Consider the following 72,089-nt stretch of genomic DNA (forward strand, 5'->3'; position numbering starts at 1 on the left):
CAAACTCCTGCCTGTCCCTCAGCCTTAAGGATGGCTCATGTTTTTCCTCATTCCAAAGAAGGCAGAGGACAATTTGACAAGAAGTCATCATAGATATTTATTGTCATCTTTCATCCTAGGTAACTGACTGGGCAATTAAAATGGTGGTTTTGTTTGTTTCATGATAAAAATTTTTAAACAAAAGAATGAAATATAAATTACTCTAAATAACAAGCTCTCAACTTATTGACTGTATTTTGATTAGACTGTATAGCCACTGAAATGTATTCCTCTATTAAATAGGTTTGAAGCATCTGACATAAGTTTAAAGAGACAATGAAACATGCGTAGATGTGATTCTTTTTAGGAATGTCCTTTGGCTATGAATGTAATTCCACTGATATGAACAGGTTTTCCATTGCACTAAAATAAAAGGAGCAACTTTCTGTATGTCTTGAGCTGCTCCAGTAACCTCTCAGGTTTGATTCATTAAAAGATTTCCAAAATATTCCTAGATGCTATCTGTGGTACTTTCCACATGCAAAAGTAATCTACTGAGAATGCTTATGACAGGTTTATAGAAAAGTTTGGCTGTTTTTATTTCATAGACATCACAGAAAGTCAGAACCACAGGGTCCTTAAAGAGGTGAAAAGTCTATAGTCCAAAGCATATGGACCAAGTCTATCCCACCAAGTTTCATAATTTTCTAATTTCAGAAATCAGTAACTTAATATATTAAGGACAACATAAAAATCCCACTTACCACTGATGTACACATATGGGCTGCTCTTACTGAGCCACATGATTTCTGCCAGTCCTTGCCCTCTGCCACACCCTCTGGAAGAGGGACTCACATGGAAAGATATGGTCTTTAGAGGAAGTCTGTCTCTGGGGGAACTCAAAAGCAAGAGAGACACAAATCTAAGGGGGAAAAGAAACAAGATTAAAGGACGTTGTATTTAAAGGTGGAAGTAGAGATAAAACAGGCACAATTATTCACCTCCAAGAATTGTCACAAGGATTAAATTATATGTTGCATAAAATATACTCAGAACAAAACCTGGAGCATTCTAAGTGCTAAGTCAGTCACTACAGGCGTCTCACTTCCCTGCACTGTGTACTTCCATGCATCTGTGGCCCTCCATCACCCACCCTAACTCCTCCTTGTGACCCTGTGTTTTCAGTACCTCTCCACCAGTGGCTCTCTGTCTTGGTCTCCTACTGAACTTTAGTGTTAAGTCACTCATCACTCCCAAGTCCTTCAACTCCCTTCCCTTAACACTGATTCCAGACCTTATGTGGCAAAGTTGACTTAACTACAGATCTCTAAGAAGATATTTTGCAATTAGTGTCATTTTTTTTATGACACCAGTTTGTTTGTACCAATTCTTAAAAAGGAATCCTTTCCAATGTGAGAAAAATATTTAAATTTTTGCATTTTCCAATAAATGAAATGTTTTCTAATGCTGTGCATATTTCTTCAAAACTTGATTTTCAAAAGTGACCTCAATGAAATATAGCGTATGCAGGTCTGACAGTGTTGCTCTGTAATGGAGTGCATGCTTAGCATAAGGAGGCCCTGTATTTAATACCAGTGCAAGAAGAAAAGGAGAAGATGGAGAAAGAAAAGACAGAAACATAGTGTACTAATCAAATGAATTTTTGATCATATTTCAAAGTATATTTTTAAAATAAATGAATGGTAAAGTAAGAAATAAACTATAAATCAATCCTTACAATTAATATTTTATTAATTAGACGCTGAGTAAAATCAAACTATTGACAATTTCAATAAGAGTTATCAAAATCACAGTAAAGAGTAGAGAAATTACTTCTGTTTTTTTTTCTTTTAGCACAGTAGGGAAATTATTGATTTTATAGTTTGGATATGAGTTGTGGCCCCCCAAAACTCTATGATAATGCAGGAATGTTTGGAGGTCAGTCCGGCCCAGTTTAAATGGAGTGACTGGTTAGTAACTGTAGGCACGTGGGAAGTGGCTGGAGAAGGTGGGCTGCTGTGGGTATGCCTTAGAAGCATTCATCTCCCTTGTGGCCTCTCTCTCTCTCTCTCTCTCTCTCTCTCTCTCTCTCTCTCCCTCCCTCCCTCCCTCCCTCCCTCCCTCTCTCCCTCCCTCCCTCCTTCTTGGCTGCTGTGAATGGAGCAGCACTCCCCCCACCATGCTCTTCCACCATGATGTGCTGCCTCACTTTGGGCCCTGAGCAATGGTCACAGTCAACCATGTTCTAAATCTCTGGAATCTTGAGCCAAAATAAACTTTGCCTCCTCTAAGTTGTTCTTGTCAAGCATTTTGGTCACAGTTATGCAAAGCTGACTAACACAATTGCTTGAAACTTTTCAAACTATCTAGAAAGGAAGAGTATTATAATTCCCAATACCTAACATTGATTTAATGCTTGATGAGAAGGAAACGCTTATTACTCTAATTTGTTTATTTCACATTGTAGATGTAAACTGAGTTATCATAATATACCCCATAAAAATGCATACAAATATTACGTCTCAATTTTTTAAGACAATCAATAAATGAATGAATTCTGAGGTAATTGAATTGAATAAGAGTGGAGAAAGTTCACAATGTCTGATCTGCCATGAATAGATGTAGTTGATATGTTCACATGCTGCTTGCCTAGAGTGCTATGAAAGAATATGTCCCTAAAATTATGAAAAGTTCACTGATTTTTACAAATTAACTAGTCTAACAGATATTTATTGAGCATCTATTATGTCTTGGGCTTTGTTCTGGACACTGACAATGATGTGGTAAACAAGGCAGAATGGCACCTGACCAAGGGCAGCACTTAAGAATGATAAAATAGCTAGTCAGGACAACAGTATTCTCTACCTGAGATTTAGATCATGTTGATTTCTTTGGGAAAAAGCAATTAATAAACAGCATTCTATAAAGATGAGCAATTACCAATATGAAAATTTTTTGTTCCTATCTCTTTGTGGATCATGAATTGTTACTCTCTTCTTAAATGGGTTTAAAGATGAGAAACACACTGGACAGGGAACATATTCTAGAACATTTATGTTCTTGGCAATTGAACTGCAACATCTTCCTGTTTTCTTCTTTCCTTGCAGCTGTTTTCTTCTCTGGTTAACTGTGTCATTTTGGCCTCTAGTCCCTTAACTTGCAAATATCTCTGTGTCTCTAATACTGCCACTCACATATGTATTGTTTCACACCCTTGCACTCACGAAGCTCCTTCTCCCATAAGTGCTGTGCATGTACTCTTTCCTCTGCCTAGAATCTTCTTCCACCTCTCTGGCCCAGTTCACTTCCATTCACCTTATAAATGTCAGTTATTTTCTTCTCTGGTCAAACTCATTAAATGATTGATTCTCATTTAAAGTACTTGTCACAGGCACAATGTTAAATTTCTTTGTGTAATTACTTGATTAATAGCTTTTTCTTTCTCACCAAAGACTACATTTTTCACTACTGTAGTACTCTGTCTTTTGAGGGTCCACCCATGTCTCCCTTGCACTATCGTGATTCCCAGTACACAGCAGACAATAAGTATTTGTTCAAGGAGTATGCAAATGAAAAACGATTACAGGGCTAATGAACAGCCCAGGTAGTAAACATTTTTTTGGAATGTCATTCTTTGCTTTTCATTTTCTACTTTCAATGTTTGTTGACATTTTAGAGTGATGCCCAAGGTCGAATTTAGCAGGGTAAGAATTCTTTAATCTGATACCAAACATAATGGACATGTAGTAGAATGTATTTGATACAATGGGAGATGGGCCAAATAGAATTTCCATTGTTGTTTTTTGCACACTAATATGCTAATACATTTTAACTCATAACTCAAAAAGAAAAAAGAAAGAAACTAGTGCATAAATAGGAATTAATGTCTGATTAAAGTGGTTGCAGATACAACAAAGAAACAGAGAGATAATTACATGGTACAACTGAAAAGCAGACATTCTTAGAGAAAAATAAAACTGCTTCCTACCTAACACCAAAGTGGCCTCCACATGGGTTAATCTTTACTGTAGTGACAAAGACATAAAGTTAACAGAAGACAACATAGGAAAATATCTATATCACCCAGGGGTAGAAAAAGATTTTTGGAATAAAATCCAAACAGCATATATTATAAAGAAATTTTTAAAAGATGCAGTTGACTATGTTTAAGTCATGCTTTCTATTTAACAAAGGATACCATTTAGCAAAGGCAGATTTTAGATTGAGAGAACATATTTGTTATAACTAAAACAGAGAAGGGAAAATGTTTAAAACATACAAAAAACTGGTACATTGTTTTAGAATTACAAATTTGACCAACTATTCAGGAGATAACGTAGTTGTACTGGTTCAAGATAATACCTTGTCATATCCTATAATCCAGCATTTTCTTTCTTGCTTATAAAACCCAAAGAAATTCCTGTTGACATCTACAAAGGGTTGTTTATGGTATAGGGAGGTGGGAGCAACCTGGTGGCCATCTTTGGGGAGTAAATAGGTAAAATCTGATGGCAGATCCACCCTATGAGTCACTGGGAACTGATAGCCTACATGTGGCAGTATGAATGAATCTTAAAAACATACAATCTAGTGAAATAACTAAAATAGAATGTACAAATACAAATTTAAATACACAAAAAATTAGTTCCACAAAACAAAAGCATATCTTATAAAAATAAAACTAAAAGACATATTTTAAACACATCTGACAGATCCTTATTTCTCTTCAAAATAATCTTTAGGATGGGTGCAGTGGCACATGTCTGTAATCCCAGCATCTTGGGAAGTTGAGGCAGAAGGATCAAGAGTTCAAAACCAACCTCAGCAACTTAGTGAGGCCCTAAGTAATTCAGCAAGACCCTGTCTTTCAACAAGAAAAAAATATATATAATAGGGATGGATTATAGGATATGATAAAGTATTATCTTGTTTCAATCCCTGGTACATCTCCCTCAAAAAAAGTAATTCTTCTAGCATATTGTTTTAATTTTCATAACAAAACTGAGCAGAGGGGAAAAAAAGATGTTTGGAATATCCCTACAGGAAGAAGTATTCACACTACCAGTCACTTAGTTAAATAAAAGGTGGCTGGTGTCCTAAATGAGCTCCCAGTACTGGGAATGAATTACATGAATGCCTAAATAACAAAAGGGGATGCTTTTAATACATTCTTTATTTCCAACTTGTGAAATATCCACAAATATCTCAAGTTCAAAATATTCCAAGCTGAAGTGATTACCTTCCACAGCCAAACTGTTTTGCTTCTCTCCTCATTGTGGTTAATGGTTTCATGATCCTCTCATGTAATCAAGAAGGAAACTAGGGAGTCATCCCAAGCATCCTCTCCACCTCCCCCTCACATCCTGTTAATCTTCAGATTTCCATCTTGATTGTCTCCCAGCTCCATAACACCTCCAACCAATTCTGCCTAAAGTTTGTTTTCAATCAGTGTCTTTAGGAGCTCATGTGATTCTTGTTAGCTCGCTAGTTTTGTTCTACTTTAGGTTTTTTAGTTTGTTTTCTTTTTCTTTTCTTTTTTTTTTTTGGGGGGGGGTACTGGAGATTGAAATCAGGGGCACTCGACCATTGAGTCACATCGCCAGCCCTATTTTTGTATTTTATTTAGAGAAAGGGTCTCACTGAGTAGCTTGGCTGAGGCTGGCTTTGAATTCATGATCCTTCTGCCTCAGCTTTCCGAGCCACTGGAATTACAGGTGTGCACTACTACACCCAGCTAGAGTCTTTACTTCTACTTCAACTAGAATACCTACTTCTCCCCTGCATAGGGCGTCACTGACTTTTCCATGTTGGAAAAAGCACTCGATTCTTCCATGAACACACACAACTTTGGCATGTACTTCTGTTATCACAGCTGACCAAAGTGTTGGAATTATTTGATTTATAAATCTGTCTCTTCCATAGTACATTAATTTTCTATTTTCATTTGCTCGAATAATTGCAGAATTCCAGATTAATTATATGTTTGGATAATTGGTGGATGATTTCATTGGAAACAATGGTAGGGACAGCAAGAAAATGCTAGTCTGTAAAGGAGTTAAATAATTTAAAAATATTGAATGGGATTTCTGTGGACAATAAAAATGGAAGTAATCAGTAAGCAATATGAATATGGAATTCAGAAGAAACATTTGATTTGTGCACATACAAATTTGATTGTAAATGTTTTTTTCAGATAACTAATTAGAGCAATCTATAATTTTAAAATTTTTAATTTTATTTTCAATTGACAAATAATAACTACTTATAGTTATTAAGGTACATGTGATGTTATAATATGTGTATATATTGTGGAATGATTGAATCAGGGTATGTATATTGCCTCATATACTTATAATTTCTTTATGGTATGAACTCATTGGTTATATCAGGGAGAGGATTACTCACTGATAGTTTTATATTGAAGGTATAAAATATGTTTTGATATGTATATTTTTAGTGAAATGATTACACAGTCAAGTGAATTAACATATCCATTATCTTCCATTGTTACATTTTTGGTATATGGTGAGAACACCCAAAATCTAATGTATTGGCTAAATTCCAACATATGATACAATATTAAGCATGGCGCTGTAAATTAGATCTCTAGAGTTATTCATCCTGTAGAGCTGTAGGTCGTACCCTTTGACCTTTTCTCTCCTTTACTCGATCCCTGCCCCAGGTATCTTCTACTCTCTGTTTCTATGTGTTCAACTTTTCTTTAGATTCCACATGTAAGTGAGATTTTACACTATTTTTCTTTCTACCTCTAGCTTATTTCACTTAGTAATGTCTTACAAGTTCATACCTACAAATGGCAATATGTCCTCATTTTTAAAGACTGAACAATATTCCATTTTATTTTTTTTTCTATTCATCCATCATTAGCTAACTACATTATTACCATATTTTGGCTATTCTGAAAAATGCTGCAAATATATGGGCATGCAGATATCTTTCATTTCCTTTGGGTGCTAGCCCTGCCTAGGGGTTGCTTAGTTGCATGACAGTTCAATTTTTGATTTTCTGAGGAACATCACAATTTTGTACAATGACTATAAAATTCTCAGGGAGAGTTTTGTGAATGGAAAAATGATTGTGTTTTGCTTTTCTTCTTCCCACAGTAATTTGTTAGCTGAAGACCAAATTCACATAGTACAAAGGTATGAATTGTATGAAATATTTAACACAAATTCATAAGAAATGAATTTCAGTTATGATTAAGAAGCTGTAAGCATCTTCTTCTATTGTATTATGGATCTGAGAAGGCCAGTCTCAAGAAATGTTCAGGTGGCAATCATTAGTTAGAATTGTATTTAAATCCTGGCTTAGGGAAAATCTACCAATCTGATTTTAAGGAAATTAGCATCTCTCAGCTTTGGTTGTCTTATTGGTAAATAGGAATAATAAATTAAGACCTAAATTTCAGAGTGGATCATTAACTTTTTAAAAGAGAAAACACTTGGGAAATATTTCTGTAATGCTTTCCCATAGTAGCTGCACCTTCAATTTCTTCAACAAACATATACTAACAAACGTATGGCATGCACTGTCCTGGGCCCTTTTCTCATGAAATTTGCACTCTAAGTCAGAAGGGGAGAGAAAATAATATAAAAAGAACATGATAAAGAAGTGCATTATAGTATATGCCAAATGGCAACATAATTCATTTTATGCTGGAAATTCACATAGTGAGAGTAGTCACCAATATCAGTCCCCTAGGGTCTAGAAAAATAATAAAAATGACAGGCTGGGTGAAAAGAGCAGTTTTTTTCTTTTCTTTTTCTTTCTTTTTTGGTGTTTTATTTTGTTATGTTTTGTTTTTGTTTCTGTTTTTTGGTTAGTTTTTGTTGTTGTTGTTTGTTTTATGATTGCACTTTTGATAAAGGTAATAATACAGAAAGTATGCCCCCCTTTTAAAATTTCCTTCAGAAAACTATCATACAAATGTCATAATAATGTTGCAAATAGTCCTTTCTCTGTGATATGAATGGCAAGATGCAAAGTCCACTGTCTAAATGGAGGTATTTGTTACCTCCAGTCAATTGGTGTGTCCTTCTGGAATATGGACTGTTACCAGGTCTTCTAATTTTTCAAAAGAAGCCAAAATTTTGCATTTGGGTGAAATATTCTCATTTTTATTGAATTGATTTCTTCCCGGTTTTTTAAATTGTAAAAGGCCTGCCCCCAAGATAATCCTTTAAAAAAACTCAAGCCATATCTGGCCTGGTAGTCAGGTTTTAATTTCTGAAAAATACTGAGATTTTATTTATGTAACTTTCAAATAGGTATTTGTTCTGCTATATTTAATAAAACTTGGCAAGTGAAACATCATGCTTCTCCACTCTAAGTATACAGTCCCTTACCTATTATATAAGGAATGAACATTTTGCAACAAATTATAATGACCAGTGTCACATTGGTAAAGTGTTACATTGGTAAAGAAGATTTGTATCTCTCCCCTTGAATTACCTGATAGCCTTAGTTACAGTATGGTATACTCATCTGAAAACCCACATTTCTCACTTGGCCTTTGCAGACAGAGCTGAGCATGTGACCAAGTGCTCCCAAGGATGTTGTTAGACAAGGACGCAAGAAAAGACCATTGACTCCAATTAAAATCAAATTAAAGCAAGCTTATTATTTTGACTTCCCGGGCTGCCTCTCCCAACAAAAACCGAGGGAACAAGACAGCCCCGCATCTTTATTGCAGCCCAACTTTATAGCCCAGAAAATTACACCAAGTGGGGTTACAGATAGCAAAAAAAAGGGCTAGTTTACATTTTAGCTGGCCCCAACATCAGAATTTATGAAGGCATCAGAGCCTCAGAGAAGGTCGTTATCTGGCCAGGGAAGGCCAAGATTTAGGAGGCGTCACTAAAGTTTCAGAGAGGGCTGCTATCTGGTCAGAGAGCCAGGCATGGGTGAGTTCAAGGCATGGGCAGGCATTCCAAGCAAGTTCAGAATTTGCTGTAATTTATAGTAAAGCCGAAATTATCTTTTCATGGTTTTGTGGTGAGATGGCTCCCAATTTAAAGAGAAAATCAGGCTGGGTCTATCAATGTGTGGCAACCAGAAGTTGTTGTGGGGGAGCTTCTGGAAAAGTTCTATAAGAACAAGAGATCCCCTTTCTCTCTCTTTTTGCTTTAGACACACATGTGATGGCAGGAGTTGAATTAATCATTTTGTGACTGTGAAACAACTGGTACAAAAGATATTTGGGCAGAAAAAGAGAAGAATCCTAGGACATTGGATAGCATTAAGAATATCTGCATGAGCCCCAAATGCAACTTGTTTTACATTAGAGAAAAATAAACTTGCATCCTGTTTAAGCCACTGTTATTTCTGTTACCAGCAGCTTCATGGAAGTCCTGGCCAGTTCATTAAAAAATAAAATAAAATGTCTTTTTATATAGCTTCTGATGTGGAGCAGAATTCCAACTTGGTGAGTTAGAGTATGAAATCACCATTTGTCACACAACAAAATCATAAAATGGTATCGTTTGTCACAAGCTGAAACTGCCACAATTTCTATTTGTTAAACTCACCTTTACTCATTCTGTTCTATATGAGCAAGCATTAAAAAAAAGTATCAAGTAAAAGAAACAGAGCCTTGGACCATTGAGAACCCAGAAAGCAGTGCCAATTAAAAAATGTATATACTTAATATGTTTTCACTTATACTTTTAGTTTAATGCAACAGTTAAATATTAAATTCCATTTGTATTCACACTCAAAAAACAATAACGCTGGAGCTTAATAGTAAAGGGTGCGTTCAGCACCCACAGGGTCCTGGGTTAGATCTTGGCATTGCAAGAGAAGAAAAAGAGTACTAAAAACAAAATATAACAAGACCCTGTCAAACAACAGGTATGAGGGAAATTAATACAACATTATCCCTGCATCATCATTAATTATAAGGTTGTGATGGTGCATGCCTAGAATCCCAGCTACTTAAAATCTGAGACAGGAGGATCACAAATTTGAGGCCAGCCTCTGCAACTTAGAATGTATCTAAAAATAAAAATTAAAAGATCTGGGAATGTAGTTCAGTGGTAGAGCACTTTCCTAGCATGCACGAGGTCCTTGTTCAATTCCAACCCTCTCCCCCCACCACCCCACACATACAACCACAATTTGGTAAACCAACAGATAAAATACTTCTCAGAGTTGAAGGGTCAAAGTAAATGAGATTAAATGACTTAATAAATATCACACAGCGGGTTTGTAAATAAATACGAGTTTCCCAGCTCCTTGATCTGTGACTTCTTACAAAGTAAGGCTTTTCTGACTTTAGAGGATGGAAGAGTACTTCCAAGGGACCCATCGTTACACTGTGCGATTTCCATGAAATAATTAATATCCTTTTTTAAATATTTGTATTTTAGTTTTAGGTGGACACAATATCTTTATTTTACATTTATGTGGTGCTGAGGATCGAACCCAGTGCCTCGTGCATGCTAGGCAAGCGCTCTACGACTGAGCCACAACCCCAGCCCTTAATATCCTTTTTTGCGTTGCTTTGAGGCTGTTTAAAAGAACACTGAAAGATATTGACAATATAGTTTTTTTTAACTCTTAATTTTTAAAAATTGAGTTTTTACAGCATTTTAGCTTCATTGAATGATGACTTGGGTAAAATTTATCTCCATACAATCTTTGTTTCCTCCCTATGTCAAATTAGACTCAGTTATACATTATAGAAAACCTGTAATTTTCTGACCTAAACACACAGAAGTTAATTCACTCACATGAGCAAACAAAGGCAGGGAAGTCCCAGGTTTCCAATGTGAAGATCAGAAAATGACCACCCAGGCACTGAGAATCACATCTGTGTTTCAAATATTATGAAATACAATTGGGGAAGCAGGAAAATAAATCATCAATTTCCTTACAGACTCAGAAGTCTCATCTATAACATTTTCACTTTTTATTGGTCAGAATTTAAAACATGGTCACATTTAGTTCAAGGGGTTGGGAAATAATGGTCTCTCAGCTAGGCACAGAGCCACTCTTAATGAAATAAAATGGATATAAACCTTTCAATCTTTTTTTGCATGATTTCCAGGTCAAAAAAAAATAATCTTGACAGAATATATTTACTTAGGGGCTGGGGATGTGGCTCAAGCGGTAGCGCGCTCACCTGGCATGCGTACGGACCGGGTTGGATCCTCAGCACCACATACAAACAAAGATGTTGTGTCCACCGAAAACTAAAAAATAAATAATAAAATTCTCTCTCTGTCTCTGTCTCTCTCTCTCTCTTAAAAAAAAAAAAAGAATATATTTGCTTAAAATAAATAACTGGGTTCTGACAACATCTTAGCCACACCTGTGATATTAGAAGTCAGCTACACCCACAAATTTAAAGTTTTTAGAGCATGCATGGGGATAAATTGGTTTAGTAAGCAAAGATTACATCAAGGCACCTACTTGTCAAAATGATCTCAGGACTTTTTACTCAACTATCAGGGATATTTACATTGGTTTTCAAACATAATTTGGTAAATTTGTTGGATAGGCTTGACCAAAACTAATATGATTTCTTAATTATAGGTTATCAAAATAAATTTACTCTGTAAAGTGGAAATGAATACATAATTTTCTTAAATTTGATTTATTTTTTGTCATTGTAGACCCTCCAATATGTGGTCCCAGTAATTAAGTGTAAATCAGTGTCCAGGGCGGTGAGGATATACAGAGGGAGGAGTTACTGCCTTATGAGAGGTGAGACTCCTCAGGTCCTGAATTTGGGTCTAACTGAACCAGGACAAACTTGCTTCCCTGTAGGTTGGTCATGAACCTGCTGCCTGAGGCTGCCTGCGTTGTTCCTTCTAATTGACTAACTATGATGTTCACCTACTAGTTTTTGGTGCTTTTCATCTCACTTAACTATTCATGCAGTGCTTATCAAAGTTGCCAATGCATGCATACCTCCTGGAGATCATGTTAAAATGCAGATTCTGATCCCACAGGGCGGAGTGGGTCTCAGGAATCCACTACCCTGAGTGCTGCTGGGCTACATAGCACACTAGAAACCTAAGAGCTGGTGCTGAGGAGAAAGATGTCACAAGGACAGGCATTCTCAGACTTGATAGGACATCAGAAACCCCCTGGGATCTGGTTAAAACAGCCTGGAGCTTCCTCCGCAGTATATGTGGGCAAGGGATCCAGGAATTTGCATTTCTAACGTACCAACGAAATGTAGGGAGGATGCTGATCCTGTTGGTCCAAGAATCACATCTGGAATCAGTGATTTAGAATTTTAGTATAGGGGTTGAGGGTTTTTGAGGGGTTTTTTAGAGTTCAGGTTTAGATCATTGTTGTAGCTCAAGGGTAGAAAGTGAGGTCTGGAATTAAATCCCCAACAGAAATTTATTTTTTTCCTTAATTCTGGTACTCCTAGAAGAGAAATATGGTAGGTCTAGAATAGCTGCACATCCTTGTAGGATACCTACCATGGATAAAATGTCCTAATGGATTTCCATTATAAAGGAGACTGAAAGTTTATCCCCCCCTTTAGTTACCCTTTAATTCCTAATTATATATTTTCAGGAAGGCAAAAGCAAATAAAAGAAATCTTTTCATTTCCACTTTGGATGAGTGTTTGTTATTTTGTTTGTAAATTTTTTCTTGAACTTCACTGGTTGAAATAACTCTCCATCTATCTTAAGTGTGAATTCTAGATAAAAGCTCATGTTTCTAAAATGAAGTCTTGACTTTTCATTTTAGTATTAATAATTGTCACTTAAAAATTCCTAAAACATGGACCAAAAAAAATCCACAACTACAGATCTCGATTGCACATTGACAATTATATAAGAGTCCTTTTTTTAAAATCCTGTGTATTCTCAGGTAAAATGCAAATCAAAGGAGGGCCACATTTGTTTTTTTGTTTGGTTTTCCACCAAAGTTAGGGAATAAGCAATATCTAATTCTGTAAATTCATTGATTAAAGGGTATTTTATTTCCATCAATCAAAAGCTTACCTTAAGAAGTAAAAACTTTAAAAATCATTTTTTCATAAAATATACATTTTGAATGTACTTCACACATTTGTTTTCATAGAACTTTTATACTTAGTCTCTGTTTATATATTTGAAAGCAGTTATTATCATATTGTTGGTACTAAAGATTTGAGGTAAGTATAATTTTTTAACTTTTATGCAAACAATATCTATTCCAAGAGTTTTAAAGCCCTATAATATATGCAAGGGCATTATACCCATCCTTAGTAATGCTATCTCCTGCTATACTTCTTTTTCCTTTTCCATATCCAAGCAAAAAGACAAAGGCAGTGTACGATTAAATTTATTTGGTCAGACACTTTCAGATTTATTAGTGGTAAAAGAGACTAGATCAATGCAGCAATGTAGTTAGGATTTTCAATGGGTTAAAACTTTCATAACCAACACATTTTCAAAAAGGATCAAGAACATCCTCAACTCGAAAATACCTAGTTTGAACATTTTCCCAATAGCACAACATATGGCATTTTCTACAAATAAACATATACATAGGTATCAGGTTTTATGAAATGCTTTTAATAAACTCAGGAGGAATTAAGAGTTCAAAGTTAGGAAGTGTTTAATGAAACTCTAAAAAATTACACGGATCAATTTTCATCTACGTGGGGTTCTCATGGAATTTTTTTTACATGAAATGTTTGAAATCTGAATCAAGATGAGAAAATTTGAATTGCTTTTTCCCTTACTATAGACTTAAGTATGACTATTAGCTTGTGAATTGACAATTAGCTGACAACTTATATGAAATATAGCATTTTATTAACAAACTAATTTATTAGCAGTCTGGTGGAGTTTCACAAATTTCACCAATCATACAATTTATACTTACTTTGTGCATAAACAGAAAATTATTTTAAATTGCTGAAATAAATCAAACAACAGTTATAGGTTCTCTGTGATATTATTATTATTATTATTATTATTATTTTGTACCAGGAATTAAACCCAGGGGAACTTTACCACTGAGCTATATCCCTAGCTCTTTTTATTTTTTTATTTTGAAACAGGCTCTCACTAAGTTGCTGAGTCTGGCCTCAAACTTATGATCCTCTTGCCTTAGCCTCCCTAGTCACTGGGATTACAGATATGCACCACTGTACGTGGCTGTGAGACACATTTTAATAATACTTATAAAATTCAAACTACTTAATACAAAATTCATTTCCCACATTTTAAAAATATTTTTTATAATACTTTTAACGTGCCTTTGCTTGCTAACTGAGAAATCTAACTATGGACATTAACTGTACTTTTATGTTGAGTTATAAATTTCATTTTCCATACTTAAACAAGCATAAGAGAAATATGAAGACAAACAAACACATATAAATTTACATTCAGCAAACAATTTTTAATTTCTCAGAGTATATTCTATACCTACATCTAATAATATAATTGACAATATTATGATATGTCTAAATTTATAATGCTATACTTAAAATTTTTTAAATGCATATTATTTTCAGAGTAACATGTACGTCATGAAATGAAAATTACATTACACCCTCAAATTGTCTTATAATGGTTATAAAAATCACACATTATGGATATCTTATAAAATCAAATCTAACTTATTAAGACTACATTTTGTTCCAATATCCAATTTTCTATCAAAAAGCACCTTTTCTAAGAAACTGAGAATAAGAGACCATTCACAATATTTAAAACAGTTATCACTCATTTTCAATAGTTAATAAATTTTTTAAAAAATAGTTTTGTTTGAATGAAAAATTGCCCCATGATATATATTACTATTGTTTATATATTCAGAATTTGCCACAAATGACTAATAAAATATTATTTAAATATGTAGTTTCCTCTAAATCAATAAAACATGATATTCTATTAATATGTTATGCCTTCAAAATAACTTATTTACTTACGTGTTTGTTCATTTATCTACCACTCAACAAATTTTTTGTCAATGTTGCTCTAATAGATTTTAATATTTTAACATATGCAAACCAAACACTATTTCTAATTTTCTAGTTTTTAAAATAATTACCAATGCAGAATGAGCATTAAGTTCCAATATGAATGCCAACTCAATTTTTGGCATGTTCAAAGTGCTAAGCCCTGTCAATCAGGGCTACAGCCTAATGCTTTCAGGGCTTGTACAAATAATTGAAGATGTGAGGTGGGAGCTGCAGAGATGGTAGGTCTATGTCAAACTACATCACAAGTGTTCTTGCCAAGGCATTCGTACAGTTTTTTTTTTTAAGCCAAGAGTCTATCTGGTGGACAAATGGAACATATTTATGAGTTGAAGTCAACCCATGGGCATTAGGTTAGACAGTCTTTCATAGAAATCCTCTCCTATCCTCCTTGGCAAATCTCTGCAACTCAAGTTGCTGTGAGTTGTCCTGTTCTATGTCTTTCCAACAATCCTAGAATCTGTAGGAACCTTATGACACCTCAGTATGAACTAAATCCAAACCCTAAGCCCTGAAGGCTCCCAAAGAAGCAGTGCTAGAAACACCACCTCTGAAGGGTGGAAAGTATGGAGAAAGGAGCTTTTATACCCAACAGAAGGCTGCACCTGAGAACATTTTAAAATCCTTCTTAAACCAGTCAGGTAGAAAGAAAGCAATTCTCTGGCACTAGAGAAAATATTTATAAAAACATAATTCTCCCCAAGATGTTAAAGAAAGTATTTAATTTGTACAGCTAAAAAAAAAAAAAGTCATTTCTGATTAGCCTCCACAATACCCAACTTTCCCACATAGCACACAAAGTAGCCTAAGTTTTCAAATACCATGGAAGATGCCAGAATGCACACAGTTCAGTCCCAAAGGGGCCGTATATACAAAAGAAAATAAACAATGAAAACTTTATGTCTAGAGAATATGAAAGTTCTATCAGACAAGGAGAATTTAGGGGAGCCTCATAGTTACAGTACCCTTGTCTATGAGACTTGAAGTTTGTCTCCAATAAACAAAATAATTAGCAGATGCTGCTATCAGTTTACATTCAATAAACTCTTACAGATGTATCGGTAGATGTTACTCCATTAAAAAAAAAAAAAAACATTTACTTCTGTACACATGTCTTTGCCAATGTCCTAAATTTGGGTTCCAAGTGATCTAGAAACTCCAGCCCTTCTTCTTCCAGCCGATCGCTGCAGCACCCTACCGAGCCGGCCATAGAGCCTTTGCCTTCATAATTATAAGAACGAACGTAATCTTCAGAATGTTTGTGTTCCTCATCTTGTCCGCACAGGTACACCTTCTGTTTCGAGAAAGAGCACATTTTATTATTATTTTTTTAAAAACACCTAAACATATTAGCAGAAAAATGATGTCTTTGATTTACCTTTTACTGTTTAATTTTTAATCAGAGTGTGTCCTCTAATGGATTCCTACATATAAAAAATGCACATGATTGGTCTGTATTCTATTCATTTTTAAAATATAGCAAATAAATAAATGCTCCCAGTGAACACATTTATAAAATTAAGGCTTTATATACATCACATGACTTAAAATTTCCCATTTGAAAATAAATGTGTATAGTAGAAATTTATCTCTGTAGCCTTTTCACATATATGAGGAAAACCAATATAGGCTAGAATTCTTAGAATACACTATTGTAGTACAATAGTGTCATATATTGTACTGGCTAATATCAACCTGTACTGACTAATCTGAACACAAAACAATCAAAGTAATGAAATAAAACCCAGAATACAAGTTCAAAAATCTACCCGGTTTCTTTTGATAGCCAGGACTTCATAACTATATGCAGAACTCAAATACACTGACAATTATTGATAACTCATGATCTGTTGTTTATAACACATATTTTACTCCAGATTTTTTTCTGGTACTTTTTAGGAAAGAAGGTTTCAGTCTTAAATATATCTACATATGTCACTCCTAGATAAAGTCTTGTAAACTGTATTTTTAAAATTTTCAAAACTTTTTGCTTTGAGGTTTGGACCTAACATCCATCTATATGACAATTCCTTCAACATTAGAAAAGTGATATGTTGCAGGTGTATGAGGAGTAAAATTTGGGGGAAATACTGGGTCATAAATGATGTCTAACATTCATGTCACGTGAACTTGAAGACACTGGGACTCACTTCGCCAAGTCGAGGTTGGGTGAAACTCTGCCAGTCCGTGTACGCATATCTGCCGGTGTCTACACCTCCCTGCCCTACTCCCTTGCTGGACTCCAAGGTGTGATGGCCTTTGTTGGAATCCAAAGTGTAGCCTCCTTTGACCATCTCAAAACTTTGCTGTGTTTTGATTCCCTGGCCACCAAGAGTACCAACAGACATGCTTGTGTCACAAATGTTGGATGTCTGTGTGGGGATCCTAATATTCGCTTCCTAAAAAATAAAAATGAGAGTTATAAGATGAATCCAACTGAAACTCACAGTTCACTTTCATTTCGAATTTTTCACCACAGACATAGCTCTTACTTTCTGTGCCCCAGTGGTCCCAAATCAGGATTACAGCAATAGCCACATCTTAGGTGTTATGGTGTAAATTGAGTCCCTAAAACCTCACATGGAGAGGTCCTTACCTCCAGGGCCTAGAATGGGACCTTAGATAGAAATAGAGTCATTGTAGATGCAATTGCTTAAGTTAAGATGAAGTTATACCAGATTAAGTGAGTCCTTAATCTGATATGGCCAATGTCCTTAGAAAAAGGGAGGTTTGGGTATAGGCACATGTCCAGGGAGAATGTCATGTCAACATTTGTGCTGCCATAAGCCAAGGAATTATAAGAAGCTAGACAGATACCTGAACAGGTCCTTCCCTAGTGCCTTGAGACGGAACATGGCCCTGCCAACACCTTTGTCTCTGATTTGTAGCCTCCAAAACAGTGAGACAAGTTTCTATTGTTTAAGTCACTCAATTTGCTATGCAGTCCTTTGAAACTAATTTAACAGACTTCTGAAGTTTAAATGAATGAAAACACGGCACTTGGAACTCTGCTTGGTGTAGTGCTCCATAAACATTACTGGTTATTATTGTTGCCATTATTACTAATCATCACACTGCATCACTGGGTCACCACACAATTCAAAGGGAAGTTAAATCTGATTTACCGTCACTTCTTCTCCAGGTCCTTCAGTATTTGATACAATTAAATTTTGCTGTGCTACATCTTCTGGAAAACATTTCTTTACTGTCCTCTTGGTAGTAACACAGAAACATGTAAACATAATACCTTAAAAAAGGAAAAGATTGAAGTAAAATAGTATTTTTTTTTCAATTCGGTATACACTAAATAATTTGATGATCAGACTGTTTTGAAGTTTCTTTGCACAACTTTTAAAAATGTATTCCACAAATTGAGGTCACTTCTGGTCATAAAAATTTAAAGAAGAATATTTGTAAAATGCACTCACCTATACAATCTCTGTCTTAGAGTAATAATATCTCTTTTCCTAGGTCCAAAATTATGTATCTCTTACATTCTCTATTTTTTAAAAAATGACTTCATTTGAGCTTTAAGATAGTATTATTGGTATTTGAAGTGATACAGAACACATTTAACAGACTTAGAACAACAAAACAAAAAATTTAGATATAAATATAAACAAGACAATAACATAAAACCAGTGTCTGGTTTTGAAAGTGTATATTAACTAATCTAGTGTTATGAGGAACATCCAGTTTATCCTGAAACTCAAATTCAAATGAATTAGGACACAGTAAAGGCTATGGGATAAGTTTGTAGATGCAATTGTTCTTTGTAGTTGAGAGACAGAAGCTGAAGTCTGAGAAAGGTTGCCATTAGTTTTGTGTCTTCAAACAATTATTTGTAATGGTTAGACCTGTGGTTCAGTGGCAGAGCACTTGGTTAGTATGCATGAGACCCTGGGTTCATTCTCCAGTACTTAAAAAAAAATGTTTGTAGAATGCAAAATCTAAGTTTCCTTTGCTTGCATTATGTCCCCTTAGTGGTTCAACATATGATCATTTTTTTCACTCATTGGGAACTTCTTATGATATGTACTAAATCACTTTATTACGAGGATGAAACACAAATATCTAGAATTTTAGAACTACCTTATCTTCTTGTATTTATGTATTCTCTATGTAAACGTGACTACTGCTTGGAAGACTATATTTTATATGGGAGGGAATCTTAGTAATTTTGTCCAACTTCTACATTTTACATATGAAAAAAATGAGTTCAAAGAAGAAGAAACGTGAAACATTATTGAAGAACTGAGGCTCCTGCCTTTGGAATTTACTTTAAAAATTTCAATCTACTCTTATTGGTATGTTTTTCTTTTGACTTAGAGCACATGTATCAAAGGTTATACAGGTAATTAATTTGAAGAATGGTCATATTATTTTTTTCTAAATGACCATGATTTGGATTAAGTATCCTCCAAAGGCTGTGCATTAAATTAAATAGAGCTATTAGGAGATTGGAATCTTTAAGATGTGGGGCCCAGGGGGAGGAAATCTAATAATTGGGAGTGACCTTGAAGGGGATATGAGGACTCTGGCCTCTTCCTGTCTTCTTTACTTCGTTGCTACCACTAGGCAAGCAGCTTTGTTCCAGCACATGTTCCACAGCACAGGCCCCAAAGCAACAGAGCCCGTTGACCATGGACTAAAACCTCTGAAACTATGAGCCAAAATAAACCTTTCTTCATTATAAATTGTTACCTTTGGTGATTTTGTTATAGTAATGGAAAATCAACAGAAACATTAGGTAAAACATGGGTTAACAAATTCTATATGATAATACTTACACAATAATAATGCAGAACCCAACACCATGGCAAGAATAGCCCATTTTCCAAGTATAACATTTCCTGGTTTAATATCTCTCTCATCTTTAACAGCCATTCTACAGTCAGATGGAGTTGTGCAGTCACATATTCTCACTGACAACACATGTTTTGCAGACAAACCATGTCTGTCTTGTATTTGGATAGGCACAGAATAATAGTTGTAATCAAGATTTTGCTTTGCACGAAGAACACCTTGTTTACCTAGGGAGGAAAAGGTAGAAATAATATATATTGATATGACCTTTCCATAGCAATATTATTCCTACTTGGTATCCTTGGGAATGGAGGTGGGTATATTTGAAATAAAACTCTAATGTTTCTTCCTTATCGGTTTATTTTTTAAATGGTGTATTATCATTATATATAAAAGTAGAATTTACTGTGATACGTTCATAGATACACATGATATAGTTTGGCTAATTTCATTCTGCTCTCCTCTTTCTCAAACTTTCTCCCTCCACCTCATTCTTCAGCTTCTCCACTGTTCTTAATTGTTCATTTTTCTTTCTTAAAAATTATTTTGATTTCACAGTAAACCAGGAAATCAAATTTCATTTTATTTTGTGCTCACATTAGATTAACCCAAACTTAACATGTTATTCAAATGATCATTTAAAATGTCTTCATAAATTTTCTTAGGAGATTTACAATAAGAACCTAAGCATAACATAAATATATATATATATATATATATTAAAGCAAAGTATTATCCTTTTTTAGGATCTACAAGATAATCTCCTAAAATTAACATGTTTATTATGAGAAACTAAGGTGAAAATCAAGACGATCTGCCATCTCAAACCACTACTGGGTACAAAATTTAGCACAATTCTTTACCATTCTTTGATTCTATAGTCCAAAGTTTGTTGGCAGAATTATCCAGAAAGAATTGAAAAGGTGGACCATTATCAGGCCCATCGTCATCTTCCGGTTCCAGAAGAGCATAATCTTTATCATGCTTACAAATTGTCACATCTTTTTCAATTTTTGGTGGATGATCATTAAAATCTTCCAAAAGAACTACGAGTGTTCCAGTGCAAGATCGGCCAACTAGGAGAGATTTTAAAAATAAGTTATGAAAACTTAAGAAATATATTTATTTTCAACAATTTATGTAATATACAGTTGACATCTGCTTTCATTTATCTTCCCAAATCTCAGACACTATTAATGCAAACTAGTGACACTCTTCTTAGAAGACTGGTGGCTGGGTCAGATGATCTTTTCAGGTGCTTTTTTAAAACTAAAAGGTGTGAGATTCCAATGTCATTACAGAAACACCTGTTGAAAATAAAATTGATTTCGTACACTTGTTTTATAAAAAAAAATATATTCACCCTTACAATAAAAATACTTTACATTTTGTCATAAATTACCTTCTCAGCATCTTCTCCTTTTCTACATTTATTCTTTGCTCAAAACTTATAAAACTTCACATTAAAACCTCTAGGTGCTTTATTTCCTCTCTGCTTTGGTACTTTCTGTGGCTTCTACCAGGTATTTTTCTCCTCCTCCTGGTAAACCCTATTATGGTTATTAGTATTATTGTCTGTGCTGGGGCTTTGAACCCAGGGCTTCATGCACACAAAGCATGTGCTACCTTTGAGCTATATCTGCAGTCCAATCTAGTTATCTTTAAGAATCTACTAAAATGTCACTGCCTCATGAAACCTGTGACTTCTACAGACAACGATGTCACAACTTCGTTTTTCTCAGAACACTTTGCTCCTGCCTTGAATGACACACTAAATATTGATCATGTAACACAGTGAGTCACCTTCATCTTGAGACCCCAGTATTTCTTGGCTCACTGTAGCTTGAATGTTACCACATCAGACATAGTTTTTATACTTTGAAAAAAATTAATTGAATAATTCAGAAAAATGAGTGTGTACTTTCACCCTAATTCAATCAATATAATATTGTTAATAGAAACTCTCACTCAACTGCTGATTACCACCATTACTGTCCTAATGTTTCACACATAAATCTTAAGAAATATGTCTAATTAAAATATTCTACATACTGGGTGCTTTGGCACATGCCTGTAATCCCAGTGGGTTGGGAGGCTAAAGCAGAAGGATCATGAGTTTAAAGCCAGCCTCAGCAACTTAGCAAGGCCCTAAGCAACTTAGCAAGACTGTGTCTCAAAATAAAAAGTAAAAAGGGCTGGGGATTGTGGTTTAGGGGTTCAATCCTTAGTACAAGAAAAAAAAATACACACACACACACACACACACACACACATATACACACACATATATTCTGGAAGCTCACTGCATATAAAAATATAATTTGAGTTTGAAAGACAGTAAAGTTTAAAAATATGTTCAAATTCTATCATTTGTGAAAAGATTACAAACTTCCATAAATGGTATGAGTTTGGAATTAAAACAAAAAAATTATCAAATTTCTAATACTTTTTACATTGAATGCTGGTCTAAATATTGAAATATATGTTGAATTTGCTATAAGTATAAAGTCTACCATAAATCATATCAAATATAATCCATTTTTTTCTTAGTTTGAAATGACATCTAAGTTATATCATGTTGTATATTTCAAGGAAATCTTTTTTTCTGTTAAATAATGACAAAATTTATTTAGTCAATATGACTTATAAAAGCTACAAAATAACTACTATATATATTATATACTATATGTATAAATATACATTAAACTAATCTTGCTGAAACAAGTTTCAAAATATCCAAAAATAAAAGAGAGATATACTATTAGGGAAAAATACCTACAATGGCATATAAATATTTTAAGGCTACCAGAAAATTATAAATAAATCTGAATATGAGTAAGAACTTCAAAATCAGCAAACTAACCAAAAAAGAGAATGACTATTGTAAAAAAGGAGCTTTTCTAAAGTTAAAGAAATGTAGAAACAGACATTACACATGAGTTGATGTGTACTGATTTACCTTTTACACTTAATAAAACAGCCTTTCTCTTTATGGAGAAATAAAGAGCACAGTTTAAAAAGCTAATAAAAATATGGCAACCATAGGAAAACAAATCAAGATTCACTTAATCCTGTATTCAAATAACATTTATTACATGACATCATTTGCTATCATGGTCTGTTTTAAACATGCTGGTGAAAACAGAATAAAAGATGCTTGGAATTGTTTAAATGGATGTCTACAAAAGTCAAAACCAAAACAATCAAAGTGCCTTATCCCTAGGAAATAGACCAAAAGTAAGTAACTGACAATTGTCAAATATCATGAAAAGGTAAATAACTACATTTGTCTACCTTGAAAGGACAGAATTAAATGACAAGTATCAGTGAGAAGGGAACATCACAGAGTCAGAGCTGCTAAGTACATGTGGACTAGGTAAAATTCAAACTGATAATGCTTCAATAAGAGGGTCTCTGGAAACCATAGTTCTCCAGTGCTACTTAAATGTTTTCAGTAACTGGAAGCTCACTGCATCATGAGCCAGCCTGGGAAGCATATATAGAGTGTTTTAATTAATTGTTAGAAAGATTTCAGGTTCTTCCTTCTTAATCTATCACCCCAGATGTGGACAACTATAAAAATGATACATAATGCCATTAAATGATAATATAATATAGAATGGTAATGTAACAATTATAATATAATTATATTGTTAATTCATATAATATATATGAGCTCTAGATGATTTCCAACCTATTTTAATAGGTTGTGTCAAGTTCATTGAAATATTTACAGAATTGAAGCTACAACATGCCTCCTATTAATTTCCACATGACAACCCTTCTACATTTTCTATTTTAAGAAAATTATCTTTACAGAATCCCAAAATGCATTGTAAATTTTTGAACTCAATTTTCTACATTGGAACCAGTTGTTGTTCCAAATGCAAAACATGCCCCTGAAATTGTGTAGCTTTTGGTATTGAACTTCATAATGTAGTCCTGGAGATTCAAAGGGCTCTCAAACAATGAGGAATGAGACATTTTGGTATCTGCATTGAATAACCTATGCCATATTCTATGCTAGATGCTAGATGAAAGAATGTTTATAAAAAGGGCGGTGGAGAAGTCTTTATTAATAATGGAGCTCATCATTATTATAATTTAGAGAAAGAATATACATGGAAACAATGAAAGTACCTTGTTCAGAGTAAAGACACATCATATGTGATAATTAGCATATTAGTCTCACTGCAGGAATGTGAAAAGGTATTAAGAACAGACCAAAGATTAGTGGGCATGATCATAGAAGTTGTTATTGCCATTCACTTTAAGACTTTAATAGACCTGAATTTAAAGTAGGAGGGCAACAGTATTCTAGGTGGAAAGAATATAAAATAGTGTTTTCTAGATTGATAAGCAGGGAAATCATCCTAACAAAGAGGATGCACACAAGAAATACAAGAACATGAACTTGATTCTAAGAAAGCTATAAGAATAACTAGGTTATCATCCAGAAATATTTGGAAGCTTCAAAACAAAATCCTTGCTATATATATAAGCATATGTTTATATATTATATTTATATAATACATATCTTATATAATGTTTATATGTTCATATGTAAATATAGATAGATATACAAATAGGTTAAAGTTCAAAGGAGCAAAATCCTTCATACTGCCACATGATTTTTCTATTACCTAGGTTAACTATGACCCTGGGAGGTAGATTAATGTAAACTTTTAATTTCCTTGTACAATGTTCAGTGTGGTTATAAACCATGCTTTTTAGCTCTAAAGAGCAAAGTTAATTTTTTATACTTTATTCTGCATAATTTTTTCCTATGATTCCTACTTTCCATGGCAACTTGACTGGTACTTAGAACCTGATAGAAGAATAAATGAGTAAATAGGACTCCCTATTTGTCATTATTGTGTTCCTGAACCACTTAGATTTCATTTTTACTTACAAAAGAAGAGTAAATAATCCAAAATTATAGAGTAATAGTAAATTAACAACATTTATTAGGGAATGTTTTCCCCATTCTTTAACAGGTCTTTTCCCCCCAAAATTGCATTTAAAAATTATATTAAGAATATGTGTATTATTCCATCTCACTCCGGTCAGAATGTCAATCATCAATAATCAACAATAAATGTTGGAGAAGATATGAGGGTTCACTCATACATTGCTGGTGGGACTGCAAATTGGTGCAACTACTCTAGAAAGCAGTATGGAGATTCCTCAGAAAACTTGGAATGGAACCACTATTTGACCCAGTTATCCCATTCCTAGGTTTATACCCAAAGGACTTAAAGTCAGCATACTACAGTGATGCAGCCACATCAATGTTTTATAGCAGCTCAATTCACAATAGCTAAACTATAGAACCAACCTAGGTGCCCTTCAACAGATGAATGGATAAAGAAATTGTGGTATATACACACTATGGAATATTACTCAGTCTTAAAAAGGAATGAAATTATGGTATTTGCCAGTAAATGAATGGAACTGGAGAACATCATGCTAAGCAAAATAAGCCAATTCCAAAGAATCAAAGGCTGAATGTTTTCTTCAATATGCGAATGCTAATTCACAATGAGCAGGCAGGGCTAGGGAAGAATAGAGATACTTTAGATTAGAAAGATGGGAGTGAAGGGCGTGGGGGGTATGGGGGTAGGAATGATAATATAATCAATTAGACATTATTACTCTATGTGTATATATGATTAAACAACAAGTGTAACTCTACTTCATGTGTAACCAGAAGAATAATAAGCTACACTCCATTTATGTATGATGTGTCAAAATGCATTCTGCTGTCATGTATAACTAATTAGAAAAAAATTAAAACATAAAAAATTCAAAAAGAGTATGTGAATGAGAAGTATCAAGAGGAAAGAAAGATCATATGTAGGTGATTCATTCATCATATTCACATTTAGGGTTTCTTTCAAAGGCAATTTCAGATTTTTGAAGCCCAAATGTTTTAGCTCACAAAAATTGTTCTTTAGCTTGGTCAACGCACTAATTAGAGTGTGCAACATGGTATTTTTACACCAAGGGTCAAAGGACTGAAATAAGGATAGATGGGGCAGATTTATGTCTGAGTCAGCTCCCCTTCTCCATATAAACTGCAAGCACCTAGCATCCCTGTTAGTTTAAACCTTTTATGTCTCTCTTGTAGACACGACTTTTGTTTTATGTCAACAAGAAAAAAAAAAGTAGGGTATAATAGCTGAGAAAACAGCATATTTTATGTAGATGAAAACAGTGGAAACCTTCTTGGGTCAGGAAGATAGTCAAAAGAATTGGCTACGTTAGAAAAGCTGAAGTTCATTATTATTTGTGAAATTTTTTCCTCTAATGAGTAAATATATAATTGCCATGATGAAGTAAATTAGCATAACTTCTATTTATATTTTTGGCACTTTTAATATTTATTTTGTGTATTTCTATGATATAAACAATATATTAGCATAGTAGTATATGTATACAAATAAAACATTAGCAAACACTTTGCAACATATTTACAAACATAATGAAATTGATTTATTGATATAAGTTCAAAAAGAGTTAAAGATCATTACAGTTATTTGAAGGATGCTCTTTATAGACTAGTTCTTAGAATTAACCTTAGAGATTACAAACCATAGCTTTTTATCCCTTCTTTAGGAAAGAGGATAAGTGATTTGTTCTCCATTAAGAAAAGCTCAGAACAAACCTATCTGGAACTTAACTGTTTTAGGAGGGTTGAAACTATTTAGCATGTTCAAATCATAATAATCTAAACCTGCATTTCTGGAAAAAAAAAATAGAGTTCCTTGAATAGGCCACTGTTTCCTCAGAACTTAGACTGATCATTTATTCCCTTGCAGCTCTGCATAACTGATGCTTGGGAGCCTGAACTGGGTAGACTTCAATCATAACACAAACATTGCTTTTTTTTTTTTTTTTGCAGTATGCCTATGATTACATTAATGCAAACATGGCTTGCATTAACTTTTGATCCAGAAATGAACAGATTCCACCCAAAGTTTTCTTAGAAACATACCCTACTTTTACATTTATTTCTAGAAAATGACACTTACCTGCATCTCTTGCCACCACTGAAACATTGTACTGGTTGTTTTTTACAAATTTCGATTCTCTATCTAGGACTTTCACAGTCCTCAAATCTCCAGTGTGTTCATTGATTTCAAACCAGTTATCTTCATCTCCCAACTTCTGATACCTAATTTTCAGAAATCAATATATAAAGGATGATACCCAATAGCAGACATAATCTTACAATTTGTCATTTTGAAAAATACATAGAACTTTCCTAAATTTGCAATCCATTTACATCCCACCAGACTAGCACCATGGTGCATTCCTGTAATCCCTACAACTCAGGAGACTGACACAAGGAAGATCACAAGTTCCAGACCAGCCAAGGCAAATTAGATTGTGTCTCAAAATAAAATAAAAAAGGCTGGAGATGTAGCTCAGCAGCACAGTGCCCGTGGGTTCCATCCTCCAGTACCAGAAAAGAATTTTAGATTTCAATAAAAATGAAGGAGCTTTTTGAAAGGTACCTTACCTTAAGCCTTCACCACTGCGTGTTTCTGGGTCCAGTGCTTTGTATCCAAGGAGTTCCTTACCAGCTGGAAGGCCATCTTTACTCTGAATAATTTTCACTGGTGGCTCGCATTCAGGGCCCTCATCACTGTCTTTGATTTTAACAGTCACAGTGGTAGTACACATTGAGGGAGGAGTTTGCGAGTTTGCCACTTTAGTGAATTCTGCTTCATTAAGTACACCGATTTGCAAAACAACTTGGCGATTGAGTTCATAGTTCAATGGCTATTCAATAAACATAACTTTAATCAGTCAGTATATACATAACGTGGACTTATGATTTTGATTCCAAGTTTTAACATAAAGAGAATAATCATTTTCACATTTAAAATATTACCAAAAGTTGTTGCTAATACAAAAACTAATAATTAGCTTTCCAAAATAATAAATGCTGTCCAACCCAAAATTGTTGTTTTTGACTCAACCAATGTTTCTTCTTACTTTTCTTTTAGAAGACCCTACCTTCATTTTATATTAAATGCTGAAATATGAAAAGAAATGCAGAAGAAATGTTTGAGAAAATTCAGATTATGTCATTACCTATCATGTGAAATAATAATGATACATGAAATTCTTCCAGGCTAATGTATAAAATAATTTGATGAGATTTGGCTACCATGCAGCTGCATCTAGGACAAAAGATGTCATTGTATTACTTAGCAGCATCTTTTTAAACAACATGAAATTTAGGTCTGTTTAGATTATAATCAAAGTGCTCAATTCTAACCTGAAGAATCAGAAACACTCTTGAAATAAAAGTTAAATGATAAAAAAAAGAAAAAGAGAAATCTAGAAGCACAAAAGAAGAGAGAAAGAAAATGTAATATAATAATTAAAGGCCATTTTGTGGGAATCTTATTAGGAAAACAATTTCTACATAAAGATTCTGGGAATATCTGTTGTCTTTTAGAAATTTATGATGGAAAATAACTATGCAAGAGGTTGGTGAGGCTATGGATAGAAGGGCTCAGAAAGGAACCAGATGAGTAACTAAGATTACTTCTAAGGCAAATATCTGATACAATATTCAATATTTCTCTGCCTTGATTTTCCTCATATGTAGAGCAATGAGTTTTATGCCTGACATGACTTTCCTCTAAGAAAATAAATGAGGGTAAAATAATAATAGGAAAGATTTCAGTACCACACTGCAATATTCTAGTCATATACATAAGGAAATATTAATTATTTTTATCAGCACACAAGCTTAAGTTTGAATGCCTTAAAACATGGTTATTTTATTAATTTACCTTGACAACACACAAGATTCCCTCATTTGTATTTGGATCTGTGCTAATTTTGAAGTTTCCATTCTCGTTTCCCTGTAGGATTGTGTACACAGCCTTTGAGTGAGGTGTGTTGGCCAAATCTAGGTCATGTACTTTCATCCGTAAAATCACCACGTCGATTCTATTTTCTTCTACTTCTGTAAAATACTGAAAAGCAAGCCTTTTTAAATTAGAAATCTATAGCTTTTACAATATGGTCTTATACTCTAAAATTCATATTTAAAGAAAAAGAGATATGGAATGTATACCCATATGTTGGGAAATAACTTACAAGTTTAATTCATAGCTTACTTATTTTCTCCTAGATATAAGATATGCATATATCTATTATATATATGCATAAATATCATCCATATCTGTTTTTATATTTATGTCTATATATCTTACATTGTTTACTGGGAAAGTTTGCTCAAAAGTGACAGTCTGTGTTAAGTAGTGAGTCCAGCAGAAGAGATAAAGCTAAACCATTTTTCATCTTAGAACTTGAAATGTAAAGACTCTTCTATTTCTTCACCTTATAAAAATTTAAATCCAAGCAATCTGATCCTGGAGCTTAGCAACCAAGAAAATGTTGAACACATGAGCCACCTCAAGGGTGGAAAAGCTCTTGGGTAGCCACAAGCATGGTTATTTCCATAGCCTCCAGAAATGACTGGTACTTCAATTGTTTTTACAAAAATCATATTTTTCTCTCTATTATTTGTAAGTGGAAACTATTTAAGTAAAAAATGCATTATCTCCCAGAGCTATCAAGTTTCATATTTGTCATTTTTTTTGAAAACGTAAATGCATCCAGATAAATGAATACAGAGATACACTCACAGAAGTTTCCGTGAAATATGGTGGATTGTCATTTTCATCCTCAAGTGAAATAGTAATTGTTCCTGTATTAAATAAGCCAAAAGGTTGACCTCCCATGTCTCGCACTTCCATTACTAACTTGTAAGTATCACATTTCTGAAAAAAAAAAAAAGGAAAATGGTACATTGATGAACACTTCTATTTCCTCTAATTTATAACTGTCAGAACTACTCTTTCTGCTGTGATTATTTTACAAATATTTTGCAAATATTCATGTTCAAATTATACACTCTCACACACTTATTTATTTATTTTGATGCTAATAATTGAACCCAGGGCCTTGCACATACTAAGCATGTGTTTTACCATTGAGGTATTACCTTAACCTTTAATACAGTTTTTAAAAGGACACCATAATATAAATACAGAACAAGAGACTGGACAATTCATACAATGGGAAGCTGATGTTTCTAATATAACATTGCAAAATCTAAAGATACTTTATTCATAATTGCCAAAACGTCAGAGAAACTAAGATGCCCTTTAGTGGGTAAATGGATAAGTAAACATATATTCAGACAATGGAATATTATTAAGTGCTAAAAGATCTGGGTTATCAAGTCATGAAAAGATATGGAAGAAACTTGTATGCAAATTATCAGGAAAGTGAAGCCAATCTGAAAAGGCCAAATACTGTATGATTCCAACTATATGACATTCTGCAAAAGGAAAAATTATGGATTCAGTAAAAAGGATCGGTAGATTTCAAGAGAGAGGAAAAGGAAAAGAGGAACAGGAGGAGTACAAAAGGGCAGTGAGATCACGCTATATGATGAATGCCTGTCCCTACAGATTTGTCCCAACCCATAGAATATACAGCACCAAGAGTGAATCTAATGGAAATGATGTATTTTAGGTAATAATGATGCGCTGGTCTAGGTTCATTGATTATAACAATGTATCTCTGTGGTGCAAGATGTTAATAGCGCAGAAGGCTATGTGTCAGGGCAGGGGATACCTGGGAACCATTTGTATTTCTATTTAATTTGCCTGTGAATCTAAAGCTGCTTTAACAAATCAAGTTTTTTAAACTTTTAAAAACTACATCTATTGGAAGTCAAATGAAATTACTTTTCGTAAAACCAAAATAGAATAAACAAAACAATTTTAGCACCACCGCATCACATTAGGTAAATAAAAGCAAGTGAGACCTTGTCTAACACCTTGTGCTTTCCCATTGTCTTTGTAGAGCAAAGGGAAGTCTCCAGAGAAGCCCTAACCCTAGTCCACAGAAGAAAACTAAAGAAGGGGCCACAAGGGCCATATTGCAAATTGTCTTGGGAGTTAATTGTCAGTTTACATGTAGTTTAGTGATGGAGAAGTTGATCGATTTCTTACCTCTCTATCCAGCAGAGGTGTAGTTGTAGTGATGACACCTGTATCTGGATGTATGGAGAAATGCTTTGGATGATCAGGGATTTGTTGTAGAATTTTGAATTTCAGACGAGTATGAAGGGTTCCAGGTTCATCATTGTCTATAGCAGTCACTTGTCCCACTGAAGTTCCTGTTAGATAAATCAGAAAAGTTAAACCCTTTTGTTTATAATATAATCAAATTATAAACAAAAGGATTTTTTTAAACAAAAATAAAATTATAAACAAAAATAAAAATCAAGGCATTGCTATAGTAAACTGTATAGGAAAGAAATAAAAGCACAAAATGATGAGTTTTACAGATAATGTGAGGAGTGTATACATGTTCTACAAGACTTCTCCAAGCCCCATATCTTGAACTCCAATTAAGTGGCTACTGTGATTAACAGGATTTGTATTCTACATATACTAGAACAGGTCCTACCCTACCTTTGGTCACAGAGCATACACTTGGTAACCATAGTTCTAAAATTCTTTCTAACATATTATCCCAGTTCATGGACTATTTTTGAACAAGACCTTCTTTGAATACTCTGTTTTATATCCCTATTGAATAATGCTAATGAAAGAAAAAGTACAACTTTGCATGTAACAAATGTTTTTATATTTTAATAAACAGAGTTCCTGAGTTATTAATGTACACAAGTGATTATTAATATAAGAAAGAAATAAACATTATGCATTAGTCTGAGTAACTTTTAGACAAACTTCACAGCCCAGACATGGCTATGAAATGCTGTTTCAGCAAGCCACTGATTGTGAAAGACTAATATACATACATATGTGCCTGGTCACAGAATGGAGGAAGCCATAAGAAATCATCATTTCTTGCTGATTCTTAAAATAAACTAGACTATGTTATTATGTTCTTTGGAAGGCCTAGGTTATAATCTTGGCTTCATATAACATGAAACAAATGACTTTTTTTCAATTTGGAAAATATGCCAAGAAAAGGAATACATATGTTGTTACAAATCTGGGATTTGAAAATCGTAGGATTTTTATGCTATGATATATTTTGGGTCCTTGAAAATATGTTGAAACTTTATAGAGCTTCCAATTATATATTGTTTTATAAAACACTTGTGATCACATATACATGGCAAAAACTGAGAATGTAAATATTTGTCTGTTGCACATTCAGATCCAAAGTAGATTAACTAGATAGAAACTTTACATATTATTTAGCAGTCTTCTAAATGTGCATAGCAAAGTGAACCTCACAAGGTTTGCCTTTGAAAACTGTGTGATCTTATAAAACTAGAAAGTTATACATCGTTTATTCTTGAAAGTCAAGTGTTTTTTAGTATTCTATCATTTTTAAAACATTAGTAAGAAATTCAATTGAAGTTGAAGTCTAGTGTTTTCCTAGAATTTCCATCCTACTAGGCACAGGTTACAAGTTTAGGATGAAATAAAGGTTAATATCCAACAGTTAATTAATAAAGAAAATCAACACTGAACTGCAAAGTTTCAATAAAATGTGGTATATATAATGTGTAAAAGTCTACCTCTTTGTATTTCAAATATCAGTTAAAAAATATTCCTTGGCACCATAAAATGGGGTTTTCTATATGTTTTGTTATGTCACTTTACTTTGTTACTCTTCCTGAGTTGGAAAGGAAAGTTGAATTTTTCCTACATCCAGCCTTTCAAATATCCTCAGGTGAATCATAATTTAAAAAACAAGCAATGAATCTATAAAATAATAACTTCTCATTTTGCTGGAAGACAAGTGGTTTGGGGCCCATTCTTAACTTCTGTTTCATAGTCATGATGGATTCCTAGCTAGTCCCTTAGGAAACTAAGCCACCTCTCTCCACAACAGAATTTCTAAGCATACATATCTAGACCAGAATCCATTTCAACCACAGCCAACCCTACAAAGAACTGAGTCAAGAAAATATTGTCAGAATTATAAAGTCATGATATAAAAGGGAATGCATATGGAATAAAAGGGAATGCATATGGAATAAAAGGGAATGCATATGGAATAAAAGGGAATGCATATGGAATTCTATTTACAAACTTGCTCAGAACAGTTTGAGCTTTAATAGGGATGTCATATAACATTAATATCCAAGGAAGAATATGTATAGTCAAAAACACAAAAGAACCTCTAAATGTAATGATAAAATCAAACATTTTATCTTATAATACCAAATGTCAATTAATCTCCTTATACCCTTATAAAATATGAACTTACCAGATCGGCAATTTTCAGGCACGCTAAAAACTGTCATTTTGGTTTCAAAATATGGGGCATTATCATTATCATCTTCAACTTTGAATAACAAGGGGAGCGGATAATCTGGTGCATAGCCATCTGCAGTTGTTGCATAGCCATATACCTAAAAGGAAGAAGAACGCCTCTGGCTTGTTCTCAAATGACAACATGAAAGTAAGCCTAGCAGTAGGGCAAAATATGTCATTCAAAAAACAATCCACAAGGGTTTCTCTAACTAATAAATGATTCAATGGAAAGATAACACCCAGGCACGGTGCATGCCCGCCATATGGCTTCAATCCCTTTAAGGTGTGTGTGGGTTTTTTTTTTTTTTTCTCCTTTTCTCATTAGTCTCCCACCAAGTACTATGCGTGCCAAGCAACATGAGTTCTACAGGTGTTCTCTGAAATAAAGGCATGCTGTTCTATTTGTTAGAATGTATGTAGATTTCTTATTCAGATATTCTAATAACAAGTATTTTTTTTAAGTTTATAAACTTTCAAAGTAATAAAAGTTAGATAGAGAGAGAGAGAGAAAATCACAACTATCTCTGGGTGATATCTCTACCGGTTGTCATTTTTCTATCATAAACGTGCATTTTTCCTAATAAATATGCTAATAAATGCATACATGTATCACAAACTCCATCTCAAAGTGATATATCTTGACCTTAACCGTGAGGATTTAATGTTTTTTTTCACATTCAAATTATTTTTTGCAGTTTTCCTATGTGATTTGTGTGAAGTAAGCATTCAATAAATCATAGTTGTATTAAACAGATTTCCTTCACTGAGAGGACCAGCTAAAGCTGCCCCAAAGTCAACCATATTAACGTCAATTCTTTACTACAGTGTTTCCTGATTTTCTTACTGTAAACATTTCTAAAATGCACTAGTATTCAAATCCAAGATATCAAACTCTTCTTTTTCTCAAATTAGTTTTATTAATCAGTCATCAAGTTCTCGAGAGTGTTGCATTTTGTGCCTCTATCATCCATCTTCTCTTTTCTTTTAAAATGATTCCATAGCAGAATAGATAATTTAATGTATATTGCAACATACAGAATAGATAGCTCTTTATTTCTTTACAGACTGGCTTCTAATGCCATATCTTCACTTCTTATGAATATGCTATAAAGTTAGCATGGAATTAATATGTTCTTTATCAATTATTTATTTTGCTTATGGAAATAAAAAACAAAATGGTTGTTAATGGAGTTGGGGATATAGCTTAATGGTAGAGCCCAAAGCCCTGGGTTCAATCTTCTGTACCAAAAACTAAAAATAAAAAACGGATTAGAAAAGAGCTTGGATAAATACTTTTTAATCAATTGTTTTATATTATTAGGAGTAAAATGTGTTTAATCTAGGGAATTTGGGAGGGAACATAAAATTATAAAGAAATTATATCACTGTACTTAATTATGAAATACATTAAATGAAATTTATATTGTTTGAAAATGTGCAATACCTTATAGAATGCTTTAGTGGACATTCTAGGATAGGGTCCAGTCTCCTTTGTGTGAATTACAAGGTCTTTAACTCTCCTATGGTCTGAGCTCTCCAACTTTGTATTTCACATTCTTCCCTAGTGACAAACTCCAACCAGAGTTTGTTGTATTGTTGATTTCTTCCTAACCAGTAAATCTTTCTATGGGGTTGTAGCTTCCTGGAACATTTAGTTCTCCACTCCCCTCCCTATATTGTTACCTTCTTTCAGAGTTGCCTATTTGTGACCACCAACTCTCAGTAGTCTGCTAAGATATCACTCTCTGGACTACCCACGTATGAGGTAAGTTTCTTTTACATAATGTCATTTAGCAAAAAACTTCTTTATACTCTCTTACAATTCAAGATAATAAGAGGTAAATCAAAATCATTCATCATCCTCCCAAAATACCACTTCGGATGTCTGCTATACATCAGATTAGGCATCAGAATGCTGAAGAGACATGTAAATTTGAAGTAAAAAAAAAGGATTAAATTTTCAGAAGAGATAGAATTTTTTGGATAGGATGAGATAGAAGACTGGTAAAGTTTTTCATGGCTTACTAAGGAAATAAAATGGTACTCAAGGATTTCATTACTGAAAAACAGTGAGAGAGAGAAAAGAAAAGATGCACAATGCTATGCCATGGTTTGAGGCAGCAAATGCAGTTAAAATGTATTTAAGATCACCTTGACTCCAGCCCAGGACAACTAAGTTAGAATTTCTGGGCATGAACCCAAGCATCAATTTTTTTTTAAATTCTTATGTGATTTACTGCTTACAACAATAATTGAGAATAATTAAGGTATTTTGTTATAAGGAAATTTGAACTCAATACAATTTGTTGTCACTTCTCTAGAATTCTACAGAACCAAGTCTGTTCTTTAAAATGCTATCATTATATTTTCTATACCTTCCCTCGCCTTTATGTCTCTTATCTACTGACTCACTTTAGCAATGGCACTAATAAAAATTTGAAGTTTATGTTGAACATTAGTAACATTGCAAATATTAAATTAAGTATTTGATTTTTTTAATTTGTAAAAATGCAACACCAAGAATATAACTCAACCAAAACTAAAGATATAGTTCTGAATAAATATTTCAGTAATCCTACCAAAAACTGATCATACTGCTCACGGTCAATGCTTCGAGTACAATAGATATCCCCAGTGTCTTTCTCTATGTAGAACAAATTGAAGGGCTCTTTGTCCACTCCTGGTCCACTTATGGAGTAAAAGATGGTGTAATTCTGGGCAGCATCAGATTGGATCTATAAGAACAAGTGACAATTTAGGAACAGATCAAATATATTGTGATGAATACCTTCAACCTAACTTATGAGTTTATTTTGTATCACTCTCTTGCTTACTCACCTATTATTATTACTTTTATTATCTACTAACCATTTCCCATGTTTTTCAACTTCTCATTTGCATTCTGAAATGTGCAAAGCCACAGATTCTGTCACTTATTTCACATTAAATTATTTTAATATCTGCAGAGCAACAAAATTTATGGAGTAATATGCCTTTGTAATTCCTATGCACTTGTTCTTATTTCTTTATAAAATATAATACAGAGATTTTGAATTATTTGGAATTGAAAATTACATGATTAAAAATATTGTCAAAGTAATTCAACTTTGCACAATTAATTATTTAAAAACCTCAAAATTCCAAAACTGTCTATCCTTGCATCTCAGCTATGTGGAAGTGAGACAACTTTACTTAGTAAACAGAAAGTGATGATGTTTTGGAGGATAAGTGTTCAAGCAAAAGTTGAATTATGCAAACTCTGTAGGCATATCCTCTGTACATAAGCACTAAAATGTCTATCATAGTACTAGGTGAATTTAGAATCAAAATATGGACATAATAAATTCAAAATGTAAAACCTGATTCTCACTATTTAAATACAATTTCTGGAAGAAAGTAATAAAATATATTGGGTCACTTCTATGTGATCCTAGTTCTGATGAACAGATGATTCTATTGCTATCAATAGTTTAAAAGTTCTGACTCAATATACCAGGAAACATTCAAATGGAAAGTTTTAACAACAAAAAATCGTTTATACATATGAAACCAAATAAGATGAAACATACCTGCTGAACGTGTTGTGGAAATGGACCTAATGAGTTCTCCATCAGCGAACAAGGAATAGGAGCCCATCTCCTCTTACTGCGCTTGAGAACTCTGTCTTTGGTATGTCTTTTCTTAGATGCCTATGTTTAATGAGAAACAAAGAAGTACAGCATTGTTTCTCATTCTTAGGAATACAATTTTCACATATACATTGGCATGGAGAAAATAAGTAAGGTCTATACCTTATGATGGATAATAACAATTAACAATATGATGGATAATATCCAAAGAATTTTTGTTTTTCAATAATAACACACACACACACACACTAAAACCTTAGACTCAGTATAGTCTCTCATTCCACCTGTTTCCTGATTTAACCAGTCAACAACCAGAAATTTATAGGCATACCCTTTATACATAAATGCTAAAATCTAACACAGTATTTTGGGTGAATAAGAAATTTATAGTGCATTGGGAAAATGTCACCTTGAGATACTGTAGACATCCCTAAAAATAGATGATCCTTTAACAAATAAAAAGAATTGATTTTAGTTCATGAAGAATGGTAAAACCCAAATTTGATCTTTTATTTTTGTACCAGGGATTGAATTTAGGAGTACTAGACCACTTAGCCACATCCCCAGCCCTATTTCTTATTTTGTATTTTATTTAGAGACAAGGTCTCATTGAGTTGCTTAGCACCTCGTTTTTGCTGAGGCTGGCTTTGAACTTGTGCTCCTCCTGCCTCAGCCTCTTGAGCTGCTGGAATTACAGGCATGCACCAACACATCTGGCTCCAAATTTTACCAATCTTACAATGTGAGCATTTTTATACCTACATAGAGATATACAACAGTGTTTGCTCAAGGTACATTTTATTTTATGTAATGTGGTGATTCTTTGCAATTTAGATTAAAAAATATTCGTAAGGCTTGATCATATTTTAAACTCAGTGAAGAGAAGTTCTTGTAATTAAAATGAATTTAGCTGGGAAATACTCTTTTAAATTGATCACTTCTTTTTCTTTTTCTTTTTTTTAGGTCACTTATTAATGAATGATTTTATAAGACCAAAATCGTTGTGTTGAGTTGGCTTAAATGAGATGTGAATTTCCACAGCTTTCTCCATCCTCACTCCCAGACTAATCACTTCTCTTCACTGCAAGAAAATGAGGCTCCATCCAAGACACTCATACCAATCTTCTGGCCTGATCACACCTCCAACTCCCTGAAGAAAGGAACCCTGTGGGATTGTCCACTAAGATGGGCATAAGTTTTAGACCATCTCTTTTCCTCTTGCAAGAGACAAATATTCAGTCCACAGTTGGTTGGGAAGGAGCCACACAGAGTGAGTGCCTCATCTCCAGGCTGCTTCACTCCACCTCCAGCTTGAGAGGGGCCCCTCCCTTGTCCTTGTTCTTCAGGTGGATATCTCTTAGAGCCACACCTCAAAGCACTCACGAAAACCTTTGATCCCTTGACTTTGCTACAGATTCATTCATTGCTATACACCTGTGTAAACAGCTGTAGAACTCCTTAGCAGTCTAGTCTTTGTAGATATTCATTATAAATGGAAAAAGACAAAAATAATTACTCAAGGAAAGTAATTTTAATCTGAAAGGAAGTGTAGGAAACGAAGGACTTTCATAAGGACCTTAGTATATGAAGCTATTTAAATCCTTATCTAGTATACCTTTTCTTCTCTTGCCAACAGTACGATTTCTATCTCCTTTTGTTCCTGCCTCTGACTGTCTGAGAGTAAAATGGAAAACGTCTTCCCTTCAGAAGACAAAAGGAGGTCATGTGTTGTGTATATTGAGCCATCTTCCAGAATTTTGAAGGCAGAGTCGCTGGACAGGATTTGGCTAGACGACTTGAGACACTCCTCCAGATTCACTGCAGAGAAGAAATTTCACAGCAATTTGTCAGGTGAAACAGGAATATAACAAGTTTTACAGGAATGACAACTGAGAGTTAATGCATGAGAATCAGAAAGGGTGGTGACAGGCAAGCACCTGCTATTCTAAAATGGAGGAGCCAAAAGAATTAAATAATTAAACTAGTGGAGGCAGATTTCCCATTACTTTTCCTCATGAATTAAAAAGGGAACAATTTTCCTGGTGACATTGAATCTGGTCTATTTCTTCCACTTTACCTCCTACTGACAGGTTTGTACATACATGTGGAGATGGCCCTTGACTTTATAAAGGTGCAATAGCAATACACCTTCAATGGAAACTGTACTTGAATTGTGAATTTTAATTTCTTTTGTTTTCTCAGCTAGCCATATGGGGTAGCACCTTCTCTCGTGATGCTGGGCAGGTGCTCTGAGCAATAGCTCTTAGTGATCCATGTGAGCAGGAAAATCAATGGCTGATCTACAGCAGATATTGCTAAGATATAATGTTTGGCAGTTTAAGTGTATTAAATGCATTTTCCAGTTCTGAAATTTTCAATTTACAATAGGGCTATGATCCCATTTTAAGTCAAGCAGCTGTGGATGGTAGACAATAGATATAGATAGATCTAGTGCATACACATTCACAAATTTGTATCTTATATCACAGATATTATAACTATGTGATGTCAGTAGATTTTGCAATAAGTCTTTGACAGTTAAAACTATCTTGCAACAAGTTTATTGTTAAGCAATATTTCTCACTAATATTGCCAATAATCTTTTTATAACACCTTTTTGAGATTAAAGAAACTCAGCACTTAATATGTATTGATGACTACAGTGGTAAGATCCCCTGAAATTTTGTTTGACTTTCACAAGCTAGTTTGTGAAGTAGGTCATATACATTCTTGGTGGATACTTGTTCATTATTATCAACCTCAAGTCCAAATTTTATTTGGAACATTTAAATTAGGAAGTATTCATTTCATGTCTAATCACTTGGCATTGACAGCAGATTAGCTGATATGAATTAAAATGTGCTTCTGGTTTTGGTGTCTTGATTTGTTTGGAGTAATAAACTCTCTGATGTTTGCTAATTTTTTTGGCAATAAAAACATACCAGTAACTATTATTTTAATTATTTTTAACCACTACAAAAAACAAGTAGTCTATCTTTTATTGTATGGCCAATTTTAATGCCAAGTAGCTACTATGTGGCTTTTATCCCAAACTTCATAAAAACAGCCTGAAGCGAAATGTAGCAAGTTACAACTGTTAAATTCTCAGTATGGTTTTCTTACCTTTGCCTACAAGTGTTTCAGCCTGAAGATGAGAAGGAACTTGAAGAGAAATTTTCTGACAAGCATCACAAAATAATATCAGAACCTCAAAAGAAAGAAAGAAAACCTAAGAATTGCATTTTGAAATACATTTTTACATTGCAGTTTTGTCTTATAAAAATATTTTCAATTTTGAAAGCAAATTAACCTTCTAATCCCTTCTTTTTTCATAATCATTTTAAAAATAACCAACAAAGAATGACTTATATCACAGATATTATAACTATGTGATGTCAGTAGATTTTGAGTCACCATAGTCATTGAATATCAATGGAAAATTAAGTGAACAGTTCATCTGATTCATATTGTATAAATGCAAGAAAATGTGTTATAATCCATTGACCTTATATGGAGTTTGTTGCCACTAACACCATACCTAAATGTTCTGATTATCTAGCCTGAAGAACTTATTTAACTCTAGAATTCAGTAATTACATTATCTGTACTGGTTCTCAAATCCTCATTTCCCCTATTTGAGGGTATATTTTCTGTTTTCAAATTACTTTTTCAGACTATCGTGGCAAAAACTTCTAAGACTAAATGATCTCAAGTCATACAACTAGTCTAAAAAGGACTATTTTTCAAAATATAAAGACTTCCCTGTGACTGGGTAAAGATTTCAAATTAAATTCAAGACACAGTTATTGTTTTAAAATCTAGGTATTTCAAATAAGACATATTATCTGAAAAATAAAAGTTATCCCTTTGAAGGTTTCAATAAGTCCAAAATATATTTTTTCTTCTTTTCTTGGCACTTTATTTAATTTTTCTTCTATCAAAATGATTGCATTTTGATTATTTAAATAGACAGTAGATCAGTTAGATTTACCAGAACCATATAGGTCATTTATATGATGAGATTTTCTCCAAAGACATATTTCTAGAGTTAATGGACACATTATTTGTGTAGATGAAAGAATAGAGAGATTAATATTAAAAGATATGTATTTCCTTTCCAACTCAACTCAAGTCTATGGAATATATTGCAGCAGCCTGTTCAAAATAGACTGTAATTTTACAAATCTTTTTTTAGCCAGACAATATGAAAAGCTGGAATTTTAAAAGCCATACATGTTTAAATTTGTATAACCACTTATTAAAAAAGGAGAAATTTTTACCTATTTGACTTTTTTATGTAAAGTAATGCGCTAAATTATATCCAAAGAACTTTCCAAAGATAAGGCCTTATATTACTAGTAATCTAAAAGTGGTCTAAATATATAAGGTGAAAAGAGCATAATTTACATGCATATATACATACATAGATATACATATATATATATACACATAACTGCATATACTTGTACATATACTATAAATCTATCTGTGTGTGTCTATGTCTGTCATACGATGCGTCCCATTATTTTTCCCATCCTTATCTTCTTTACTTCTGGTCCTAATGCCCCACCTCAGTTATTTCCCCTCTGCAGGCAGAGTCAACAGAGGTTTCCAATCATTAGTGGTCTTCTAGCCTTCGAGTTGAGTCAGTGACTAAGTAATTTGGAGGAGTTGTGGTCAGATACCTTTTTTGTCATCATGGGAATCAAGGATAAATGGGCACAGAATAAATCAAAAGATAAGAAGCAGGAAATAGGCCAAAAACCAAAAGCCAAAAGAAAAGTGTGTGAAATCCCTTGGAAATACACCACTACATTTTAGTTAATACTAACTTAAGATGGCCTCTGAGTCTCCCGGAGCCATTACAGGATAGGAAGTTCACCATCAACCTTGTATCATATATAATTTATATGCAAAAATATTTGTCCCCATACAGCAAAACCTTCAAATTCTGAAAATATAAATGAAAATAAAATGTCTCCAAAATAATGAAAAAGGAAATTCTCAGTTCAGAAATTCTGGATAAGAGATATAGGAAAACTCCTCCCTTCCCATCCAAAAAAAAAAAAAAAAAAAAAAAAAAGAATCTCCTGCAATTGCAAACTATGAAAAATTCAAGCAGAAAGAAGGCTAATGGTATTTTTAATAACTGTCACATTTTGCTTTTTATGTTTCCTAATTAAACTGCTTGTTAACTATGAGTTCTGCCTTTCTCTTAGCTCTTCCTGTGTAAAGTAAGAAAGACCTGGAAAATTCATACATTCACCCCAAATCCTTTTCCCATTCTTGCAGCTCAGTAGAAGGAAGCATGTTAAATACATGAGCTTATTTAATGACAAAAGTAAAACTCAGAAACTTCTGGGCCAAATGCCTAAGGTTTGAAAGTATTCCACTATTTCTTAGGAAAACATCACAACAAGACAGAACAAGAGATTCCCTTGAAAAACTTTAATACCCTGGCAGCAGGCACTGGAACTGTAAGCTAAACACACCCCATCCTGGACCACAAGTCTCTCCGCTCTTTGAATTTTTCTTCACTCTACTTTTGTTTGCCCAGTCTGTCTTCCCTGCCTTCCGTCCCCACCTCTTCTCTCTTTCAGGCCCAAACTAGAGGCAGGAAGCGGGTAGTGACATGCTTGAGTCCCTAATCCTCGGGTTGTTACTCACCAGAAGAGAGAAAAGGAGCTGCTTACAGAAGATGCTCCCTGGGGCAGCGGAGGCCACAGCCATCAGAAGTGGTCCCAATGGCCAGGGATGGTGACCAGACAATGGAGTAGCCTGAGATGCACAGGGCAGCTAAACAGATGCTGGCACTTGTCAAGATGTTCTGCAGCCACCTTGACAGTGCTAAGCTGGCGTTGGAAGAGAGACAGGAGGCAAGTGATAGATGTCAGGAGGAGCCACAGGAGAATTGTTTTCCCCCTGTCCTCTGGTCAGTCTTCCTCCTTCCAAGCCAATGACCTCTGAATGTAAAGAGGTTTTCCTACAAGTGGGGAGAGTAAGGTACAAAACACCCCAAACCTAGTCACTAGCTCCTCCTCATAGCAGCTTTCAAAATTTCTCCTGCCACTTAACACATAGGCAGAAGCAAGAGGGAACACCCTGCATCCTCAGCCCTCCTCCCTTTACCCCCAGGTTGATGCTATGAAGTCCTCCCCAGTTATTACCCACTCCCACGGGCTCCCCTCCTTCTTGGCCTTATTAACCTGCCTTGCCCTTGGGTAAAAACGTAAATTGTGCACAAACTCCGTGCACAGAAGTGATGCCTCCTTGGCTGGCTATTGGCAAATCAGAGGGCATGAGCATGTGCAATCACATTCATCTGGTCTTATCTCGCCATCGAAGCATTTAGGTGTAGTCTGTCACATAGAGCACTGTGGCTGTGCCAGAGATCTGGCATTCCAGTCTACAGCAGTAGCTTCGCAGGTACACTGTCTGCTCCCTATTATTTTCTGTCTATGGGGGTTTACTCCTCTAGACATCACAAGGAACTCCCCCAGAGTGTCTCAACCTCATAAAAGTAAAATAATAAAGAAGTAGCTAGGATATGATTTTCTTATTGTTTGCTTTTTGTTACACACGAAGCCATATTTTTTGTTCTTATCTTTTTTCTTCTAGGATAAACTACAATTGGTGAGAGCAAATCTCATTAGAATCACTCTGTTCACCTCTAATTACTTGTGCATTACAAGTTGTATCCCAGATCTCCTAGCCTAATGGTACAAGAATGCCATCATGTTTAGATTTTTCTGAACACCAATGATTTGTAATGACTTTAACATCACTTTTTTTCTGTCACAGTTCCGTGAGCTCAATCATATCAGTGGTACTCAAGGGCAGAAATGGAGTTAAGGGAGGAGGTTAAATATTTTCAAATGTTAATCGATAACTTTTAGCTATAGAGAAAAAACTAAAATCTGTATTTACTGAACTACTGATATGAATCGGGAGCCATAGCAGGCATTTCAGTGAATCTTCCCAACAGTCCAGGAAGGGCTCCTTTTAGGAGATGATGGAACCATAGGATTGCAAAACATGTCCTTTGTCCATGAGTATAAAGTGGAGAAGTGGACATCTGAACCTAAATCTCAATCACTGAATTGCTACTCTTATTTTTGTCAGTATGTTTACTTGTAGACACTATTTAAAGATATGCAAAGATGTTTATTCATTGAACAAATACTTAAGGGTCTCTATACTAGGCTCTGTCCTCTGCTAGAGGAACACCATGCTCAGATCAAAAAGGAGGTTGGAAAGCTTCTGATGTTAAAAAACAGTGCACCTTCTCAAGGGGGATGTGAAAAAGATCTTATAGCAAATGTTAAATATCCTAGCAATTAAGAGGAAAATTAATGATAATTAAAGTCTTAAAGACTCAAGTAGAAGAGTTTATTTTAATATATGAATATTGCACAGTCTGCTTTCCACCACAGACTTATGGCCATAAAAAAGAAAGATGTAAATATAAAGAGCCACTCTTGTATTTCTTTAATGGTTAGCTTAAAGTTGATCAAGAAAGCATACCTTTCTATGGATTTTATGTGTTTTTTAGGAGATAGTAGCAAATTTCTTAAGAATTGTTTTTGCATGGCCAACTTATAGAAAGGGCTGGTTATAAATAAATTCAAGACTTTAAAACAATCATTTGCAGGTAGGAGTATGGTCTGTCAGGTGACTCAATTTATTCTAAAAGACTAGACTGGTCAGAATGCTGCACTTATAAATAAAGCCACAACAAGGCACTTTGAATTCAATACACATGACCAAAGATAATAGAAACTACAGGGGTGAAAACAGAGGTGCAATCTTAGTATGAGAAGAGTGATGAACAATGGAAAAAAGTCTTAGCTGTGACAAAAACTTCTTAGGTCCCATGAGCTTCCTGCAGCAGAAAGTCCCTTCAATTCCAAGGAACTCATAGACTTTATCTGGGTAAAGGCTTATTGAAAATTAGAAGTAAAGTATGAGCCTTGATAATTACTATAAATTATTTCTTGAGGCTGTTTGCATAGAATACTGATTAATTTTGCATAAAAGGACCACTCCCCAGTATTATCAAAACTGCTGGAAACCCTATGAAAAGAAAAGTTAGCACATATCGCAAGGAATTTAGAAATCTCTCTAATCAGCACATACACTCAATTCAAACTGGCTTTAAGAGAAACAAAGCAAAATTGCTTAGGTTGAAGAGATCTGTTGAGTCATGTAGCTGGAAAGTCCAGGGATATCCAAGACTCAGGAACAGGCTCTTCCCACTGCTTCATTCTGCTTCTCTTTGTGTTGTTCAATTGTCACTGATTTTCCAGTGTATAGGCAAAGATGGCCACCAGGTGCTCCAAGGTCAAATCCTATTTGTTTACCAATTCATGGTTGAAAGAGCATGGCTCGTTCCCAATAATTTGAGCAGAGCTTCTGAATCTTAAGCATTAGCTTAAAGGTCAGAAGTGAGTCAGACCACAGGGGTCAAAGTGGCAGAGAAGCCATTACTCAAGGATAACCATGAGTTACAGACAGCAAAAAGTAGAAATAGTGACTAGACAGGAATCTATATAGATTTCCATTAAATCAACCTTTCCTTTATTGTAACTTTAATAATACCAGTCAATAATCCATTCATACTTTATTAACACCTTTTCTACTCGAACCACTATCCGTGGTGCTGGTGACACAAAGCTGAAGACATCATCTCTGCCCTCATGGAACTTACAATCTGTTATAAATTTTGAATATTAGCTCAAGTAATTCATAGTATGATTGGGATTAAAATTCTGATGAAGAGAATATAACAAATATTTTATACTTATATTCATTTCCTGTTAATTCCTCAAATTATTTTTTTTCTTTGTTGGATTCCAAAATCAAATGTTGGTAGTTAAAGTCCATCATTTTTTTAAAAAAATCCATCATTCAACTTTGGAGGTCAACAAAGAAAATAAATAGCTGGATTTGTGGGCGAGATTGAAAGGCAAGTATTGTCATTCCCATAACAAACCATACTCAAAAGAATCATTTTCAATTTCTTTGCCATTGAACTAAAAGTAAACCCCATTTCTCAAGCTTCCTGCAGCTGGTTTGGGATGTGACAGAAATAAATAGCTATTGATCAGCTTCTGAATGGTGTTTCATGAAATACTTCTAAGAATTTGATCTTATCTGGTGATAAATGAACGAACAGGTTGTAATCTCAACGGTCCTGGTGTTGCTTTGCGGGTCTGCGAGTAAAGATGAAGAGTTAGACAACCAGTATTCCCAATGGTTACTATGAACTACCACTATTTCTTATGTACAGAAAAATGAGAAACTGAAACTTCTCTGCACAATCAAATAAAATGGTCTTTACTTTGTGGATAGAGAATATTGCAGATTGTATAAATGTTTGGTAAAAGTTTCTCCTCCTTTATGAGTTTGAACTAGAGTTTCTGAGACTTTTTGTCTGCACTTTGGCTATGAGTGTGAATGCTTACTAGTCTTTTTCCTAAGACATATGGAAGGTCTGAGGCACAGCGATAAAGGTGAACTTTACCCCAGCTTAGCCTGCACTGCTCTGCTGGCTCTCTTGCTACTTACCACTATTCTGGAAGGTACCTTAGAGTAGAGCGTGTTTTGCTAAAACTCAGCAGATGATATTAGAAACTGAATAATTTGTATTCTAGGGTATATGTTTCTGTACTGCCGTGTTCTGCATATTTTTTAGCAAAGAAGAGAAGGTGGATCCTGAGATATCCTCTACCCTCACTGTTAGAAAATCATTCTGCTAGAAAGAGGTAAGTTATACACATTCACCTCATGAACAAGAGGTGATAGTAAGAGGTAAGTTATACACATTCACCTCAAGACAAGAAGTTGGGTTAAAATATGAGATTTAAAGGATCTATGAGGGACTACTTATGCCTATTTTATTTATTATGTTCAGACTTGAGAGGGATTTTTATGCTTTGCATTGTTTGGATTTTTCTCCATGTTGTAAAAAATTTTGATACACACACATACACACACACACACACACACACACACACACACACACACTTTAGTATTCCATTTAACAAATGACAAAACTGTGAGGAAAAAGATTTGCCTAAATTGATACTAATAGTCTTAGGTCAGGCCAGAATTTAAATCTTTGCTTACAAGTTGGTGATGTATCTGGCTTATTGGTTGAGTAGATAACTTGATGAAAATAAGAAGTCAGCACTATAAGATAAAGCTTTTTAGAACGGGTACTGTAGTATCTCAACATATTATTCAGATTGCTAAATTCTGCAAACCTCCTAGTGAATTTCAGTTAAAGGAAGTGGCAAACACTGGTAGAATTTCAAATATTATTGGTTGCATCCTATATATCGTCAATGTTTTTTAGACAAAACATGTATTAGAAAAAAATATTTTCTTAACCATTATATTTCCATTATACTTCATCTATTAGTGAATTGGTAAAATGTGTAAGAACTTTTACATTTCAGATATAGTGTGCAATGTATATGAGATAGAGAAAGAAAAAGAAGATAGAAACCTATAAATATTTTTAGCCTAAACCACATTAAGACTACATATCTCCACTTACATTTGTGTTAACTGTGGTTTCCTTTATGTAAATGGATTAAAAGTGATTAACATTAAACAAAAGAAACTACACCCATAAAGCATACTCCCTTTATGAAATGGCCTCAATTAGCCACTGGGCCCAAATCATTATTGCATTATGATGCTTCTGCAATCAATTGGTAACAGACAATTCTCCTGCAGTGGGAGTGTTCAGGGAACATGAGTCTAGAAAATGCTGAGGTTAGGAACTCCCAGATTCCTGTCTCAGAGTTTGGATTCAAATTAGAATGGGTGGGCCCAGTGCTTTTCCAGGTTCTCAGTGCTTTTGTAGAATAAGTCTACTCTTTTAAAATAATTACCTGTATCTAAAACACTGTGAAAAAATGTGAGAAAACCAAAAAAGAATAGGAAAAAAACAATTATACCTTAAAAATGAGTACAACACTGCTAAAACAGAAAAAAACATGTGTCAAAGAAAGAACAGAACAATAAATATACAATCACATGCTAAATACAGGTATAGAATCAGGCATTCAAAAAGGGTCATCCAATAGAGACTGGGATATTGACAACCATCACATGTGAATGAGATAAAGACCAAGTGACTGTGGGAAATACACACATAAGACAAGGATCCTGAACTCAGACTAATTAAACAGACATTAAAACAAGGAGAGTCAAAGCAATGGTGTCCTGACTAAATGAAGCCAGGGTTAAGAAAGGCATGAACATATCCTGTAAATGGAGACTTGACACATACATAGGAATTAGATAAGCAGAAAAAACGATGGAGAGCCCCTGAAATACGAGAGGCTCAGAAAGATTCGTGAACAAGGGGATGAAAACAATGGATTGGAGGAGAAAGCCAGTCCATGGAGGACCAACTGTATTCAATTGCTATTTAGCATATCCCTTCTATGTATCTGATGCTTTTCTAGGATTTCAGAATGGCTTTTCTAGGATTTCACATGGCTTCTATTCACTGTGTAATAAAAGAAACAATGTGAGAAAAATATCATGACCCAGTGTGAGGAAGTAACAACCATGTACAGATGACAGGAGTACATAAAAGGGAGAAAGTAACAGCATGGTGGTCAAGGAGAGCAATGCTATAGGTTCAATTCGCCACCAGAGAGAAAGTGATATTTTAAAGGCTCTTGAGAGTTGTTGGAAGTTAATCAGATAAAGGAGTCAAAGGAAAAACAGTGTTCAGAGATGTGTATGATCAACACCAATAAATTAAAAAAAAACATTCAGGAAATGATCAGAAACTTCTGGGATAGAGGTAAAACATGAAGTTGTGTCATGAAAAGAATGGTTTAAAAAGAGGAATTTTAACCTGTGGAAAAGAAAATTCAGTATGACATCAGATAATAGTTGGTATCAAATACTATCAATTAAGAAAGCTTACACTTATTTTGTTCTTCTTTTTTATTTAGATTAGTTTTATATTTACAGAAAAAATACAGAGATGGTACAGCGAGTTTCCATACATTTTACACCATTTCCCTCATTATTAATATCTTAGGTTGGAGTGGTAGACTTATATTGGTATGTACTGTTAGAATTAATGAATACAGTATTACTGGTGAATGCCTACAGGTGTTTCCCCAGTTTCCTTAGGTTTGACTTAGTATCTTTTCCTGTTCCAGAATCCCATCCAGGACACCACATTACATTTAGTTGTCATGTCTCCTTAGGCTTCTCTTGGATTAATGGTCTCTCAGGCTGTCCTTGCTTTTGATGACCTTGATAGTTTTAAAGAGTACTGGTCAAGTACAGTACACCCTGTTGAGATTTGCTGATTTTTTTTCTATGATTAGATGGGAACAATACCATTTTCATCACATTATATCAAGAATCCATACTTGCTGCATGGCATCTTACATAATTTTTTTGGTATATGAAGCTTACTCACATCACAAAAGCAGAATATCAGTAAAACCTTTTTATTGACAATGAATGCAACCATAAATATCCACTTGTTTCGAACCATGCTAAAAAGTAGAAAAGCACTCAAAACTTACACCATGGAAATCATCAAAGTTTCTGAATCCAAATTTTATTTTTTTCTAGAAAGTTGGGTTGTTAAACATTAATAATAAAACACTGATTAGCTGTTCTTTTTGCTCTGGTATGTTTTTAGACAGTGATAATTCTATTCTATCTTTAATTGTGACCTTAAATACACACAAACTCTCTATCTCTCTTTGGTGTTGGATATTGAACCCAGGGATACTTTACCACTCAGCTACATGCCCAGTGCATTTCATTCAATTTTTAATTTTTTATTTACTTATATATTTTTTGAGACAGGGTCTCCCTAAGTTGCTGAGGCTGACCTTGAACTTGTGATCCTCTTGCTTCAGTCTCCCAAGTCACTGGGACTAGAGGCATGTGCCAATGCTCCATGAACATAGTTGCTTTTCTTATTGAAGAATCAAAATAGAATAAACATATTAACCATCAATTTAAGAAAATCTGCAACAATTTTTGATATCTAAGAGAAAAATGCCCGTAAGTAAAAGGGGAAGAGTATAATGAAGAATAAAAATAAAGAATGAGAACCCTATGAACTATTGATCAAGTAGGTTATTTTGTTATTGTCCTTTATGATGATGTTGTTTTATTCACTTAAGTTTATTTCATTTGCTAAATGTGGAAAACCTCCTATGTCTGAAGCACCTACTAGGTATTTCTCTTTTGAAAATAAGTCACAAAGTGAAATGCGTACTTCTAGAGTTCTGTGCTGACTTGAGAAATACAAATATTCATAACAGATATATGAATTAGAATGCTACAGGTAACTTTTAAATTATGATAATTTAGGAGTTCCTTCCTCCCTACCCCACCCACCTGGACTTGATAGCAGCAATTTGCTTCCTAGTTGAAAGACACCTGTCAAAAAAGAAGCATCTTTGCATGGAGTCCACTGGACAGGGCCACTTGAAAAGGTCAATAGGCAGAATGGAGCTCCCTGCCCACCCCAATTAGCTCCCAAATGAGAACGAAGTTGAGGTGTTCTGGGAGGCAAGAATTGGAAACCCTACGCTCTTGATGACGCAGCATTCTACACCAGTGCTGTCATAATCCAAGAATGGCAATTAAGAATCTCAAATTGATTTGAATAGAAGATGATGATTTCAGAATTAGTGAGGAACGTAGGTAGTGTCTGATTATAAAGAAAGAGATGCTTCTCCTACACACACTCACACACACACACACACACACACACACACACACATCATTTGAAAGGGTCTTTTTAATGTTTGGAGTGACTAAGCATGCACAGACATTTTACCTCTATTTAGTTTATTGTTTTTATATCCTGTGTACCTGGGGAACATGTATGTGCAAATGGATTCTGGAATGTTCTGAAAGAAGAGAGAAGTCAAATGTACACAAAAACACATACTTCATGGGAAAAGTCGAAAATTTTTAAATAAAAATGATTTTTCCTGGATGTTTTATTATTTAATTTTATACACACACAAATAAATTTTTTCTGAGTAGGTATATTGCTAATACTTTGTAAATTTGAAAATATTTGCCAAATGCATAATCTCAACCTAATCATGAAAATTTAAAAAAAGTCAGCTAAACCTAAATTGAGGCATACCCTCCAGCATAAGTGATCAGGACTCTTCAAAATGTCAAAGCAATGCAAGAGAAAAAAAGACTAAGGAAGAGGTATGGTTTGGAAGAGGTGGTGGTAGTATACTTAAGTGTACCACAGTACCAGGCTGAGGATGTGGCTGAGTGGTAGAGCACTTGCTTAGGTTGTGGGAGGCCCTGGGTTCAATCTCCAGGACCACAAAAATAACAAAACCTAATAATATTTTGGATTGGATCCTGGAATAATTAGTAGGAAAATCCATAAAATTTTTCAAAATTCTGTAGTTTTATTAATATTACTGTACCAAGGTATATTTGTTTGTTTCCAGAATGACCCTCTAGTTGTGTAAGAGTTGAATGTAAAAGGAAGCTGGATACAGGATGTATGAGAACTCTATGCTCTTGACCCAACTCTCCCATAAGTCTAAATTCATTTCACAAAAAAAAACTTGAAAAGTCAAAAACGAAGCCAACAAATATCTTGTAGCTTTGACCTGTTAGTATTTAAGCCAAATAATCCAGACATTTTGATTTCTTCTACAAATACTCAGTCTTCTAAAAAGTACATTTCACAGCAAACACCTTCCTGATAGAAAGTCAAAAGATTTTGATTGTTTTTACCTCTTCATTTGAAAGAGAGGGAATATTTAATTAAAACTCTTGTGGCTCTTTTTTTTATTTTGCCAAGGTTATTAAATGTGAAATCCTAGCTTTAACTTAATGACTTAGCAGTCACCCATAAATAAAGTTAAACAATATTCTTAGGATGTTTGTTTTATGCCATTGACACAATAAAGTTGCCTCTGGGCTTGTTGGAATAATTTCCTTTATAAAGACACCTCCCACTGTCAGTCTATTAAGCTGGAAGTCTATTAAAGATGATCTAAAAATATAAACATAAAAATCTCTAATTATTCTCCAATGTGTCATATGGAGTTTCTCTGATTTAAGCTCTGCTCATAATTAGTGTTGATGTGCTTTAAATGTTGTGATATTAATAGTTCATTTTCCCGAAGAGTGATTTATCGAGGACTTAATGCCACTCCAATCCAGTGAGATGCCTGGAATGTGGAAAGGAAGTGGCGGAGGCTTCTCTGTGTGAGCAGGAGGCCAAGTCCATCTGCATGCTCATGAGAAATCTACTAGGAACCATGCAGCGCTGAGAGAGAGCTGGGATGAGTTAAGGGGGGAAACTGAGTTGGAATGGAAGATATGCCTTGTACCAGCGAGGTTCCTTCTAGAAGACTTTGAATTCACTAAGAAGAAGGAATCATTTATATGTATCTCTCCATTTCTCATACTTCAAACCTCATAGGCCACTGGAGAGATCCTTGAGTTGATTAGTTTGGGATTGAAGTAATTTGACTAGAATTATTTTGTGTGATATGGAAAATAAATAGAACCATCCAAAATTACAAAGTGGGGGAACTAATCAGATTTGTACTTGAAAAAGCCCAGGTTCAGAAGGTCTTGCCTAAAGAAGAGAAATCATAGTAAAGCAATAGCAACAGAAGGAATAAACAGGAAAAAAAAGAGTCAAGGATGACTCTGGCATGATTTTGGCTTATGCATTACTTCCTCCAAGAAGACATCGATATGAGCAGATGTGAAAGATATAGTGAATGTATCCAGGTAATATAACATGTAAGAAATCAAAATTTGAATCTGAAATGTAGGACTGAAGGCTTAAATGGAAATATAAGTTTAGGAACCATTTACATTAAAGTTGAAGTAGTTGAAGACACTGACATGGGTGAATTCAATCAGAGGGAATATTTAGAATGAGAAAAAAGAAAAAGAAAATCTAAGAAGGAACTAGAGAAAAATTATAAAGAGTTTGACAGAGACATCAGGGAAAAAGTGAATCTGCGCAGCACATAGGTAAGAATAAAATAAAAATATCTCCTAAAGGAAAAAAAGAGTTTCATGAAGCTATAGTGACCACTGTACTTGTCAGGATTCCAGGATTAAGAAAAGAAGAATGGACACCAGCTGGCATGACAGAAGAGGAATTTATCAAAACAATTTTAAGTACACATAGAATCAACAGAAAAGCTGATGAACCAGACTCAGAAAATCTTGGGGGGAGCCAGGGAGACTTCACCACAAAAAAACACAGTGAAGGACCTCTCACTGCAACATCACCCCAGGACATTGGACACTGCCACCCATAGAGATTCTTCAAGCCCAATCCTAGTGTAACCCTGTCTTCTCACCTGTCCATCAGTCTTTGTTCCCCTTGTTCAAATAGCGAATCTCTGGGAGAAGGCATCTAATGTCCTACTTTAGGATGCCAGAAGGCAAGGAAAAGGAATCTCTGCCTTTCAATAAGTCTCAAAATATCCCCTACATTAAGAATAATAAAAACAGCAATTTCTTACATAGTCATTATATTCTAAGCGTTGTTCTAGGCACTTTGTAGACATTAACTTCACCTTTTTTTTTTTCCATTTGAGTAGAGATTGAGCTAAAAAATTACAGAACTGAGTGACTTGTTAAATGCTGCACTGTTGGAAATGAGCAGAGCAAAGATTGAATCCTGGGCAGTTGGGTTCTGGAGCTCTTGTAAGGCAGAGTCTTCATGACCAGCCTATCTAAGTAGTAATGGTGTGTTGATGGGATGAAGTGAAATGAGAAGACCAGAGCAGGTGAGCTCCTGAACAAATGTTGAATTCTTTGAAGGGAATAATAGTAGAAAACATCTTCCAAGATGAGAGGAAAAGAGCAGAAGATGGGTGGAGATGTCAAAGTATGTGTGTATAAGCAAAAAAAAAAAAAAGGTAGTTTTGAAGTATTCTAGGCCTTAATTTCAACTTTTTTTCAGAGTAAGTAAGACCTTCACCTCAAAGACAGAATGAAAGCCAGCAGGATTTGTAAATTTTGGAGTTACTCCTGTATGAAAATCAATAGTTTTGCTACAAATCATGAATAATATAAGCCCTCATCTTCTCTCTTTTGGTAATTATATCTAACACTGCTCAATAATGTGATTGAATTGGAAACATGAAAAGTCTCCTCAGGAGTTCACATGAAATCAAGCATCAGTCTGCTGTAATGGTGGTGCCAACTCTGTAGTAGTTGGGGGAGGGCTTTTCCTTCCCATGTTTCTCCCTTCTGCCCTCATCCTGCTCCCTAGGATTGCTTCTCAAATCACTCACACTGAAGACTCCTCATTGTCTTGGGCTCTGCTTCTGGGAGAATTCAGGCTGTGATAATAAGAAGTACCCTGGAAGACAAAAACCTCAGGATAGACTCTACTTTCTTAAAGTAAGTGACTGAGAAAGGAAGAGCTCCAGAGGCACTAAGACAGAGACAGATTCTATAGAGATTTTTCAGATAGAGTTTTTATGTTGAGTTTTGAGAAGAATTCCTTCTACTTCGGTGAACCTCAGTCTTTGCTCTTATAGCCTTCAACCTAGGTCCACCCGTAGGAAGAGGGTCTGCTTAGCTTAAAACCTACTGACTAATCATGTCTAAACATATGCTTTTATAGCAACATCTAGACTTGTGTTTTATCAAACAACTGATCCCATAAACTAGCTAAGTTGACAGAGTACTGATGTCAACACAGACTTATGGGGAAATGCTGTCTTTGCTCTGGAATCAATTAGCTTTTATAAGAAAGGAATTGCAAATGCTAGTCCATTTTTTTCTTGCAGGAACCATGGGATTGCATGTGGAATTTGGTGTTGGACTGGAGAAGACAGAATATAAAACTAGATAAGAAAGAATGCTTCTGATATGTGACTACGAATTAATGTTCATGGAGCAGGTCTAAGCATGCTGCTGAGAATATTCTTAGAATTTGGAAATAGAAATGGTCTGCAGTAAATGAGATGGAGATATTGGGAGTTGGGTACTAAAAGGTTTGGGAAAAAAATATTTGAATGAACTCATTATGCTAGATGGAAGAACCCATTACCATGTTCTGTTCCTTGAGAGGACACTCCTCAAACTAAGAAAATGAAGGCTATACTGATGCAAGGAAGCTGTGTCTTTAAGGAGAATGATGATGGCTGTCCCTTACAAGAAGGAGTTGATGGTAAAGGATGCTGTCACATACTGACACTGGGGATGATGAGAGTCCAGAAGGCAGAGAAGGTAGAGATGGTCAAAAAAGCAATAAAAATAAACAATGATATTTTATATCCCTCTACTAATCTCAGTCTCATCTCAGTGTCTCAACAGTGTGCAGAGTTAAGTCAGTCTATATAATAAATTCTCAGCCTTTTCTCTTCTCTTGTTGTGTATTAGATTTCCCCATGTGAGAGGCTATGTCATTCATACAACTTTGGTGAGTTGAGGAGGACATTGAATTCTGTGGGGTATGTGATAGTCAACCAAGGTTCATAAATGAGGCTGTGACTTAAGAAACAATCTTTCCATGTTCCCTGGGCCCTGTTCTATTTTAGTTGAAAGCTTCTAAACTCTACAAATATTTGCATGAATAGTTGACTCTTTTTGTTAGATAATTGACAATTTATTCACATTTTTTAAACTACCTATTCCTCCAATTCAGTTATAAGAAATTACTATTATTTTATGATTATCAGTAAATGTGTATAATTTTCTTCATATTGATTCTGTTTATCTTTTATTCAGGTCAGTCCTATATTACATATTTTAAGTTGTTACAAATAATATCTCTTTTCACAAATCTATTGCATGTTTATTACAGTTTTTCCCTGAATCAGGGTAACAGTGGAAGATGAAACCTGGCTATAGTCTTCTCCTATCAAGCTGTTTGACTTACCATGAAACTGTGCTTCCCAGAAAAAAAAGTTTGGACACCATGTCCTCTGTGTATAAGGGCGCATGTTTGTGTGTGTGTGTGTATGGGGGAGTGGTGATATTAAAACATATTTGTATTTAAAATATGTATTTTAAAATATATTGGCTTTCACTAATTTATTTACCTTTTCATTCATTTTTACATTGTTTGAAATTGTCTTTTCTCCACTAACACCTAGTACATTTGATAGGGACCAAGTTCCACTGGGAGGCAGAAATACTAGCTGATGTTACTCAGTTTCTAGGTATCAACATTTTGATCCATCAAGACCATGTACTTACAGTTAACAATGCCTCAAAGGTACACTCAAGAACTTATAAAGAAGGCAAAAGAATTTATTAAGAATGACTAAACCTGTGTACAGTAATAGGAACTATAGTTACTTGACCATCAATAATTATATAAAATAAATTATAGTACTATGTTGCACAAAGGTTTCCTGTGGGACACTAATAAACAACCCTCTATTAATTGTTCACTAATTTCTATGCTCAGTAAGGTGATGATAAAATGTTTGGTGCAGACAGCTACAATTGTTCTCTTTTTCCAATGCTTTTCAATTTTCTATCTTATTTTCTGTTTTAGGTCACATTTCATTTATCAGAATAATGTTAAGAAATGGTGAGGTGAAGCATTTGTCTTTCATTTCTGATTTAAAATGGAGTACCCACAAAATCTCACCTGTAAGTATTTTCTGCTCTTCCTTCTTTACATGTTATAAATGGAGCTGGTTGTCAAAGAAATCATGTCACCATGAGTGGCAAAATCCAGGAATTGACCAACACTCTGGGTTTGATCCTCCTGCAGATGGTAGCCTTAGCTATTTCACAAAATGCTGAGCTCAGGACTCTTCTTGTGAGTGTGCTATTATCTTCCGGTTCCCACTTTCAGGCCATACCACTAAATGTTCAACTTTGTTGCCATCATACATAACCCAGGCTATCCTCCTCCCACTCCAAAGTCAGCCAAAGCTTATGATGCCACGGTAAGAGTGACACACTCTGCTTGACATCTGGGCACCTTTCTTTACATTCTGATTCTGCCATCCTGGTTCTGCTTGGCTATGTGATCTTGGACAAGTGAATCAACGTGACTATGCCTTTGTTTTCTTGTCTGTCCAAAAACATAATAATAGTATCTACCTGGTAGTTGCTTGAGAGGTATAAGTGATAATGTGTGTAAATTGCATAATTAGTTTGTGACATGCAGTATATGCCCACAACATATCACTTACTAAACTTTCTAGAAACGTACCATCTGGGATTCCTGGACAATTTCCTCCTCTTCTGTGTATCTGTGTGCAATCATGGTCCTTCATAGGCTTGGTCCCTTATTGACCACAAAACCCACCCAAATTAAAATAAATGGACATATCAGTCCTCACTGGAGGTTTGAAGAAATAAGAGTAGATGATAGAAACTCAGAAGAAATGGTGAAACAAAACTTCAAATAACACTAAAAATACTTTTTAAAATCCAACCATTTACTCAACCACATAATAGGGATTTCTTAGTCACTTCTATAACTCTCAGACTCTGGTCCATGTGATAATACATGGATTTCTTCTCTTTTCTTGCTCTTTACTCTTCTACTTAGGCTTCACCCTTTTCTCTATCCTCCTTTAAAGTCTGTGGTTATTTTTCTAGGGGTGGTTGAAGGTTTACCCAGTTCTTTGCTTCTTGATCTCCTCCCAGTGCTTGTTTCTCTAAGTCCTTACCTTCTATCACCAACAAGCTGTTTAAAGCATTCCCCTAAATAAAGTATTTATTCCTAAAGCAAAGCTCTGGTGCAAAAGCAAAGCAAGTCTCACCACAACTGTCAATCACCTGCAAGGGCAAAATCAGGCAATCCAGCAAGTATTCTAGTAACTGTTAAGCTGGCAGAGCTTTATTAAAGTTAATACAATGTACTTCTCTGCTTAGAATTTAAAAATAATAATAATGTTACTAGAAATAGCTACCAAATTGTGTTGAGTATCTTCTGAAACAATTTTATTATTATTTTATATATTGAAGAGAGACTCAATTTTGTTTACAGATATTCAACTTATTCTCACAATCCTTCTATGCCTCCTTCAGATTGATTACTCTGCATATTTATATCTTTATGTTTATATAGAGAAGCCAATGGTTTCTAAAGACTAATGTACAGAATATTCTTCATTTCTCTAAATCCAAAACTCAAAACCTTACTCAAGTATCATATCAATTTTTTTAGGTCCAGATAATTTATGCACTTGTTTAACTGCAGTAACTACTGAGTAACTTTACCCAGCTTTGATATGCTCTTCACACTGTTCCAAGTGTTTTACACATTCACCTATTCATTTATCACAAGTTAGGAATTGTGAGTGAATAAATTAGAAGACATTGACATAGAAGCTATTATTATCCCTTTTTAAAGATAACAAACCTGAAGCAGTTTGGAGATTCCTGGGAAAGCTGGGAATGGAACCACCATTTGACCCTGCTATTGCCCTTCTCGGACTATTCCCTGAAGACCTTAAAAGAGCATGCTACAGGGACACTGCCACATCGATGTTCATAGCAGCACAATTCACAATAGCTAGACTGTGGAACCAACCCAGATGCCCTTCAATAGATGAATGGATAAAAAAAGTGGCATCTATACACAATGGAGTACTATGCAGCAATAAAAAATGACAAAATCATAGAATTTTCAGGGAAATGGATGGCACTAGAGCAGATTATGCTAAGTGAAGCTAGCCAAACCCTAAAAAACAAATACCAAATGTCTTCTTTGATATAATGAGAGCAACTATGAACAGAGCAGGGAGGAAGAGTAGGAAGAAAAGATTAACATTAAACAGAGACTTGAGATGGGAGGGAAAGGGAGAGAAAAGGGAAATTGCATGGAAATGAAGGGAGACCCTCATTGATAAACAAAATTACATATAAGAGGTTGTGAGGGGAATGGGAAAATAAACAAAGAGAGAAATGAATTACAATAGATGGGGTAGAGAGAGAAGTTGGGAGGGGAGGGGAGGGGGGATAGTAGGGGATAGGAAAGGTAGCAGAATACAACAATTACTAATAGGGCATTATGTAAAATTGTGGATGTGTAACTGACGTGATTCTGCAATCTGCATTTGGGGTAAAATTGGGGGTTCATAACCCACTTCAATCTAATGTATGAAATATAATATGTCAAGAGCTTTGTAATGTTGTGAACAACCAATAAAAAATAAAAAAAAAAGATAACAAACCTGATGCATACAGTGACTATCTAAAGACACACAACCAGCTTATGACAGTGGCAGCATTTTAATCCTGGGAATCCATTGTTAGCCATAATGCTAAACTCCTTGTCTTATAAACAGAGACACATTTGATGGGGAATATACATTCAGAATGCCCTAACAAAATTGAAACACCCCCTGGAAAAGGGGCTCATTATAAACTCACACCAGGTATCATCCTAGAAAAAAAGAGGGGAAAAAGAGTTAATAAATAAAGGAAGTGATAAGCAAAACAATACATTTTTTAAAATTTTGATTCTCACATAATTTTATATCCCCCTAGACAAGGCTATGAGAAACAGCACATGTTTTTAACTTTACTTTATTTGCTTTAAATTTTCAACCCTTGTTTCAGTCCATAATAATTTGGAGGTTTTCTGAGTGGCATCTGAATTACAAGCATTGGGAAACACCCAAGTGCTTGTAAACCTGAAATTCCTGATCTCATTCCAGACCAGAAGAATCTGTCCTGGGATTGGGAAAGAGGAGGGATCAAGGAAACCACATGTCTAGCAAGCAGGACAGGTAGCATTTATGCAAACTAGTTTGCAAATCACCACTTTTACAACTATTCTGCTTGTGAATATTCTGTTGTGGCTTACAATAGTGAAATAACTGGAAAGTGAAGAGACTTACCTAAATTCTCCAGGCCTAGTATAGGACACAATCATAAATAACCAGCTTGTCTACCTTAGAGCTCAATTTTTTCCTTTGATGTGGCAAAGAAACAGGTTGGAGAGCTCAATTTCTTTCTACAGGTGAGAACCAGTTATACCTCAAAAAAAATCAGTATAAGTAACCTAACCTTATTGAATCTATACAGAGAAATTTATAAAATTTTTAAAAATCCATTAATTTGCTTATACTGCCTTCTTCTAGGATTTCCGGGTGCTCTAAAGTATCTCCAATCATGTGCGAAATAGTTTGAAACCATCCCACTATATGCCCTTGTAATCAAATCATGTATTTTTAAAGTAGCTTTATGATTGAAAACATATCTTCTAATACTAAGCTATAAAAATATTTAAAAATCTTCATAGCAAAAATATATTTTATGTTACAATTCTATTACTTATCATAACAAGACCCTTTAGATCATCCAAAATATAATGGAGCTTAAAAAAATGATGTCTAAAAGTTATAAGTTGATGAGAACTAAGGAAAACATACAAATTAACATAGTCAATTCATTTTTACACAGTGCATTCCCTAATTTTAGACCTTTTAATTGCATAAAAATTAATTTCTAAAGTCAACTTCAACTTTCTTGTTCTGTAGCTTAACATAACAAAACAATCAGAATTCATTTTTAAGATGTGCACACTTTGAGAAAATTAACTGGACAAGATTCTATTAACTTTAACATCCATTCTGGAGTCATCTTGGAAATGCTGACAAATTTTGAGTCTTTTTCTTTTTGATAGCTGACTCTTCCAAGGTATATAATTGAACAAGTTTCTACCTGTATCATTAGTGCTTATCCCAGCTCAGAATATGATTCATTCTATCTTCGCATGTAGAACAAGTTTTAGTTTCTTGTTAAGTAACCATCATACAAAGTATTTGTCATTATGGATTGATAAAACATTTGCTGATCCAATATAATGAAAGTTATTTAAAGATACTCTCAAGTGGGTGTTTGAAGTTCATCTCCTCATATGGAGTTAATGTTGAGAATATAGTTCATCACACCAAAGACAAAATCCAGGGCCTATTTATTATAATAATACTTCATACTATCAAAACATCTTTCATCAGAGATCTCAAAGGGATTCTACAAACATTAATTTCACCCTTTTCCTGAGGTATGTAGGCATAGCAATTCCAGAGGATCAGGCAAAGGTTGGAAAACAGTCCCAACCTGTTCAATCCTTGAGAAACTGAGTCAAGGGGAGCCCAAATGGAACTGCCTTAGAAATAGCAAGCATAATGCCCTGTCTATGACTAACATGTATCTCTACTACTGTCCTAAGGAACTAGAAAAATCATCCTTTGTTCGGAATTTTGTTGAGAACCCAAGTGAATTTGGATGAAAATTCATTTCTTATAAAAATGAGAAGACTTCTTGAGTGGAAGTTAATGTAAGACTTGACTGTCTCATGCTGTGCCTAAAGACAGAGGCCATAAGAGTGAGAATCTAAAGCTACAGTGCCTGTGGTCAAGACCCAAGCTACCACCACTCTACCTAGGGTCTCCAGACAGCTTACTAGTGACCTTAAGTAACAATGACCAGGGGTCCAGGCTTACCCAAGCAGTCTCAATTTACAACTTTGTGCACAATTGTAATATTGACCCCTCCCTATTCACTCTCAAATACTCTAGATTGGTTGAGAATTTACAAAATCACCTAAATGCATAGTTTTATATTTAAAGACCTTTCTTTAGAAGAAAGGACGTAGTAAGGCCACAATGGATGAAGAGAAAATGTTCAACTCTGCTTATTCTCTCTAAGCTTCAAGTTTCTCATAAAGAATTTAGAGAATGATGCTCATTTCACAGTGTTATTAAGAGGATCACACTTGGAGATGTATGTAGTCTCCACAATCTCTATTCCACATGAAGGGCCTGGAACCTAGGAAAACTCTGGAGAAGTTCAAATCTCTATCCATTCATTTCCCTTTCTCTTGTATCACAACAAAACATAATTTCTAGAACGAATTGTTCTAAATGAATATAGGACAGTTGAAACATCTTTCTTCATCTTGTAGAGTTCTCAGTGATATGTGAGTTTTCACACAATCCCAAGAAGCCTCATGGACCCTAACACTCCTTTTTTGGAGGACATAAGATAAGAAGACAAGAGCTCGGCTCCTACTGGCAAGACGTCAGTTTGAATGAAAATCATAAGATTGGTAGACAGCATGGGCCAGACTACTAGAGGGGGCCAAAACTTTCTGTTCAGACTAATCTCTTGAACACAAAGAGCATTTTGATTAAACTAAGACAAGATAAAGGGCTTTAAGAGGTATGAAGCTCCTTGCCATTGCTCAGGTCAAATGTACATGGGTTAATCATTCAATCAGGAAACTATTATACAGGAGCTTCCCCTGCAGTCAGCCTAGCTCAAGGAATAGTCTTCCTTTATTTTTTTCTAAATATTGCACACACACACGCACACGCACACACAAATACATATAAATTAAATAATATGGTACAACAATGATGGATTTTGTAAAGAACACTGATCATTTCAAATCATCTAGAAGGTTTTGGTAAAACAACACAATTAGTTAAACCACAGAATCCTTTTTTGTTTGTTTGTTTGTTTGTTTTTGTACAAGGAATAAAACCCCAGAGATGCTTTACTACTATAAAACTATATCCCCAGTGCTTTTTATTTTCTATTTTGAAACAAGGTTTCGCTAAGTTGCTTAGGGCCTTACTGAATTGCCGAGGCTAGCCTTGAATTTCCAATCCTTCTGTCTCAGTCTTCTGAGTCACTGGGATTATAGCATGCACCACCTCATCTGGCTCAAAGTCTTTTCAATGGAAGAAAACGTCTCTGAGACCCTATCAGAACTTAAAATTATGTGAAGAATAAATTTAGTTTACTTAGGAATGTTTTTCCAAAATTACTGGTATGTAGAACTTAAAATGCAGTATTCTATTAAAAACTGAGGTGTGCAAGTAATTATATTTGTACAAACCATAAATACAAAAGGACAAGATCTGCTCTTTGTTGTCCCTCTCTTGGGTTGACCCTGTATTTTCTAAGAGGCTTTCATGGTTGTTGTTATTCTCTTGTCTTCCTATTTTTCCAGAGAATATGCAACAATAAGAATTTCCTTGAGAATAACCTGAGGTAAAATTGCCTTGGTCTTTTTCTTCTCCCAAACAGGTGCATTCTGGGAGAAAGGCAAATAATGTGAATTTTCCCTGATGGTACAAGAAATTGAGGGCTTTTGAATTTTTATTTAACTCATATTCCTTGGGTTGCAAGTTATAAAAATCTAGTCTCTACCACTGAGGCCAAAAAGAAAACTTAATGCTTCACAAAAACAAAAATTGGGGGGAGGGGACAGGAGGCCCAAAGGATGATAGGAAAGGGACTCTTACATTGCCCATGGTCCCCCTTTTTAATTTTTTTCCCTCCATTTGCCTCCACCAATTCCTAATTGTCTTGTGCCTTTGCCAGTAGAGAAGTGAAGGTCTTTTTAAACTGCCATCTCAGTCCCAAAGAAACTTTGTGCAGTTATTCTTTGAGTTATATGTGTCATGTGTGTCTACACAGTGGCCTGATGAAAGGAACATTAGGATTAAAATCTCTCTCTGGGTTAAAAGGAATGGAGAATTAATTACCAGAGGAAGGGAAGTACTGCCCCAAGAGAATGGAAGAGTGTTAAGGAGAGAAATATTAGCTGTCCACTGTGACGAATAAGTGTCCCCAGAGTCCTACGTGCTGCACTCTAGTCTAACTGGGGTATCAAAAAGTGGCACAATCAGAAACATCTTTCTTGATCTTCTAATTATGTGACTCATTGGAATGATAAGCAGGGCACAATTAGGAATAGCATGAAAAAGGCTTTAAGAATACCCAAGTTTATAAAATCCTATGTGAAATGTATCATCTACACCTCAAGCATGACCTGTGATTTTGCCTGACTTTTGTGAGGCTATAGTTGCTATCTGATCAATAACATGACTTAGTGGACTCTGTCTTTTTTGTTATTCTTAGATAGCAATCAATACAGAGATCTTCATATTGCTACTAACAAAAAAAAATGGTCTTCATTAACTTTTGTTGGAGTCAGGATTTAATCAAATCACCAAGTTCCTATTTAAAAACCTTTCAGCAGTCATTTTGGTTATAGAATCATTTATAAAGTCTTATGTTAAAAAGTCAATGCGCATATCTAATATTTAGATAATCTAATAATTCAGAGGTTCCTTTACATAGGCCATAATTAAATAGTGACAGCAGAAAACCTCGAAAGTAACAGCTTGAATTTAAAACTACTGGGGTTTCCCTAAGCTATAGTTTTAGGATTGCATTTCTTAAACAGCTGGATACTTCAGCTATGTGGCTGAATACTTTAGCCCACTTTCCATCCAACCATCTTGAAAGCAAACGTGCTGGTTCAACACTGGCATTTCTTAAACACTGGTCCACACACACTACATCAGACACAACTAGAGAATTTTTAAAATATTACAGTGCTTTGGGTTTTATTGGCTTCTTTTTTAATTTCCTAAATGATTCAGATGCACAGTCATGTTAGGTAACCACGAATCTAAACCCAAATGTCTAATCTCTTCGCAGACTTCATTAATGATAATGTGTAAAGCAAATTCGTATTGTAAAACTTCAAATAACTCCATTCTTAAAAATGAGAAGACAAGTAGAGAAGAATGGATCATTTTTCCTGGCTGTTAGATGATGCTGACCAAAGCCCAATTTTATATAATGGTAGATAGGCCTATTTTTCTCATCTTTAAAATGACGAGTTTGAATAACATGATTTTAAAAAGTTCCTTAAGACATAAACTTATTGAACCTATATAATTCTACGAATTAGATGTGAAAAAGAAATGTAAGCAGAAATATCTATTACAATTTTCATCAAGAGCTAGTGGATCATGCTGGGCATGGTGGCGCACACCTGTAATCCCAGCAGCTTGGGAGGCTGAGGCAGGAGGATGGAGAGTTCAGAAGCCAGCCTCAGCAAAAGTGAGGTGCTAAGCAATTCAGTGAGACCCTGTATCTAAATAAAATACAAAATACAGCTGGGGATGGGCTCAGGGGTGGAGTGCCCCTGAGTTCAATCCCAGTACCCCTTCCCCCCAAATAGATTGTTTGGATCATATAAATAAGCATATATATATATAGTGCTAGACAATGTAGAGCAGACCAAAAATCCAAAAATAAAATAATTTAGTTCTTTAATTAAAAGTGCACACATAGAGACCCACACGCACTCATGGTTGAATCTGAAAAACCAGCCTTAGTCATATAGTGATTTAACCCCTACTTTCGTCAGCATTGTCATATCACTTCCTGCCCATTCACAGTAGGCACGGTGACATGTCTAGAAAGTAGTTTTCAGTGTGCTGAGCTTGAGCAAAGAACAGTTTCCAGGGTGGGTGGGGTGAGTCTTCTTTTTTTTTTTTTTTTTTAGTGAGATGTCACGCCTGTCTGATTAGGACGCGGTGAGTCACTGTGCATTTGGCATCCACTCAAGTGAAACACAACTTTGCTTTTCTCTCATTGGTCTCTCCCTCACTTATCATCATGGGAAAATATAAAACAAACTACAGATTAAGATATTACTTCTCAGGACCATCTCATTTTGGGAGCACATTCTAACCTCCCAGAATCTCACACAGGTCAGATTGTCTTTAACCCAAAAATATTATTTTTGATAAGAGGCAGTTCTACATTTTCACCTCTCTCTCTCTTATTTTATGATTCTTAAACTGCACCTTATGCATATTCCCTTTTAGTCCAATTGGAAAATTGTTGTCAATTAAATATTCATCCGTGATTGCTAGAATTTCAGGTGGTGAAACTACAAATCATTTTAAACTTTTGAAATGATCTTAATCTTTAGTCTCTCTTGCACTCTAATAAGACCCATGGCAATACTATACTTCCATTTTTCTCCTACTTAAAATTATTATAGAGACACTGAACCACAAGTAGAAGAGAAATACTCACATACATTATTTAGGATAAATAGCTTCATCTAGATAAATTTCACAAGCAGTGTTTATGTTGTATCCAGTTTTCATTTACTTGAGAGAGAATCAAAGTCATCCCCTCGTCAGTTATTCATCAAGAATCAGATTATATATTGAAAATTTAACTTTGGGTCTTAGTAATACGTTGCTTTCAGTAAGATGATCAATCGCATTGAAAATGTTCTTTCCTGCTGTGCAGATCTAAAATCTAAGATTTCCTCTTATGACATCTGAGCAGCTCCAATATCACCACCTCCTCCCTTCTCTTGGGTCTTAATTCTTCAAATTCAAATCTTCCAGCTCTGAAGATTTCAGAATCTGACATTTGTAGATTTATTTAAGCCGATAAAACTTGATCTTCTTCCAAGACTCTAGTTGACTTCTGATGCTCCTTTTAACAACAATTGACTTCATGATGATCCTTGCAAAGAGGTGACAACTCAAGGTCTGCCATGTCAGAGAAACAGGCCATCTCTTTCACCTAGCCAAAAATATTCTTTTGACATATTCAAATCCATCTTTACATATGGAACAATTAGTCTAGTGAAAATTAAAATGCACATTTACTAAGTGTATTCTAAATTGAAAAAAAAAAGACAAATCTCAAAATCAAAACTCTTTTAGAGCACATGAAAGCTAAAATGCCTGACAGCTGTTTAAGATGCAAGATTTGGGTGTGTTGAATACCGACACAGGAATGCACTTTGTACTTCTGGCCTGTGTCCAGTGTCCATTGTCTGAAGGGAGCAGCAGCGATCAAGATGTCAGGGCAGCCTCAAGGACTCTTCCAGGTGTCCTGCTGGAGATGGTTTCTATGACCCATCCCTGAACAAGTTTCCATCCTGGCATCAAGACCCACAGCTCCTCCTTGTCCAGACTTGCCCCATTAGTCTCCTGAGTTCAGACCAAACCCAGGCGAAAGTCTTGATTGCTGGCTGAGATAATCAGGAACAATGTGATGTCGTTTGCACATCTCAGTGGCAGTGGTGGTTTCATGGTATAATTGTGGGAGAGCACAGTGCCTTCCTAGAGATCGGTATCCATATCAAAAACCTTCCTGTTTACCTTGACACTATCAGCTTTGCCTTGAAAGTTTGAACCCTGCCAACTTCAGGAAGTTGGGAGTAGACAGTTCTGTTGCTATTAACCTTGACCCACGGTTTAGCAGAGATAAATTTCTTTATGGACTCCTCCAGGATATAAACCTCATATGAAAATGCTTCAGGACATAAAGCTCATATGAAAATGCTTGACATTGTTAAAGCATAAAATACACAGCAAAGTAAGCTAGTGTTAAAAATATTTAAATTCGTGACTCTCGTGTCTTGAAGAAACTACTCAGGGTGTGCTCTGTGTATTTGAAATGAGTGTCCTATTAAAGGAATATACGTATAGATTTTTAAAATCCAGAATGAAAATTTAAAAAGAAAATAAGGCCCTGTATTATTTGTATTTCAGCAAGTTATTCTATTATTTTCATTGCAGCTTATGAATATTCTGGTAATTAATTTTAATTGACCTGAGCTGCCTTCAAATATTTTGAAGACTTAACAAAGAAATATTGACAACCTTAGGAGAGTTGAAATTAAAGGGCAATTGTTGGGCTTCCTCCAGGTAAAACAGCAAGTCAGAGGGACCCAGGAAGCCAGACTTGCTCTTTTGGGGGAAGGGGTGTGGAGGGGCAATTGGAGAAATGTATGTATGTCTTTATTTTAATTGATAAGTAAAAAGTGTATTTATTTATCATATTCTACATGATGTGTATATATATATATGTATATATATATATGTATATATATATATACATATATATATACACATACACATGTACACATTCATATTGTAGAATGGCTAAAACAAGCTTTATAACATACATACTACCTCACATATTTATCATTTGGTGTGGGGCTAAGAATCCTTAAAACAAATTCTCTCAACAATTTACAAATACGCAATACATCATTAGAAACTGTAGTCCTCATGATGTACAATAAATCTGTTGAACTGAAATTTTCTGTCCTTTGACCAACATTTCCCAAACCCTCCACCCCATCCTGCCCCAGCCTTTGGCAATCCCCACATCACTCCCTGTTTGTATGAGTTCTACTTTTTTTTTTTTTTTACATTGTATGTATGAGTGAAATCAGGCATTATTTATCTTCCTGTGCTTGGTTTATGTCACTTAATCTTTCTTATGTCCACCAGGTTCATCCATGTTGTCACAAATGACAGGAGTTTTTTTCTTTTTGAGGCTGAATAGCGTCCCATTGTGTGTGTATATATACATACTTGTGTGTGTGTGTATGCCACTTTTTTTTCAATAGAGGTATTTTATTGCCTCATCAAAATATTACAAATTATCCTAATAACCCAGGATCTTGTTTCTGTAACTGGATAACTCTGATTTTATCCATCTGCCTGGTGAACTAGTCCTTTTTAGAAACAAAGATACTGTCCAAAAATTTTCCGATACTTGTTTTTAACTGTTGTGACTTGTTAAAACAAAACAGCTAAATTTGAGCCAGGTATGCTGGTTCATGACTATAATCCCAGAGGCTCAGGAGGCTGAGGAAGGAGGATCACAATTTCAAAGCCAGCCTCAGCAACTTTAGTAAGGCCCTAAGCAACTTAGTGAGACCTTGTCTCAAAATAAAAAATAAAAAATTGCCAGGAATGTGGCTCAATTGTTAAGCATCCCTGGATTCAGTCTCCAGGAAAAAAGAAAGAAAGAAAGAAAGAAAGAAAGAAAGAAAGAAAGAAAGAAAGAAAGAAGGAAGGAAGGAAGGAAGGAAGGAAGGAAGGAAGGAAGGAAGGAAGGAAGGAAGGAAGGAAGGAAGGAAGGACGGGCTGAATTTGAAACAAGTTCAATATCATTTCTTTCAACTTTTAATTCACTTTCTGGGCATGAGATACTGAACAAGTAATACCTGTTGTCAACTGAACCCCATGAATGTACTTTTTTAAGGTATTATTATTATTATTATTACTTTTTACTTGCTTTTTTAAGTTATACATGACAATAGAATGTATTTTGACATATTATATATACATGGAATATAATTTCCCATTCTTGTGGTTGTACATGATGTGGAGTTACACTGGTTTTGTATTCATGTATGAACATAGGAAAGTTATGCCTGATTCGTTTTATTGTCTTTCCTTTTCCCATCCCCCTCCCTCCCCTTCATTCCCCTTTGTCTAATACAATGAACTTATATTCTCCCTCACACTTTTGTGTATTAGCATTAGCATATCAGAGAGAATATCTGGCTTTTGGTTTTTTGGGATTGTCATATTTCACTTAGCATGATATTCTTCAGTTTTATCCATTTACTGGCAAATATCATAATTTCATTCTTCTTTGTGGCTTAGTAATGTTCTATTGTGTACATATACCACATTTTCTTTATCCATTCATCTGTTGAAGGGCACCTAAGTTGGTTCCATAGCCTAGCTATTGTGAATTAAGCTTCTATAAACATTTATGTGGCTGTGTCATTATAGTATGTTGATTTAAGTCCTTTGGGTATATGCCAAAGAGTGGGATAACAGGGTCAAATGGTGGTTCTGTTCCAAGTTTTTTGAAGAATCTCCATACTACTTTCTAGAGTGTTTGTACCAATTTGCACCCCCTCCAGCAATGTATGAATGAACCTTTTCCCCCACATCCTCATCAACAGTTATTGTTACTTATATTTTTGAAAATGTGATTCTGACTGAAGTTAGATGAAATCTCAGTGTAGTTTTAATTTGCATTTCTCTAATTGATAGAGGTGTTGAACATTGTTTCATACATTTGTTGATTGATTGTATTTCTTCTGTGAAGTATCTATTCAGTTCTTTAGCTCATTTATTGATTGGTTTATTTGTATTTTGGTTTTTAATATGTTTAGTTGTCAATGGATCTTCATTTTATTTATTTATATGTAGTGCTCAGAGTCAAACCCAGTGCCTCACACATGCTAGGCAAGTGCTATACCACTGAGCCACAACTGTTTTTTTGGTATGAAGGTTTTAGAGTTCTTTATATATCTTGGAGATTAATTCCCTATCTGAGGTGCAGGTGGCAAAGATTTTCTCCCATTCTGTAGGTTCTCTTTTCACTTTCTTGATTGTTTCCTTTGCTGTGAAAAAAACTTTTTAGTTTTATAAAATTCCACTTATTTATTCTTGATTTTACTTCTTGCTCTTTAGGAGTCTTGTTAAGCAATTTGGTTCCCAAGATGACAAGATGGAGATTTAGGCCTACTTTTTCTTCTAGTAGGCACAGGGTCTCTAGTCTTATGCCTAGGTCCTTGATCCACTTTGAGTTGAGTTGTGTGTAGGGTGAGACATATGGATTTAATTTCATTTTGTTACATATGGATTTCCAGTTTTCCTAGCATCACTTGTTGAAAAGGCTATCTTTTCTCCAATGTATATTTATGGTTCCTTTGTCTAGTATGAGATAACTGTATTTATGTGGGTTTGTCTCTGTGTCTTATATTCTGTACCATTGGTCTATCTATCTGTTTGGGTACCAATACCATGCCATTTTTATTACTATAACTCTGTAGTATATATTAATTTCTGGTATTATGCCTCCTGCTTCACTTTTCTTGCTAAGGATTGTTTGGGTTATTCTGAGCCTCTTATTTTTCTAAATGAATGTCATGACTGCTTTTTCCATTTCTATAAAGAATGTCATTGGAATATTAATAGGAATTGCATTAAATCTATATAGCACTTTTGGTGATATGGCTATTTGGACAATATTAATTCTAACTGCCCAAGAACATGGGAGATCTTTCATTTTCTTAGGTCTTCTTCAGTTTCTTTCTTCAGTGATTTATAGTTCCACAAATGTATGTTTTCACCCAAGAAAATTTGGATTTCAGTAAGAGACCTATTCTCCTGAATAGCAATGTTGATGAGGAAGAAACCGTTCACTCAGGAAGCCCAGCATAGGACCCTTGTTCGTGTTCTAATATGGCTGTAGATAATTCAAACGGGAACTGGCTCCTTTCTACTTCCTCACCCTTTGTCTACCTGGAGCATCTTCTTTTTCTTGTTCTTTCCAAGAAGACTGAGTTCTACATTGATGTGAATTGAAGTCTCTCTGGAGGGTTCCTCTAGGGCCCTTCACAATGACTACACATGCATCCCATCAGAGTGATCATGGCACTTTCTGATTGCTGAGAATTGTCTTCATTATTGCATTATAGGAGGTGAAGGGAGTTCTTTTTCATCCACATTTTTATCCATTTATTAATTAACGAACGCTTAGGTTGATTCCATACCTTAGCTATTATGAATAATGGTGCAGTGAACTTGGAGTACAGCTATCTCTTCAATGTACTGATTTCAATTCTATTTTTAGTTTTCTGAGGAATCTCCATATATCTTGCATAAAGACTATAGGAATACATTCCCATCAACAGTGTACAAAGTTTGCTTTTTCTCCACATCCTCACCAACACTGGCCATCTTTCTTCTTTTTAACAATAGTCTTTCTAACGGGTGTCACGTTCCACTCACAATTAGTGATACTGACCATATGTTCATATACCTGTTAACCATTGGTATGTCCTCTTTTGAAATATCTATTAGGGACCTTTGCCCATTTATTAATTAGGTTGCTTGTTTTGTTACTATTGAATTGTTTGAGTATCCTCTATATTTTAGATATTAACCCCTTATCAGATATATAGTTTGCAAATCTCTTCTCCCACTCTGGAAACTGTCTCTTCACTCTGTTGATTGTTTCCTTCATTGTACAGAATAATTTATTTTAATGCAATTCCATTTGTCTCTTTTTGCTTTTGCTGCCTAAAGTCATGGAGTATTATCCACATGTTTTCTTTTTTGTACTTTCACAATTTCAGGTTTTAGATGTAAGTCTTGCACCCATTTTGAGTTTATTTTTGTAGGCGATATGAGATGAAGGTCTAATGTTATTCTTTTGAATGTGAATATTGAGTTTTCCCAACCACATTTATTAAAGAGACTGTGTTCTTGGCTTCTTTAGTCAATCAATTAACTCTAAAAACATGGATTTATTTCTGGGCTGTCTCTTCTGTTCCATTGGTCTAAATGTCACTTGTTTTTGTAACTGTCATTTTATGCAAACCCTTTTAGAATCTGACAATGAGGTTTAGAAGGGGGAAATTTAATTTAAAAATGTGTAGTTACCCAGTATTCCTAACTTCTTTATGACCAAACAAAACATTGAACTATATAAGTTTACCTTGCTTAACAAGGAGGTAAAAGTTACTTAAAATCTCCATCTTGGCACCTTCCAGAACAAACTGAGTTTTGCAAATGTAAAACAGAACAAGAAGGGAAGTCTTGTACCTGTGTTTATCTGCCTTAAGTTATGTGTTCAAGCATAAAATAGGATATCTTTGAATGAATCAAACTTAACCATAATAAGATTATATGTAAAAATCTGTTGAGAGGCATGGGGAAATAGTGACCTGTCTTTTAATTTTAAATTTCCTTAAAAAGC

At 34.7% G+C, this 72,089-nt stretch overlaps 1 protein-coding gene across 2 annotated transcripts; it reads right to left on the reverse strand.

Moving 5' to 3' along the window:
- Positions 1-16,037: 16,037 nt before the first annotated feature.
- Positions 16,038-42,446, reverse strand: DSC1 (desmocollin 1; the record flags this gene model as incomplete). Of its 2 annotated transcripts, none has more annotated exons than XM_081263503.1 (16): positions 16,038-16,235; positions 17,092-17,340; positions 18,067-18,188; positions 19,732-19,974; positions 20,611-20,823; positions 26,782-26,924; positions 27,273-27,535; positions 28,561-28,746; positions 29,422-29,556; positions 30,799-30,965; positions 33,041-33,185; positions 35,667-35,822; positions 36,657-36,776; positions 38,332-38,534; positions 39,840-39,924; positions 42,384-42,446. In XM_081263503.1, 16 exons carry the CDS (start codon positions 42,444-42,446, stop codon positions 16,038-16,040), a joined length of 2,691 nt encoding a protein of 896 aa, XP_081119629.1. The 2 variants fall into 2 exon arrangements, with proteins under 2 accessions (XP_081119629.1, XP_081119630.1); XM_081263504.1 differs by lacking the exon at positions 16,038-16,235 and adding an exon at positions 16,330-16,365.
- Positions 42,447-72,089: the final 29,643 nt, after the last annotated feature.

The sequence above is a fragment of the Spermophilus citellus genome (assembly GCF_964194105.1).
Source record: "Spermophilus citellus genome assembly, chromosome: 12".
NCBI classification, from domain to species: domain Eukaryota; kingdom Metazoa; phylum Chordata; class Mammalia; order Rodentia; family Sciuridae; genus Spermophilus; species Spermophilus citellus.